Source organism: Boleophthalmus pectinirostris, unplaced genomic scaffold, assembly GCF_026225935.1.
Source record: "Boleophthalmus pectinirostris isolate CB_2022bp ecotype Guang Dong unplaced genomic scaffold, ASM2622593v1 HiC_scaffold_10, whole genome shotgun sequence".
Lineage (NCBI taxonomy): Eukaryota > Metazoa > Chordata > Actinopteri > Gobiiformes > Gobiidae > Boleophthalmus > Boleophthalmus pectinirostris.
In genome coordinates, this window is record NW_026570971.1 from 18,796,295 (window position 1) to 18,868,383 (window position 72,089).

Sequence of the window (72,089 nt, forward strand, 5' to 3'; positions counted from 1 at the left end):
GATCTCATCTCTGGTGTTTGCAGATGATGTTGTCCTCTTAGCTTCATCACATCAGGACATGAAATGTACACTGGAGTGGTTTTCAGCCGAGTGTAACTGGGATGAAGCTCAGCTCTTCCAAGTCCGAGGCCATGGTTCTCGATCGATAAAAGGGGGCTTGCCCTCTCTGGGTGGGTGGAGAGGCCCTGCCTCAGGTGGACGAGAAAAAAACATTCTGATTTGAACATAATCATAGCGTAATCATATGTAATAGATGAAAACAATAAATGTAATTGTACCAGCAAAAAAACAACTTTCAGCTCTGGTTATCTATTAACTAACTGTTATCTATTAACTAACTGTTACCTAACTATTCAAATAAGATAAGTTTCCAATCCACCCTAATTCAAATACAAAGAGATGCGAGTCTCAAGAGCAATAGGGAAAAGCAGACAATCACTATTTAAAACAATACAAAAAACTCAAACAGTGCATAGTGAGGGCCCCCAGATTGCCAACGCCACCACTGGCTGGGGAAATCCTCTGCACTTGTGTCAATTACATTTCAGTTAAACACTATATTCAAACTCAGTAGGTTTGTTTGTATACCCTAGCCATTTTTTCATTATTATCAGATATTTCTGCTTTGGACCATTAGTTTCTCTTGTCCAGGTCTTCTTCAGGTAACAATGGCTTTAAACATAACTACGGCTCTCCTCAATGGAAGTATGTACACAACACGTCTTGGACCTGAACATTACCTGCTACCTGCTTAAGCTTGGCCTCTACATTTGTTGAAAACTTTGCTCCATCAGGATCTCACAAAGATAAAGGACACGGTAAGATTATGAATGAAATTCCTCACAACGAATGTATGGGGCTTCTGATTTAAGGGAACAGGTTTTTTGCATGAAGAGCTGCTGTAATTTGTTATAGACTATTCCATAAAAATTCTCAAAGTGGGAAGTAAAAATGAACTGAGCACTGTAAGCCAGTTAAAGTTACTATGAAAACTATGGAAGAAGATGCTATGTCTACAGAAGGAACAAACTGTTAAGGAATCACTGGTCAGACCCAAATATGCAAAGGGAAAAAGTATTTATTACACAAAAATAGTCTTGGCAGGGGGATAGATTCCAGGGGAGGCAGGACGGGTCCGGGTTGGCTGCAGATGAGAGGTCTGTGGAGATGGAGGCTGACCGGAGGCTTACCGGAGGCTTACAGAAACTGGTGGGTACGGGATGAGGCTGGCTCCAAATGAAGTGCTGGGGATAGTACAAAAGAAACAGGTAAACATCAAAAAGTATCAGGAATTCTCAAAAATCTTAAAAAAGCCTGAGTAGTTCACCGCTGGGATGACGGAACGATCTGGCACTGGAGAGCAGGTCAGCAGGTCTTTTATTGTAGGAGATGATTACTGATGAAGAACAGGAGTGGAGCTCAGCAGGTGCATGATTGGGCCCCACCCAGGAAATGCCAAACAAGGTAAGTGGATACAGAGAGAGGGAGCAGGGAAAGGGGGGGTAGGAGGAGCAGGGAGAACCCTCACACAAACTCCGTAACGAAAAAAATTACAAACTCACAAGGGACATTCATGAACTCATAGTGTTCAAGCAAAATGCACCTGAGGTCCTGACAGTATATGAGAGCTTGGAAAACTGAGAACCAATGCAAAGTTTCATGAGTTATTAAAACTAGTTTTGTTATACTGTAGTAATAATACTAATACTAATACTAATAATAATACTTATAATAATAATAATAATAATAAACACAGACCTTTTAGGTCTAATTATATTTGGCACAAAAAAGGTTTAACAAGTCATAAAAAGTCATAATATAATAGAAAATCAAAAATGGTGTTGCCAAGAATAAATTATGTCAAAATCTCATCTCATTTCCGTGAACCAAATCTTGTGTCTTATCTCAGGGGAATGTTAGGGATGAGATGAGACACAACTCCTACAGGATGGGGCCATGGAAACCCAACATGTGTATGTGTGTGCATATGTGTGTGTGAAGAGAAAATACTTGGTGGTTTAAAGTTTCTTTGTTTCAATCTATACAAATGTGTGTGTATGTCTGCATTGTTTTTGTTTTGGTTCAGTGTTCGTCCCATCCTAAGGAGCGCTCCATGATTTATTGACCCATGAATGGAAGAATTGAACTTACTGCAATAACTACACAGTCATTTACACACTTACTATTACATTAACAGGTTTAACACAGACATCCATGGGGCAACAGGGGATCTTTCTCACTAATGGGTGTGGTTTTTCTTTAGGTGGGTGCTTTCTTGTTTTGGTGTGGGCCAATGACCATGTAATTGGCAACAGGAAAGGGGCAGTGCTTGTTGTTTAAAAACCCTGTGAACCTCTCTTTTACTCTAGCCACATCTCAGTTCTCTTTCCTTGCCTCCGTTTCCTTGCTTCCTCTCCTCGATCCTCCATTTTTCAGCTGTCAATCAAATGCACCATATTAAGTCCCAAGAGGAAGCGAGGGGAAGGAAACCGCAGAGGAAACATTATTTGTGTCAGTGAGGAGTTTATATTGTTGCAAGTTAAGAACAGATACAGCAGCAAATGATGCTTGACATGTAAAATAATCCTGAATTTGATATTAAAATTAAGGAGCTAGGAAAAGGCTGTCCCCTTCACCTTCAGCTCATGTCTCCTCCTGCCTCCCTCCTCTTGCCTCCCTCCTCTGATCTTCTCTCCTCACTGTGTCTCCTCTGTGAGTGGGATTTCTTCATCCATTTACTGCAGAATTGAGGAGAAGAATCAAGGAAAAGGAAGTGAGTAAAGAGAAATGTGATGCGACCTCTCTCATCCTGTTGTGTCGAAGGTCAGTAGAAAGCCGCTCATCACATCACACCTATAGCACTTTGATATCAAATGGTTAATGGAATAGTGATAACTAGACCTTATTTTAATGCTTTAACCAAATATTTGTAACTGAAAATCCTCTCACTCTTTTGTTTACCTGTCTAGCCGAGGTTCTCCAGGCAGTCCAAAGTCCAGTCGGCCGCTCTGTGGTTGAAACCAGGGCACGCTGGGGACAAGGTTGCACACCAGCCATGCCAGCTATTGATTGTGAGTCACAGAGCCAGTTCAGTCCGTCCATAAACCTGCACCTGGACAAGCTCTCAAAGCCCAAAACCAACTCTGCCTTCCCTTTGTGACACTTTAATTATAATAAAATCAGTGAAAGTAAAGTGTGCTGTCCATAGTGCCCTGGTGATCCATGATATCTGCTGTACTGGACAGTCAAGCCCTTGGGGGGCATTACACATTCTTCATTATAAACACATCAGTATTATATTGTAAATACCATATAATTCAAATTGATTAAACTAAAATAATATTTTCTTGTAAATATAATTTTATAATATATACCTTAATTAGCCTTAAAAAAGCAACATTTCTTGTTTTTTTAATTGCTAAAAATTACCTTGCAAAGCAAGAATTCTTACTGTGTGTGGGTTTGCCTTTCCACAGATCTGACCTCTGACTTGACCTGATGACGCCACTTGCAAGTATTTACTACTACTGAATCAGCATTAATAAACAGTTTATAGCCTGCACTCTGAACCACTCACAGCTGAACCTGGGCTGCCAGAGCCTTAACCTAAAAGTACTTCATTGCATTATTCATATAATCAACAATGAAGAACAATTTGTACTCATTTATCAATACACACATTAACAATAAAAACCACCTTATCATTTTATTACCAAGAGGCATAAAAGACATAATAGAAGAGTAATCTGCTGTCAAAGTGCAAACATTTGAAGTGGTGACAATGGAGCAAATCAGAGATGTTAGATACAGGGAAAACCGAAAAGACAATATTTCGTATATAGTTTTTTCAAGGCACTGTCAAAAGGGGAAATAAATGGAAGATGATTACATTACCAAAATACATTATTCTCTTGTCCCTGCAGGCTTCTATTTGGAAATTAAAGGAAATTAAACCTGCATCATCAGATTACCCCAAATTGACAAAAGTGTACAGTAAATGTTACCAACAGACATACGCATAGTGCATTTAAAACATAGCTGCAGTGTTTAGATGACATCTTGTATCAGGCTGCATTCACACTTGCACACACATAATTAAAATTGGAACTAAACTGGGACTACACCAGGACTAAACCAGGACCAAGTCAAGACCACTCACCTGATTAGTGCATATTACTTAACATAACACTTATATGTTCAAGTTAAGACCAGCCTTTTGCACAAAACAGAATATGACATTCCCATTTAGTAATAAGATACAAAGGGTCCAAAGAACTAGATTACAATATGCATTTCAATGAGCATGGTGGTTGTCTGCAGAAATGGATATGTAAAGTATTTTCATTCAGAACTCTTGTCTGGTCAAAGTGCAGCAACACCTCCATATAAATTACACAAAGTCATGTGTTGTCATTACCTTTGACCACAGTGTACTTAGTCTCTAATAAAAGTGAACTTACAAATGATAGGATAACTTTTATCAGAACTTTAAAACATTTTCTCTGATCCTTAAACAGTTTTATCATTATAAAAGTACCCTATTATGGTACCAAAGTTGTAAAAGCAGATAGAAGATAGATGTTATAATTATAACTGTAATAATTTACAAATGTACTAATGTACAATCAATCATTATCTATTCAGTGGAAGTGTTTTATCAGTGTGTATGCGTGTGCATGAAAAGATTCCACTAGGTGAATTATATATAAAAAAAAAAAAAGTTGTTCACTGTTCTAGTGTTTAAAAATAAATGGTAACCATCTTCTGGTACTTTGGCCCAACAATGAATTCTTGTGCTTTATAAAATCACAACTCAAAGTGCATTCACATGAAATGAATGACCTTCCAACATAGGTTAAAATAGGGCTGATATTATTCAACATCATAAACATACCCTTTGTCAACTGACATGGAAATGTGACTCAATGAATAATATTAATAATAATAATGATCAGCTCTGTTGATCCAAGTAACAGTTACTAACTACTGCCACTGTCACCTCTACAACTGTACAAACCATGATGTAAATCCAGTAATATGATTCTATATTTGGCACTATTGTTTAATGTACACTGTATGATTACAGCAAAACATTATAGAATATTCTTATGATCTTATGACCATGCATCATACAACTGTATAAAGTAAAATCAAATCTTTTGTTGTTAGGTGGGACTGTTAAACACAATATATGCTGTATCTTATTTGTAGAGCCCTTTGTCCCTTGACAGCCTAAAATTGAACTTTTAAAATACTGAGAATTGTCTAACGAAAGCACTTTACACAAGTTTGCTGCCAGTGATACATTTTTGGTTTAATCTAGACCTCACAATATTCTTCTTTTTGAGCATTAGCTTGTGACTTTTCTTGCCACAGGTTCAAAACTTAACTTATCCCAACGGCACTGGCATTGACAGACTAGAATATAGTAATTTTATAACTTAAAAATATTATAGCAAAATTATTTTACATAGCAAAATACTGTTACAAAAATGGCTGAAACTAAGTAATATAAATGACCTTTTCTTCTGGTTAAGGCAAGGCAGAGTTACAGACAAGCTCTCTTAGAAAACATTAATAACTGTTTCCTATTGTGGTTGTGTGTTGTCTTGACACTGAAGACTGTTATTTATCAATGTCCTCCAGTGAATTGTCGTCACACGAGCAAACCAAAGATGGCCGTACTCTCTGACGGGAATACTTGAGATGAAGAAGGTCTCCCACCTCATTTATGGCACTCAGAGCCTGAGGAAACAATAGAAATAGTCAATAAGAGCCAACGTGCAGTAATAGTACAGAACTATAGATAACCACAACAATGCAGTGTTTTACGTCACATTAGCATACAGTATACGTCTCCTTAACAAGAGTGAAGGCAGCTGCGTAGGTGACATTATCATGAAGAACATTGAGGCATGGTGTGATGATGATAGAGGACTGAGTACACTGACTAAAATACTGAACAAATATCAAACAGATGAGATCGTATTAGTGTGGAGGACTGGTTCAAGCTGGCTCAATTTTGAAATTGCCAAAAACAATCAAATCACCAACAGCAATCAAAACCTGAGCAGGAGAAATGATCAAAGAAAATGATTCATGCTGGAGTGGTTAAGCCTCAGCTCTAGGAAATATCTGGTAACACAAAATAGAGTTTGTGATGCATAAGATGGCGGTTTCAAAGAGAGTAATGGGCTACTGCATAACATGTAAAGTTAACAGGAAAGCCGTGTATTAACTATGTTCACAGTCTATCAAAAGTACAGTACATTCAGAAACACAGAGATGCCAGAGTCGTGTGAAGACTGACCTCAAAAACTCTTTACTTCTAGACACTAATGTCTCAGAAACTTGATAAAAAGCAGAGAAGTACTATGGGTAAATACTCTTATGTAAACTGCTTAAACTATGAATCTTGCAAAACACAAGTATCGTCTTGAGAGGACATTTTTGTGCATCCCACACACCCTGTAACAAAGCCAAAAAACACAGCTGCCTGCACAGCTTTCTTTTTCAGTTTGTTAGAGTTTGAAAAAAACAGAAATGCAATTAGGGGGATGCAGACTGCCAGGACTATTTCACACTTTTTAAGAAACCCCAAAGGAATTTCACAAATATAAATCTATGCACAACGAGGACGCAAAGGAACACCGTCCACAAGAAATGAGACAACTACACTGATTTTAACAAGCCCTAACAATGCAAAGAGAGTGTGTGGGTGTTCCTTGGCAAAACAAAGGCTCAAAATCTGGACTTCAAGATTAGTCCACTTCACTGACAATGGTGCTGAGGTGCAGGGGGCCAAAAATAATATAATATCCTGTTTTCAATACAGGGCTTCAAAATGACATTCATATGAGTTACCCTGTCAAGCATCTCTCGAGTGTGTAAGGCGGAAATGCAGAAGCGGGCGCGGGACTCGATGATGGGCGTCGCAGGAAATCCAACCCCCACCACGCCAATGTTTCGCCGCAGCATCTCCCTCCCAAATGCTCTGTGGAACAAAACAGGATCCTGGGTAAGTCTTGTGTAATTTCGCTACTCATATTTAGCAAAGTAACCTCCACTAATAGTCCAATAAGGTTCATTTGTTGTTCCGATAATTTATGTTATTAGATTCTTTTTTCAGACCAAGAGTTTGTTTTCATACCTGACAGTTTCGGTTATCCTCAGGTCTTCGTCAGAGTGGCACCATATACAATGTAAAAACTTAAAACAACTTTTCTGGTGGAGTGTCCGCTACCTATTTGTCTCTATGGAGATGTTATTGCTTTGCCTAGAATGTCCCATGGTATGACTTTAAATATATACATCTAGCATTTATTCATTACGGGTGTTTCTATTGCTCAAAAACAAAATAATTCCTTCTGTGAATGGGATGACTCTCCACAGGTCTGAATCATAACGTGGCTTGTCTACCTCATGATAAATGAACTAATCTATACTGTGGAACATTCTAGACAAGGCAATAACATTTCCATGGGTACAAGGAGGTTTTATATTTTTGTAAACAGTGAATCTGGACTGTCTTCAATACTGTGTGGATCTAGTAAAAATAATATCTAGTAACAATGTTTCTGAGGCACCTACAGACCTACTTCTTAGGTTTGTGATTTGTTTTTTCAACTCAGGATTTAAAATTAGAAGTTGAGGTGCACACTCAACTCAAATATGATCTCCTCAGTTTTTTCAAGACTAGGTGGTGTTGCTAGGAATGTTTTACACATAATTAGCCCCTACAGGGATGGCAGTTTTTTCTTTGAAGAAGACATTGCCAAAGGTGAGCCAACTCATTTTCTTGCACAACCTATAGTATGCTTTGAGTTTCAAGTCTTTTCAGGTAGAGTGTATTAATCGGTCGATTTTTATTATTTGACAAATCCTGTTATTTAAATTAAAGGATAAATGGGACAACAGAAAGCTTGTGAGTGAGTGAGCATTTTAGTATAAAAACGATAAACTCATAATTCACAAGTTGAATCTCTTTTTATAAATATATATATATCCTATCCTATCCTATATCCTAGTTCTTTTTTTAAGCATAAATAACTTTTTATTCCATAAAGTCCTGTGCTGTTGTGTCTTGCGAGTTCAGTTGGGGTTAGGTAATAATTGTTAGGTAATCATTTTCAGAGCTTTTGCCACGCCCCCCTTTTGAGTTGAATTTACAAAACATGTCTATCGTTGACCAAGAATTTCTTTAGACGAGTACAGCCCTACTTTCAAATCTATATTCCAAATGACTGTATATAGTTTTGCAAATGATCTACCTAAAAAAAAACAACTTAAAATTACCAAAGCTGGTTATGGTTTGATCTTATTAAATTGAGCACTGAAAGTATATTATCAGTTTAGAGAAACGAAAAAAACATAATTTAACTTTTGAGAAGCATCAAGTCATCTGAAATTTCAGAGCTCCAAGCCAAGTCCAGCTTTATCAAGTCAAAAGATGCAACTATTTGTCTCACTGCAGTCAGAAGCACGTTCGATAAAGTAACAAGTAAATAAATAATAATGTGAAAGTAAATTGTGAAATACCATGTAAGCGTTTAGAGTAGCATAGTGGAATAGGGCTGAATGATTTGGGGAAAAAAAAACAACAGAATTTTCCTCAGTATTGCTATTCACTTTCTTATAATCCTGTCGTTATTATTACTATATCGACTTATCGTTCAAACCTAAAACAATATACTTTGAGGCTCAGTATTAATCGTGGCTACTTTTTCTTTGCAGCAGCAAGAGATTTTTGCCATTTTCATGTACTAAGGTAAGATTTGAGCCATGGAGAGTAGAATAATGATCATTGAGGTTTAAATATGAACTTCTAATCTAATCTAAACTGCACTGAACTACATGGCAGCTAGTTGTTGATCAGTCTGCACAACACTTTGACGTACCCGATCTTCGCAACCATGTAGAGCATCAGTGGAACTACTGGCGAGTCATTGTTGCCATAAATAATGAAGCCCATCTCATGTAGACGCTTTCGGAAATAGGCGGTGTTCTCTGCCAACTGCCTTATACGATCACAACCTGGGGAAGGTAGACAGAAATTTACGACCAAATCGCAAAGGCTAGAATTCACCAGTATGAATGTTGTGACTGCACATTTATGCACAATAAAAATACGTACTTATTTTTATTTTATTAACAAAATAGATGATAAAAATACAAGCAGCTAAAATTAAATTCTGTTCACATCTGAGAATGGAAGAGCCATGGGGAGATCAAGGCTTTCACTGTGAGTTGTGTTTGTGCAGCTCTCACAAGAGAACTCTGAGAAGAGGCAAACATGAATCTGTGAACTCCTTTGAGCGATGTGCAAATACATAGTTTTGTTTTCTATCAGGAAGATGTCTAAACAATGATAAGCATTTTAAACAAGGATTGCAAATGAGATGAGAAGAGTTATGTAACTTTCTGTCAGATATCTTTAGTTAGCACTGACATCTGGTGGTCAAAGTGAAAGTTACATCAGCTGTATTCACAAACTTAGGTGCAAGCATAATTTACAGTACACAATAGCATTAACAATAATAACAATAAAAACACATTCATTTAAAACAATTAAATTAATTAAATGCATATAGATATAAACAGAGAACAGACCTATAGTTGAGCCGTCCTCTCCCATAATGCACTTCATAGAAGTGATGATCTGCTCCACCACAGGAGGAGACATAGAGGCGGCGTAGACTGCACTGTGGGAGTGGGAGCGAAGGTAATCGATCATCTCCTACAATCACAATTAGGAACCAAATCAGAATACTTTTCTCACAAAAATACTGTTTGTATTCTGTGTGCTTGCTTCAGCTGACTGCATTTGTTGAGTGTTTGATCCCTCTCCCAGTTTTACAGTTTTCTTAGTGCACAGTAAGACAGTAGTCCAAAAGAGGCTGGCTTCTGACCTCACTTTAAATGCTTAGATGTCTATTTTTTAATGATATATGTCTAACACTGGTTTGAGGGAACAATTATTGTTATTTCATGTCTGACATGTTGTTGAACAATAAAGAATTCTGATTTCATCTACTCTAGTGACCCCTGAGTCTATGATGGGTGTCAGTCTGGATGCTTGAATGAATACTTGATGTAAAACTCTTTGGGTGCCCATGGAGCTCAGAGTAACACCCTCCTAAACAGCTCTCTACTAATCTGATGTAGGGTTAATCTGAAAGCACTGACGCCTGCAGTGCATGATTCCCTAGAACTGTGATGCATCTATTAAAAAACCTCAAAGCACTTGTTTCTTACTTTTTTTCCTGCGATGTATCCCCCAGCGGCCCCAAAGCTCTTAGTGAAAGTGCCCATCAGCACGTCCACATCCGCAGGGTCCAAGCCGAAGTAGTCGACCACGCCCCTCCCCCTGGGCCCCAGGGCCCCGATACTGTGCGCCTCGTCCAGATACAGATAGGCCTTGTAGCGCTTCTTCAGGGCAATCACCTCGGGCAGGCGCACTATACTGCCCTCCATGCTGCAGGCGGAGAACAGCTGTTAAGGGTTTGTCAGCACATGTTCTGGAGAGCTCTAGGACAGGAAGTCAAGATGTAATTTGAGAAGGCTGTGTTTAAAGGCAAACCCTGCTCTAAATCAGCTGTGTCAAACAAATCTGTACTTCCAGAAAAGGAGATAGAGTGAAAGAAGAGGAACCTAAACAGGAGACAGCTCTGGAAGGTTTTCTGTGGCTGTCTAATGTTATCATGAAGTGCTTTCAGTTTATGATTGTTATTGATTTTCAGCAAATAAATCTACTTCAAGATCTTTGCCAAAGCATTGATCTTATCACACTATAACAAACTTAATACTGCTATAAAACCCTTACACAGAGCGAGCTCGCCTCTTCACAAAGCAAACCCTTAACTTGGGAGATGTTCTAGCCTCCCGCTGAACATTCCACTGAAATGGGAAAACACTGATCCATGTCCATTGGGAATGTTTCAAGGGTTGGGTTTAACTTTCTGTCTCCACGGGGAGGTGCAGGTTGTTTCCACCAATAATCTTACACGGTGCTGCTTTAATTCTGACCCCTTGTGGCTGGAGTTACAATCTCAAGACAGAATTTACAGACCTATTGGGATGTTTACTTCAAAATCAACTACTTGTTCAATTAACTTTAATAGTTAACAACCAACAGCAGCTCCCCCTCAGTCATGTTTACAAGAACAACAACCTCTGAGAGCAACATCTGTAGAACAGACAGCAGCTGCTGGAGCCAGTCAGTTTAATGGCTGTGTAGGAAGGATACAGGGAGGACTAGGGCGGTGTATACAGGTCTTTTAAAGATTAAAAAAAGATGAAAAAGATGGAAAAAAGGGTATATTTTCTACATCAAACACATACACACTTGCCAGCAAAGAAAGAACTCAATATGCTTGTAACTTGGAAAACCGCTGGATTATTGTTTACATTCATTCAGTGCAAACATGTGTTTAAATTATTTTCTCAAAAGTACATAGAATACAGAAAAGAGTCAGTAGAATGCATTCACGCGTGTTCTGTTCTGTCTGAGCCCAGGTTAGGTCTGATGTAGACATGATTTATTTGTATTCCAAGTTAGATTCAGGTCTAGTATCTGTTTAAGTATCGATCGACTGAAGGTGGCTTACAATGACACTTTACGGGTGCTTTTGAGGAGGCCACGATGGACGAGTGCGACAGAGAGGTTTGTTACTGCACAAGTAAACACTTTGCAAGCTGCACTAAGAATTTTAATGTACAGTTTTATTTGCAGGCTGAACAAATCGGACAATGAAATAATAATGTCACTCACAAATATGAGATTCAGTGCAATAAGATATCAGTCCAATATGTGAGTATAATATATATATATATATATAATATATATATATATATATATATATATATATATATATATATATATATATATATATATATATATATAATATAATATATATATATAATATATGGAGACACTGGTATGGCTGTCTTGGTGTTTTGTAATGTCACTGTTCTTCTCTGTTTTAAAAATTGACTGTGAGTCTGGAATAAAGATGATGATGATGATGATGATGATGATGATGATGATGACACCTGCTCTGACGAATTTCAATACTAGTTTTAGTATTGGTTAGTATTTGATTTTCAATATGTTTGACAGCCCCAACTGATATTATGTTAATGTCTGATATTATGTCTGATATTATGTTCTTGTGTAGCTGTACCTGTAAATGCCCTCCACCACTATAAGGATCTTCTTCCATGGTCTGTGCGTTCTGGGCTGACCGTGGACTATAGCTTCCCTGAGCAGTTTCTCCAGACTCTGCATATCTGACAAAAGACACAGATAAACAGTTATTCTTACATTTCTGAGCAGTGCGTCGCTGGTAAAATATATGTGTGTGTCATAATAGATGGGCTTTGACTCACTGTTGTGTTTGAAGACCCGGATAACAGAGCGGGACAGTCTGGCTCCTAACACCAGAGAGGTATGGTTCAGCTCATCACTCAGGATCAGACAGCCCTGTGAGATCCAAACTCACAAATTAGCATGGTAGAGATGTCAAAATCCCCCATTCCAGCTTCGTATATTGTCGTTGTGTCTTTGTCAAATGTCAGATCATTGTATAAGAAAAAATATCAGGTCAGCGTATCATGATTTTAAAACGAAATGATATAAACAGAATCAGTGACTTCTGTAAAAATGAGACAGGACTATCTAAAGCACTCAAACCTCAAATCCATGAACAAACTACTCAAAATGCATGAACACAACTTTGAGTGAGTTAATAAGTGAGTTATAAAACGGTTAAAAGCTCATGAAAACGTACCTAATATTTCTCATTTAAAGCTTCCACATGTACCATACATACCCTAATATAATGTAGTAAATAGGACAACAACACAGAGAGTGGTAGTGACAGGAAGCGACACAGTCTTGTTTAACTATTCACTCAGGAAATATGCAAAGTTTTGTGTCGACTGTGGTTAGAGCAGTGAACACTCTTGGGCTGCTTTTAAAAGTGCTGGTTATGTATTCAGGACTTCAGACCCCATAAAAGTTAAAATGTTATATGGAAAGGGTAGGAAAGGATAATGTTTTTGAAATATAAGTGATTTGAAATAAGTAATTTAATGATTTTGACCTTGCCAGTCAGGGCCGGTATATTCATAGAGTTGGTGGCAAACCCCATCCCAAAAGTCATGGCAGACTCCACCCCAAGAAACCGAGCGACCAGCTTCTCCAGCTCCTCATGTCGGTCCAGGTTACCTTTAACATAGGGACAACAGGGTCAGTCATCAAAACACTAAACACATTCCATGCAGAAGAATTTTTGAACTTCATAATATTAGAATCGTATCACTACAATGGAAGAGTTATAGCATCCTAATTGTTTACATCTATGTGTACTCACTTGTTTAGCATGTGTTTAGTATAGTAAGAAGTATGGGTATTAGGTTTTCCTGTCTCATTAGTACTGGTTTGAAAGAGATGAATCTAATCAAACAGCTCTAAATAAGCAATAATAACAACCAAAACAATGCAAAATGGTATTGTTTGACCCTATTAAAATTAAAATATTAAAAGGTATTAAGCATTCAAATTTATTTTACTGACTAGTTTTCTAGGATCATGTCTCTTAGGTTAATGAAGATACACACAATTTTATCACTAGTCAAGGTACAAAATGACACAGAACTGACTCCTGTGAGCTTTTAGTCAGGTCAAAACATTGTTACCACCTCAAAAACATACCTGGAGTTGTTTCTTTTCACATGTTGGAGTAATCCTGCCTGCATCCCCAATGCTCTAAACGCTCTGTCTCACTTTCTGATGTCATCAATTGCTAATTTTAAAGTTTAACAGCTATTTTTATTTGTTAATTGAACTGCTTTACTCCACAATACTTTATAATAACCATACGTTGTTGCCTTTTAAAAATATTTTAGCTTTACCTGTTGAGATTGTTCCAGAAAGTCTAAAATATCTTGTACTGCACTGAGCAATGAAGAAGTTTGAATTAAGCTAAAACTATAGATGTAGCTTTAAAAGTTTGACGGTAAACTATTCAAATGATTCTTGTCAATGTGTATGTAGTTTAAAAACACAGCGGAGCACTTCCTGTATCACCACTCAATGACATCACAAGCTAGAACAGTGTTTTCAGTTTGAGAAAAGAACACTAAATATGCAGAGTTTGTGTGTTTAACATGTGTGAATGAATCTAAACACAACTCCATGTATGTTTTGATGAGGATACAACATTATAGCATACATCAAAAACACTTTAAATAAGCCAGTACATAGGTCTGATTTTTGTAGAGAAGAAATCTATCATCAAAAAATGCCAGGTGATATGTGTCATTTAAGCATGGCTGTATTTGGAAAAGTTTAAAATAGCACTTTCAAACTACTTCTCTTTCTTTTTTAGTTTTTACCACATTAGTTCCCCATGTTTACATTCTCTTCCTTTTCAAAACCCAAACAGGTGTCAAAAATCAGGAAACAATCTGACATCAGATGTAACTGTTAGCATTTGAATAATCTGATAACTCCACAAGTCAAATATGAATCAGGTTTTTGGTGTGCATGTAAACATAGCAAGTGATGACTCAATCAAATAACTGCTCAGTTTACAACCAAGCAATCAGACCTAATTGAATTCTATAGCACTAAAGCTGCACGATTACTAATGTTCGCTATGTGCTTGTACCCATTTCCTGCCTGGTGCTGGCCACTCCCACTCCGTACTTCATGGTGACTTCAGCTGCAGCATTAGCACAGGGACCAGTGTTTTCTGCAAAGCCCAGATAATTGTACGAGCCCAGATTGATCACATCACGCACTACTCGCCCTGTGTACCTGTAATGACAAGAGAGGCGGCCATCACCACAGTGTCAGCGGCTCCTGTTTCAAAAACTCTTGAGTGACACCATCATAAATCACCATGTTTTTATAGAAAATAAGAAGACAACTATACTGAAACACTTTTCAGTAGGTCATACAATGTTTACTAAACCCTTTAATACACTGATGTATATTTTGTGTTAAGAATGATTCTTACTCAAAAGTCCAGTTGTAATCGTGGGATACTCTCTCCATTAGATCCATGGTGGCTCCAGGGACGCTGCATATTGGCCGGTTTAGGATGTCACGCACTCGCGTGTACACGTTCCAAGTGTAAAAGTTTTCAAACTCTTGGTAAAGAGGAACAAAGTCCTGAGGAGAAAGTCAAAAGAAAAAGACTCACACCAATGAGCAATATTTTTTCAAGTAGTTCAGAAATATTCAGGAAATGGGCTTCCGCTTCCCTTGATACTAACCTTTAAGAAACAATCACCTTCATTATCAATATTATGTCACCTGCTAAAAGCTTACATCGTGCCAAAGAAAGTAGTGTACCTTTTGTTCCTCTCTCTCTGCAGTAATGTTACATTTTTCAATCTTCCAGGCGCGCAGGAAGTCACGTAGATGTCCAAAAATGGTCAGGATGGCATAGCCCATGTAAGTGAGTACAGCCACCAACATGGGAGTCTTCTCGAAAGACTCCACAAAGGGCCGGCGATACAGGCTGCCATTTGGTGATTCATTGATCTGTTCAATGAAAGAAAAGAATAGATAATAATGGAATAAAACAATTGACCAAATCTGTAGCACTAATGTCTGAAAATCTAGGTATGAGATGGTATGAGTATGGTTATGGTATGAGTTATTTTGTGTATTCTGTACTAGAACTAATGCTGACATGTAATTGCAACATAACAGGAAGTGTGTCTTCAGCCTTACTTAGACAGCCCCACTTGTCATCACTGGTCTGGGCTCATGGTTCTTTGTGCAGCATGTGACTGGTCATGCCTCCCTCACATACCTCAGAACAGAATAGGCTCGGTCTAAGCACTAATCAGCTGAATGCCACTTATTTGTACTTGTTTATACTAGCTCTATTAGCCTACTAGAGGGCTCTGGGAGGCTTTAGGGTGCATTCATACTTGCACACATCAGAATTTGGGCTAAAGTTGACTACACACACTACTACACCTAAACAAAACCAAGTCTACATCAGGGCTACACTGGAATCAAACCAGGACCAAACCTGGACTAGTGTGAATGTACCGTTATACCGGTCTATAAAAGTAGTTGTGAAACTCACACTGGCATATGAGCGAGTGTGCTCTGAGTAACACTATTTAATGACTGAATTGCAACTCTAACGGGACCTATAACTGGGACAAGACACAAACGGTGCACCCATGGGTGCAAATCTCATTAACCTCTTTGAAAAGCTGTTGCATAGAATGCCCAGCAGATATTTGAGATCAGCAAAAATATTGACACAGAAATGTTAGGAGGGCTCCGTGGGTTAGAGATTAGTCAAGGTAACCACGTGTGGAGCGGATAGCTAATCTATGAAAGAGACGGAGGCAGTGGAGGAGTTTATGACCTGGCTTCGGCACATGATAATCATCTGGCATTTATTATCTCACAGCCTGCCCAGGAGTCGTCGAGGGAAAGCATCCATATGATCTGAACAAACTCATTTCTCACAATACTGTGAGCTTCATGTCACGGATAGGCATGAATGCTGGTACACTTCACTCAGTTGTATGAATTGGTTAGCATTAACGCTACACGGTGATCAGTTGTCATAATCCGTCCCCGGGCCTTACCTCTTCGGACAGCCCGTGGGGCTGCTGTGCGTGTGGCTGCTCATGGAGTCCCTTCACCCAGCCCTCTCTGTCCGGCTTCAGTCCGTTCTTTCCGCGGTGACGCACAGTCCCGTTAATCGGCTTGGCGGCGTGGCTCTCAGTCATAGCTAGCCAACAGTTGTGTGGAGAGTGAGACGATACTAGGAAATATCATGTAGGAGGACGGCGGCTGACAGCGGTGCAAAGCTGTGACAGTATCCGGGTTGGGAGAGCGCTTATCCAGTCAGCGCGGCTGTCCACGCTCAGCAGCAGCGCGCCAATCGCAGCGGAAGAGATTTCATGTTCCCCAATGTTTGAATGTCCACGGACGCGTCTCAGAGCTCCTCTCCTTCTACACACTATGACCAAACTTCACCAAGATATCTATTGTAAAGAGTTTTGCAGATAACGTCCTCCAGTCCACACGATGAAGCCTCCAGACAACTTCTGGTCTCCATAAACGCCTGTGCGCCTGCCCCCTCTGCATCTGACACAGACGGGACACGGACATGCAGTGGGTGTCGCCCGCTCTCAATATTACAAGGCTCCAGACTCACAAACGCATAGCAAACATGCACCAACTTGGGCTGACGCACGGCACAATCTGAGGCCCCCCTGCTAGCATCGGGATCCGCAGCGGATCCGCTTTCAGTCCGCCAAATCCGCCCCACAGTCAGTCCGCTTTGCGGATCCGCCGCGTTTTTGTTCCGTATTCGCTTTATGACTGTTGACTAACCCAAATCCTTTGGCAGCCTGCTGTCACAGAGAGGATATACGGCTATATCATTTTACATACGCACAGTGAACGCGCATATAATACTGCAGTCAGTATTTGTGTTCTATAATGAGCGGATCCGCGGCTAACCCGTTTCAGATCCGCTGCGCGGACGCGCCTTTGACTTTATCGCAATTAGAAGAAAGAAAAAGAATCACCCACCTAATGTCCTAATTGAAAGTAAATAGTTAAACTGTTCACTGTATTAGCCATTATTAAAGTTAATTAACGTTGTGCTCATGCGTGGAGGTTGAACACTGCTGAAGTGCGACACAGCAGGTCCGCGGCTGGTCCGCGTCACATCAGTACAGCGGACGCGCCACTGAAATTCCCGCCGTAGAGTGGAGCAGGTAGACTGGACCCTGACTGGACCACACAGTGATACCTTCAGAAGGAGTTACCGGTATGTAATGTATTTTTTACCCATCAAACTCGCTTTCTAATGAAAGCTTTCAAGCATAATTATTAAAATGTATACAATATTTAATCTTAATTTAACTTTAAATTACAACAAAACCGTCTGTCAGTCAGTGCCGCGATAGCCATAGCCGACCGGCCGGCATCTATAAACTCACTTTGATACGGAATATGTTTCTCTATTCAATATAATTATTATAAACGGTTATAAAAGGTGAATCAAACAGTTTAACGTACCCTTTACATAGCTTTTAAATACTCATTGAGGACTAGTGGCCTGATATAGCAAAAGCTATAGTATAGAAGGCTAGTACCTGTATGCCAGAAACAGACTGTTATAGTCACTATTGATGAACTAAATGAGCCTTGCTCATCAGTTACCTGCCCTATCTCTTTCACTGTGTTTGGTTATCACAATCAGAGCACAACGCACAGCCAGAGGCAAAGTTTACGCAGATCCACCACTCAAAACTAGCCCCAAGAACGCTACAACTATAACTATAGCTATAACTGCAATAAAAGGCTGGTCCAAACACGAACACACGGCGTCAGCGCCGCTCCAACAACGTACACGGCAGTGTAGCAGTTCCCCGTAGCACCCACGAGCTCATTTACTCACTATTAACTGTAAGGCTCCGTCCACAGATTAGCCCAAAACTAACGAAAACAAGCATCCTACCTTCTTTATCGTCTATCCGCTGTCCTGTTGGCTTTGTTTCTAAAGGTGTATTGCTATCCATCCAATATGAACAGACGGCTCCACGAGGTCCGGAGGTTTAGGCGGCTAACCACTAGCTAGTATGAATCAAAGTATGAGCCGCCATAAGAACAGCCAGATACACTCATTCCAGCGTAATGCAAATATACTCTCTTCTTGTCTTCAAGTGAATCTTGGCAGAAGTGTCTTGCTGAAGAGAAGACACAGAATTCTCTGTACATAACACAATGTGCGTATACATGCACATCAATAACCCGGTCATGATCGGGTTTTTTGAGTATCCCGGTTTCTTGATGGTGCATGTATACGCAGTAACCCGGTTTCAGTATCCCGGTTATGGCAGTATCCCGGTTATTAGAAACCGGGTTACTGTAGCTGGGTTATTCCGATAGTAACCGGGTTACTTGTGGCATGTATACGCAGTACCCCGGTTACTGCAACATAAAGTTGAGTGCGCATGCGTCCAAAAGACACTTTCCAGCCTCTCAACACAACAGTAGTGACATAAATAAATTGACCAACATAAATAAAGTGACCAAACGAGTGAAATGACTGTAAAATTAAGAGCTGCGCTAAACCTGCACACGTACAATCTGCACTTGTACGACCTGGACTCGTGTGATTGCTGAAAAGCTAAAACATGAACTATCTCCTATACTCTATACGCACGGAACACACTTACCATCATTAGCGCCTCTTCTGTCACAGAAATAACACACATAATCCACAGAGTCGTGTCATTTAGTCCAAAAACAAAACAAAAACTGATCGCATCAGCGGCGCAAGGAGCGAGTTGTTCTTATCGCCGCTAGCAGTTTATGCTAATTAGCCAAACGGTCTTAAGTTTCGTTTCTGTAAAACGTAAACAAATGTGATCACAGCTGAATTATATGATCAAACGGGCTGATGTAGCTCTATAGTGTTTATGGTTTATAAAAGTAAAGTTGAGTTTATTTATGCAGAAGATTTTAATGAAGAATCTGCACAGTGGATTGTGGGAGATCTCGTAGCTCCTTAGCTTCTTATGCTAAAAGGGCTCTCGGTTTGTATTTTTCCTGGTTTATGAAATTGATTTAAGTTAATTTTTGCGCCTGCGCATTTGTAAGATTATGTCAAGAAACCGGGATACTCCATTTGATCATGTATACGCGAATATGAGTATCCCGGTTTCTCAGTGCGCATGTATACGCAGTAACCCGAATACTGACATAACCGGAATATGGCTAATAACCGGGTTACTGATGTGCATGTATACGCACTCAGTCATAATAAAACAAAAATGCCGTTAGTGGCCAAATGCAAGTACAGCGACTAGCCGGGACATAGCCAACAGCACGCTGAATCATGATAGGGCAGATGTTTGATTGACGTTTATAAAGACCAATCCTCGATTTGACTGCGTCACTTGCGCCTCAAGGATGTTCGTTATGAGCGCCGGTTTTGACATAATTTTTTCTCAAAATCAGGCTCTCCCACCTATGGGTGCCCAAAATTGACTTAATTAGAAATAAATAAATAATAGAACAAATGTTGAACTTTTCAACAATCATCATTTGTTCTATTATTTATTTATTTCTAATTAAGTCATAATTAACATGTTAAAAATGTGTATATGCATATACACTTTCAATTTTAAACAAATTTAAAACTAAATAAACAAAAATAATGTAGGTCAAGGGAGAGGCCAGATGTAATAATAATAATAATAATAATAATAAAAATATATATATATATATATATATATATATATATACACACACACACACACACACATATAATATATTATATATATATATATATATATATATATATATATATATATATATATATATATATATATATACAATTATTATTATTATTATTATTATTAAGTTTGACACTGTTTGTCTCCCTGATGAAGATAGGATGAAACGCATAGGGACACTGGTCTATTTAAACATAGGATTTTAAGGCATTTTAAACATCTTATACAATGCCTTGGTTTTCTGTAAATTTGTAAATTATAGAGGATTATTATCTGAAAAACCCTAATATAATATTTCATAAAATGTAATGACTATCCTAACTGCCTGTCCTAAACTATTTTCAGGCAAAATTAATAGAAAGTCAGTACCCGTTTCTGGCTCGGCTATAAGGCGGAGGACCCAAATAGATGTAGCAAGGCGACTGCAGGAAATTGCTGAGGAACACCAGAATAGAGAAGAGACAACAGTGGAAGAAGACATGGAGACAGGGCAGATGACAGACATGGAGACAGGGCAGATGACAAACATGGAGACAGGGCAGATGACAAACATGGAGACAGGGCAGATGACAGACATGGAGACAGGGCAGATGACAAACATGGAGACAGGGCAGATGACAAACATGGAGACAGGGCAGATGACAAACATGGACATGGGGGGGACTGCAAACATTAGAGAGACTAGTTTGTCAGATTTAACTTCAAACATGAGTGGTGATGATAATGATGATGATGATGATAATGATGATTGTGAAATGAGAATAGATGGTGCAGGTTTTCACTTTGATTATATTCAAGATGATTCGGAATCAGATGGTGAGGACAGTTCTTTGTTTGATAATTTCTCAAAATGGGCAACACAATTCAGCATACCCCTTGTTGCACTGACAGCACTACTGGGCATTCTGAGACTCCACCATCCTGACCTGCCTAGAGATGCTCGGACCCTTCTTAAAACCAAAACAAAATATAATGTCATAGAAAAGGCTGGTGGACAATACCACTATTTTGGTATTTTAAATTCCCTCAAAAAAACATTGTCCAAGTGCATTGACTCACTGGCAAATAACTTCACTCTAAAACTACACATAAACATTGATGGCCTTCCCCTTTTCAAAAGCTCAACTTTGCAACTTTGGCCCATTCTTGCTCTATTGATTACTGTCCCAATGAAAGAGCCTGCTGTTGTTGCCTTGTTTTGTGGTCCCAGAAAACCTAATTCCGCACACAAATTTCTTGCAGATTTTGTATTTGAGTTAAAAACCCTAGAAAAAGGATTTGAATTTGGTGGCAAGACATTAAAACTTAAATTGGATGCTGTTATATGTGACACCCCTGCAAGGTGCTTTGTCAAAAATGTGAAGGGTCACAATGCCTATCATGGCTGTGACAAATGTGTAGTGCCTGGACTATATGTAAATAGACAAATGACTTTTGACACTACGGTTTAAGGACAGACATTTCGTTTGAGAACATGGTTGATGAGATTCATCACCATGAAGGGCCACATCCATTTCAGGGCTGCCAAATTGGAATGGTTTCTGGATTTCCCCTAGATTATATGCATTTGGTTTGTTTGGGAGTTATGAGGAGACTGCTGAACATCTGGATGCGAGGTCCTTTAAATTTTCGCATCCCTGCCAATATTGTTGAAAAAATGTCCCAGAAATTAGTTGAAATGCGTCCCTTTGTCCCTGTTGAATTTGCCAGAAAACCTCGCTCTCTTCGGGAACTAGACAGATGGAAGGCAACAGAACTTTAAAAATTCCTCCTGTACACAGGCCCCGTGATGCTTTCCCCATTTTTGGACAAAGCAATGTATGAAAATTTCATGCTTCTTTTTTGTAGCATTGCTATATTAGTGAATCCCAAATTAACATGCCATGCAAATTACGCCCATACACTTTTAAAATGGTTTGTTAACTTCTTTGGCCGCATATATGGTAATGACCTAATTGTGTACAACATCCATGCTTTGGTCCATTTGCCATGTGATGTTCAAAAACATGGTACTCTCGATTAATTTTCTTCGTTCCCATATGAGAGCTACTTATACAGACTAAAAAAAATGGTAAGAAAGCCACAGTTCCCAATAGCACAAATAATTCAGCGATTATCAGAGACAGAAATTAGAGAGGACAAAAGAGAATGTATCATATTGAAAAAGGAGCATTTTGTTGGCCCTCTTGCTAACTTATCCACTGTTGAGAGGCAGTTCAGTGAAATATCATGTGAGAAGTGGACAGTGAGAGTTGCTACAGGTGACAATGTATGTGTGATTGGGAACAGCATCTGTGAGATCTGTAATATTGTGCAGTGTGGTCATGGTGTGTTTGTGGTATACAAAGAATATACAGAAAAATCATTGTTTTTTTCCTATCCGTTTAAATCTGACTTTTTAGAAATATTTCAAGTATCTAACCTATCTAAATCTTTTAAGTCTGCTAGAGTTCAGGACATCACCCATAAAATTGTGCTTTTACCATACAGGGGTCATTTTGTGGCTATGCCTCTGTTGCACACATTTTGATTTTATTTCCATGTCCTGGGTATTGACATTAAACTGCATCCGGCAGGGTTGGGAGACTGTGTGTGGAGTTAGCTTCCCCCAGCTAACACCTACAAAATGCACACAACGTCGCTAGAACCTACTGACCTACTGGCGAGTGGTCGGCGCCATAAAACCGGCTGGGTTTGTTTTGTTTTGTTGACTTTTTGCTTATACTTGTGTTGGGAACTTTGTTAAAACTTACTCTTACTTTAACTTTTTTATATTCCAATCTGTAAATAGTGTAAGTAAGTAATTACTAATTTTAAATATACATATATGATTCAATTGTAACTGTGTTTTTGCTTTTTCTTTCAGTGTTTGACAATGTACCATCTAATTGAATTCACAATTAATAAGACGGTGGCAGTTGCCCCAGCAAACTGGGTCAACGATGGAGTGTGCTTGTGGCCACCATACTCAAAAGATGGGCGGGTCACAAGGGCAGCAAAAACACAGGAAGTGCCTGGAGAGGACTGGGATGAGTTTGATGTGCGCATAATAAAAACATGCGGTAAGCCCTTGAATTACTATGGTACATGGCAAGTGGCCTCTTGTTGGTTTTCAGCCAGTGTCCTGGGGAACACTAGGGTGCCTTGAGGTATTCCAAGGAGAGCATCACTTAATTGGTAATATTTTAGTAGGTGGTGTGCCATGAATTCTTTTGCCTGGGAAAGCAAAGACTCATCTCACGCACTCACACACATACACATGCACACCCACATACACTCACACACAAACACACCCACATACATGCACACACACACACACACACAAAGACAAACACAAACACACATACCTCAGGATCCAGCCTCCTGCTGGTTCTCAGTCAGGACTAAACATGACTTTATTGACTGTGAATTTAAATATTAAATGTTAAATGATTTTGAGTTAACAGGGAGCCACAATATAATTTAAATTGTTTCATCCTTACAATACAACTTGCATAATAGTTTTGCACTTTTTTTTTTTTTTAGCACACTACCTTGAAGCCAGGCAAGCCCTCAACAAGGCTTTGACTTGTGCCACCTCAGACCTCCAATCAGAAGATGAAATGGTGCCACCAAAAAGAAAGAGAAAACCAATGTAAGTCAGCCATCAGACCTAATGCTGCAACATTTAATTGTAGATGAAAACATGTTGTTGTTGTTGTTGTTGTTGCTTTCTTTTGAACATTTTAAGGTTCTAGCATAAGAGTGCATGGAGCATGGAATGATTAAGCAATAAAGCAAAGTAGCCCTGTGTATAGTTCTGCAATATTTCAGAACCAGAGCGGGTTAATGCGATTATTTTAAGACCAAACTGACAAGGCTCAGAGCAGCAGTTTAAATAATGTATATTCATTTTCACAGACATTATTTTGGAGATACTGATGAGGACTCTGACTTAGAAATTCCTCACAGAAGGAAGAAGCAAATACCTCCACCACCAGTGCCACCGCCACCAGTACCACCTCCATCGTCAGCACCTGTACCAGAACCAGCTACAATAGAAGAGGACGCTCATCCTGCTCCATCTAACTCCAGGGCAGTTGAACTGGTAGAAGTGACATGCTTGTCTGTTCACGTAAGTCATTTTGAAGGGAAAATCATATACTCTGATTGAATCCTCATTAGTATAAGGTAGATTGTACAGTCTGTAGATTCTACAGTCTAGAATGTTCCTTATAACCCCTAGCCTCACCCCTCTCTCCTTTCACTTTCTTCTTTACTCCTCCAGGTACCACTCAGAAATGTGTTTTGTGGGCGGAGTTTAGGTGTTTTGTCCCATTTTATGGAAAACGTAAAACTTCATGAAAATAGTTTTGTGTAGGTTTGATTTTCTGTCTTCATTTCTCTCTCCCCCCTAATCTTTCTTTAGCCTGTATATTCAATCAACTCTTCTGTGAGTACAGTACAAGTACAGTTATATAGCAAAACATCTACTCGGTTACAAGTACTACTGCAAAACTTGTGCTTGAGTAAAAATATAAAGTATAAAGTACACACATAAAAACTACTAACCTATAAAACCTGAAGCTGATTTAAGTTTCTCCAGTAATGTATGAAAAATAGTTGTTCAACATTACAAAATGGATAACTAAGCAAATTAGACAATAAAAAAGGGATTATGCAGTGTTTTTTATGCCAGCGTCATTTTAATATAGTCCATTTTGTGACAAGTCCAGTTCAGGGTCCAGGGTCGACTTAGGCTTGGTTACATATCTAGAAATATTAGTCCTGGGGGTGTTAGTAATGTGGAAAGATTTCATGCTTGTACCGTAAAAGCAAATTATTTTGGTCCTTAACAGCTCCACTATCTATTAAATTCAGGATTATGTGCTTTAAGATTATGATTCTGTGTCTGACAAAATAAATAAATAAATAAATAAATAAATAAATAACACACGTGCATACACACATACTTTGTTGTTTGGTGGGTTAGATAAACTTTTAGAAAATTTCTTTTTCATTTATTTTACATTTATAATAAACATTGTCATTGAGATTGGTCAAACTAGTAGTGGACCAGAATTAAATTAAGACCAGACAGCTCTAAACCAGAACTAACCCAGAATTAAACCAATCTAAACCAGGGAAAAACCAATGAACATTAAAAAAAACAACAACAACAACAAAAAAAAACAAAAAAACTCATCAGCCATAAAAAGAACTTTAATTCAAAATGTGTCAAGGGTATGAGTAATTTTGTTTTGGGATTAGATATTGCCAATGATTATTATTACAATTTAATGTTGCAGATTGGCAAGCTGGCTACAATTGGTGGGCAAGACCCCAAATGTATAGTGAGGAGCATTCTTGCCCACATCTTGGCAGACAGATGTGCCTGTAAAATCAGCTGGAAGGGGTCGAATGAGAAAATGCCATTCAAAGATTTGGCTCTGAAGACCCTAGTTTTACGTGAGTAGTATTAAATATTATTTGTTTGGGACACAAATCCATTAGCATTGACACTGAATGTATTACTTTCTTCTGTTATTAGAAGCTGCAAAAAAGAACAATCTATGCCGGGGAATCACTGATGTGGAGGTGTTCCAGCACTGCATCAGGTGGTTCAACCTGGCAGCAGATAGGGGTCAGGGCAGGAAACGCCCTTCACCCTCCCCCACCCCTTGAGTTTTATTTTTGGCAGGAGCCAGTAAGTAACTCTTTGTTAATTTACAATTATTAGACAATTTATATGAGGAGAAAAATTCTGTTTGTCGACTGGACAAAAGTTAGTTTGGTTGAAGACGTTTCGCAGATCATCCAAGCTGCTTCTTCAGTTCTGGTCAGAATGCTGGTGACACTTCCTTATATCTGCAGGGAGGCGCTAACTAACTGAAACTAACACACACTTGTTTACAGTTTCTGTTTGTTAGTTCGGCCTATTGACCTGTGCAGGGTGTGGAGTCTAATTAGCAGAACAATTCATGGCCATAATGGAGCTTCCACACCTCTGAACCAGAACTAGCTACACCTGTTGTTCTCTTGTTTGTTTCGAATTAGGTTGGAGGATGGACGTGTAAATAGTAGATAGATGGAGTCTGAGGCCTCCATTTCTGTTTAGAGAAGGATTCTCTTTCTTAACAAAAAATGGCTTCTTTCACTCCCCTCTCAAACCAATTTTTCTCTCTGGCTAAAATCTGTACCTCGCTGTCCTCAAATGAGTGGCCTGTAGCTTTTAAGTGGAGATGTACGGCAGACTGAGGTCCACTGCTGCTCCCTCGTCTGTGTTGGTACATCCTCTTGTGAAGTAGCTGTTTAGTTTCTCCAATGTAGAGTTCACTGCAGTCTTCACTGCACTGAATGGTGTAGACCACATTGCTTTGTTTCTGTTTGCATTCTGACCAGAACTGAAGAAGCAGCTTGGATGAGCTCCGAAACGTGTTCAACCAAAGTAACTTTTGTCCAGTCGACAAACTGAATTTTTCTCCTCATGGATTCTACCTGGATGACTGAGGGATTCTTCACACATAGACAATTTATAGAAAAAAAAAACAACATATAAAAACAGTTTCAATGACAAATCCTCAGATTGTGATCCATCATTATGGAATTTCAGTTTCATAAATAAATAAATAAATAACTAAAATCTGTCATTTGTGGATCACCTGCTATAAATGTTCCCTGAAAATGTTTAATTAATGTTCCCTAAACCAACTCATAGAGTTCTCAGTCATTTGAGCGCTTCAAGCCAGGCAGGCAGAGTGCTCCGTGCAGGGCAACCAGTGCTTCAACAACTGGATAAGATAAAAGCATTCTAAATACAATTTCAACTCCAAACATGCGTTCTCTAACAATGAATCTGGTTGTATAGTTGGCATTGTGCCAAGGACGGCGCAAGTCCTTCTAGCCAGCCGTCAACCCTGGGTTCAGGCGCCAGAGTTATATAGAATGCTTTTATCTTATCCAGTTGTTGAAGGCGCACCACTGTACGTAAAGGTCCTGGTACTGCGCGTGCAGCCGAGCAGCGTGGCTACAAGGGACAGATGCGTAAGAATTTGAAACTTTTATGAACGGAGAGATTACGGGGCGTTACCTGACACTGCAGATGAAGGCGCGCGGTGACACGCACTTGGCTCAAGGCGGAATGATACGGCCAAGCCGAGAAACTACGAATAACTGGACTGTGTGACAATGTGGACATTTTTGTGAATAGACAGGAGCAGTAGACATTCATTACCTGTCGCCAAAGACTAGGGCGCACAAGAATGCGCTGTGAAGCTCAGCGTGTTGCGAGAATACATGAATAAGGGCTAAAGGATTGGAATTATGTCTGGTCATGGAGGACAGAGCGGTTTACACAGGGACCCAGAAATGCGTGGGTCCCTTATAAACTCATAAAAGTTTATAAAAAGGCGGCTGCAGAGCTGCTTCTCCTCGTGCGCGCACTTAAAGATGTGGACTTTTACGCACTTGTTAACCTGGCATCTCCACCGCGCTCTCACCTGCAGGGAGGTCAGGCGTATATATATAGGCGCTCTAATTGCACCAGGGAGCAGCTCCTCCTATCGACAAAACAGCGCCTACCGACCCGGATTCAGCTCTAGAAACGTACCGGGACAGAAAGACAGTCTGTGTACAGAAGAAGGTGTGTCGGAATGAAGGGATGTTGAAAAAAAGGCTTAAGTGGCGCCACTCAGACCAAAGGAAAAAAAAATGTCGGAGTGCAGGGACGTTTGCTAAAAAATGGAAATGCCGCTACTCTGACAATAACACGTCAATATCGGAGTGATGGTAAGCTATGTCTGAGTGACAGCGTGTAACCACAAAACGGTACTTTGACAAAATGAAAGAAACAAATGCCTTTCTTTCTCCATTCCCCATGGCATTAAAAATATGGAACTGAGGCAATAAAAAGCATTACGTTTGGTTTGTTGAAACCGGCCTTAACGCTGAATGGTGTCATTTCAGATGCTGTGGGAAAAGGGAAGGACATTGAAGGAGTCAGCGGGCTCAGCACCTCACCATGCACATGACTCCAAATCTCCCACTCTCCACACTGTCTACGTACAACCACCCATTTTATACTGGTGATAAACTCAAATTATATTCTGATCAGAATATAATATAATAATAATAATATAATGCACTCGAGTGTATTATTTTATTTGTTATTTATTATTGTTTTATTTGTTGTTGTTGGTTGCGCAAACTGTTTTGCATTGGTTATACTGGAATTTTAAGGGTATGTCATACAGACGTATGTTCTTAGATTGTTCATTATTTATATATTTATAAATGTATTTATATTTAAACAAACATTGTTTATATTTATAAGCTGCTTCTTTTTTTTTCTGAGATTTAATATTAGGATATCACTTCTATTGCTGAGAGTGTTTTTAAATGTAACCACACAAGTTATGCTACTTGCTGTAAAAGGTGTTTTATGTACAGTAACTGCAATGCAAATGCTGCTTGTGTATAGTTAGGTCAGTAATAAATACATCAGTATTAAATCTGAAGCATATTTAGGCTCCTAACGACACAATAAACAGATCCGCAGCGGATCAGCCGCGCCTCCGCCGCGGATCCGGTCTTATTTTGACGGATCCGCGGCGGAGGCGCGGCTGACCCGCTGCGTATCCGCGTAGCGAATCTCTGGGCGGATCCGCCGCGGATACTTTTTGCTATGTGGGACCCTGCTTACACATGTTTTTTTGTTTGTTTGTTTTTTCTTCTTCTTCTTCTTTTCATTTTTGCCATTACAGCTGTCTCATTTGAATTCTTTTTTGTGGGCTGTGATAGCTGTTACTGCTCACTGAAATAGCCTCGTGGGCAGAGGGGTTCTTGCCGTTTTTATGTGATACAGAATGTGCACTAGTTGGCAGCACAGAGCCACAGTTGTCAATACTTAGAAAGTGCTGGGATTACATTTCATGCTCAGCTCTTCAGCTCAGGAATGATGAGCAGTGTGATACTGGTGCAAGTAGCTCCCACTGTAGATCTCTCTCTCTCTCTCTCTCTCTCTCTCTCTCTCTCTCTCTCTCTCTCTCTCTCTCTTCTGTGGGAGATTGGAGATTTTTATATATTTTTTTGGCTTGGAGGACGTTTTGTGTAGACTCAACACAGATGTACTGGGGGAGGGGATATTGCGTGATGGGCAAATGTACCCTACTAGAAAAGTACAACAAAAATGACATTGTGTGAAGAGTTGCATAGAGTAGCCTGTAGGCATATAAATAAAATGTAAGTCTACAGTAAAACAAACATTTTCCAACGTTATTCTGCATGGTAATTCATTCCGACAGCCTCAGACTTTCAGTGAGTAACAGTGGAGTGTGGTGTGGGAAGTTTCCAGGAATTTATGAGGCGAACGTTCCGGCCGTGCTGTCATCGAGCCAAAATAGCTGTAAATGGTCTATATATAGATCGCACTGTAAATGCTGCAGCCTACAAGTCCTCCAGAATCATATGTAAAAATGCGTTATTACTGACTATATTGTCCCATTAAAACTTCCAGTTTTTCATAGAATTATTTTCCTCCACCATTCCCTCCCTAATGACGAATTTGTTAGCTACTCCATGTCAAACAATGTTGCTGTCCACCACTAGAGGGCAGTGTTGTATAACTAATGAAACTGTATAAGGAACTTGAATTCATAGTTTGAAAGATGTAAGAAATGTGACTGTTTGATTATCTGTCACTATTAGTTTTATTTTTTATTTTTTTATTTTTTTTACATACATATATTTTAAAAATATTTTCCATTCTTGGTAATGTGGTAATGCAAGTTATTTATTTATTTATTTTTAAACATATGCATTTCATTATCGTTTTTCATTTCATTATAGTGGATTTTTCAAACAGCTAAAATGTTTTGGTACTTGAGTGAATAGTAGTCTATTGCAAGCTATGCAAAAATTATGTCCTATTTGTTTATGAAAATAAGTCTTAAACATTTGCAAGTCAAAGACATGATTCCAGATGTTTCGCTGATTGTGCAGCCCAATTATAAAGATAGGCCATCTTATTTTATCTTAAGCAATGCTGTGTGCAAATGGGGGTATGTAACCAATTTGGCACGAGCTCAAAGGTGCCAACTAGTGTTCAAACAAGGAAGTACTAATTTTATTCTCTAAAATGAGACATACTGATAATAGTTATAAGGGGCTTAAAACTACACCAAAAACAGTCTTCATTGTTTTTATATTTAGTCAGGCCATTTTAAGCTTGTGAGTAGAAGTTATAGTTTCACTGAATTGAAAACAGTACATTTCATAAAGAATATTGGGAGGCTTTATTGGTCAATAAATAAAATGATCATCCGCTAACCCACAGGCTGGCAGATCGATCCTCGACCTTATCAAGATATACTTATACCATCTTACCTTAGTAGTGTATGTGTATGAATGAAAGAGTCCTTTGATGTAAAAAGCTTTGAGTGCCATCTGAGGTAGAGAAGCAAAATATAAATCTGCATTTACCATTTTACCATTGTAACTGTGAGTGAGTATTGACTTATATTTTACTGCAACATGTACGTGAAGTTATTTTTTTTTATATTTTAGACACACATTTTTAAAAAAAGACTGCCTAGTCTGCATTATATTTCATGCAGGCATCAGCTCTGTCCTTTCCTCGTGTCTCCTTCCGATGCCAGCCCCTCTGAGTGCTCTTAACTCATTAATGAGGGCAGGCCTCTCCATCAATGATACATCACACTGATAACTTTAATCATTTTCAACACTACCATCTCTAAGTGGTATTCAAAGGGCTGCTGTGTGCACCTATCCCACCCCTGGACAGAGCGTGAGGCTGTTTAAGAGAGAAAAGGAGAAGAAAGACAACCTTTAGCACAGCTGTCCTTTTGGTCCTGTTCATCGATATACTCCGCATTAGTAGACTGGTTTGTTCCTGTGGGCTGCTCTTTGTATGTTACTGATGGGTTAGTCTGCCATGTTAGAGCCTCTTTTTGAACTTTGACCTGCTGATGTTATAGTCACTAATTACAGTCAGAGCCAGGTCCCAGTGTGGCCTGTTTGTCCTCTTGCTCTGTTCCCACCGGGACAGCCAGTGTGGATGTTGTACTAATACTAATCAGGCTTTCCCCAGACCAGCCTTTTCCGTGCTGTGTCAGAGTGTGAAGAGAGGAGTCAGGTTCTACTCAGGTGAGAGCCTCTCAGCTTAGCTAGGGTGATAAAGGAGCAGCTCAGGTTTCATTTATTAAAAATGGTGCACCTCAGGGAAGCGTTCATGTAGGTTGTAGGTCATCTATGGTTTCATCACTTCTATTTATTCATTGTGTTGCTTCAACTCAAATCTGTTTGTGTAGAAAGATAAGTTAGACAATTTGAATGGTTGGCAACAAGCTTTGTCACACACATAACACACAGGTATCTGCTGCTGCTTTTCACTCTGGTTGTAAACACATTTGTATTAATGACAGCTAGAATTAGTGACAACTTGCCTGCCCATGTATAGTTATAAACACCAAGAGAGCTGTACATAACTAAAGCATGGATGCACTTCAGTTTCCTATTCTAGTGGGTGGACAAGTCTGCATAGATACAGAGAGGTTTATGTCTGCAAAGCTTTCCTATACTGCTGGAAAAAAATCAGCTCCGGGGCACCCCTGTAACATATTCTGAATCTCAGAGGAAACTTTAATAGATCTACAACAGGCACTCCCAGAGAGATGTGGCTGTCAGACTTTAGTCAAATAAACTTATGGTTGTTCCACGGTAAAGTGGGTAGAAAAGTTTTTTGTTCTTTTTTCTATATGTATTTTATTCATTGAGAAACTATTTGCCACTGAAACTCTTCCAGCCATATGAAGCACAAATCACACAGCGACATTACATGCTACATTACTTTACAAAGGTCAAAACAGAAAATGAAAGATATTTTCTAGTTTTGTGTCCTCACAGGGGCCATTTATGCTAGGGGCGCATGAGCCCTGCAGAAAGTGAGTTTATTTTTAAAGCAAATGTTCCGACAGTGCGTTGGCATCAGGCCCACCTCAGTTCTTATTTCCCTCACAGCCCCTCGAGGGAATGTCAAGGTAGTGCACTTGTCGCTCTTCACTGGGATATGTGTGACGGCAGCTAACTGCACAAGAAGGGAGGATTCTGAAACAGTTCCTCATGCAAGAGCACACACAATAATACTGAAACCAGTCAAAGGTTTTGTTCATCCACATATATTCTTATTAAGAGCCATGCTGCTGCTGGAGCAGCCTGTCAGCTGGAGCAGAGGTTGCTGCAGTGTCTCACAGGGACCATCTCCAGATGTCGAGCTAGACGTGGTCAGGACTATCTTGCAAACTAACATGCAAACTCTGCACATACAGGCCAGGGAGAGTCAAACCAAGTTCAATCTAATGTTTAATTGAAAGCCCAGAGCACAGAAGCTGCAACACCCCAAGGTTTCTGACCAACCAGTAACGTGTGGACAAAGAGGACTGAGACACAACCAATTTATATAGAAAATTTGTAATTTATTACAGAATGTTTCTAAAAGTTTAAAAGTCCAATTAAAATGGGTGAGTAGCTACTTTAAAGTGTTGGTGTGCTCATTTTGGGGACTGGAGGAGGTAGGCAGGAAGTAGGGGGTCTGCAGGTTGAGACCCTAGCCGTGATGGTGCCACGTAGTTAAGGATCCTGATCAAGTTCTCTCTCTAACACATTTTTACATAGTGAAAACAGAGTCACAGAGAGACAGAGCCATTGTAATGTGGTAGGGGAGAAGAGTGATTGATCAGCTGGCCTGCATCACACACACCCAAACCACACCCACACCAACCAAAGAGTAGGAGAATACAAGTTGATACATCCACCAGGTTTCATAGTCTCTGACCAGTCCTGCCAATATTGATCCATGAACAGAACAAGCCTGCCTTGACTGAGAGCCCCAGAAAATACCTTTATTGGCCAAATCCACCATCTTTGTAGTGAGCAGGCTGCAATTCCATAGAAGTACAGAACATTTACACAGTTTGCAAAGGATCCAACCATCAACTTCAGCTGTTGTGACATTACTGGTGAATGCAGCGAACACACTGGTGAATGAATGACCAGAATGAATTTTGTTTTGTTTTGTTTTGTTTGAACCAGAGACATGATAAAAGTAAAGGGTCAAGGTTTCCTTTACTCCACTTCAACTTACCAACTGTTCTATGGGGAAGAAAATAAACATATTCTGAACACTGAAAACAAACCAAAACTGTTAACTGAGTGTAAGTAAACCATTTTCATTTCGTTGATTACTTTGGGGTGCTCATGGGAACTGTATGCCACAGGTATTAGAGACACTGAGCACCTCTATGGGAGCTGTCCACTGTGCTGAAACCAGTCTTGAGTAGCTGTAATTAAAACATTACTGGTAGTGTTCCAGTCCCCAGTGTCACGTGCTGATTTCGCCTGATGGTGTGATTATAGCTCGTCGCTATGATGGCTTTGACACTGTCAGAGTGTGGAGATGGCAGAATGGAGCTCCATGGGCCTTTTTTTCTCTATAATTAATTTTTACACAAGGGAAGTGGTGGAGAAGCTAAGCAACAGTGAGGTGAGAAATGTTGTCTTTTTGTCTGGTTTTGAGTGCAGTTTTTTACCCATTCACGCCAAGAATAGGGCCTTTCAAAAAGAATTCTGCATTTCTTAGATCAGCCTCTCTGTTTTCTCTGTGAGCAGCTACATGAAAATGATATTACTGGGTTGAGAGTTTCTCTCAGCAGACAATATAAGTGAAGATACCTGACCTGTTTCAGAATTTAACGTTCTAATCACAGATGGAGACATTATCAGATTGGATGGGTGATACAGCTGGAGCTGGAGGATGTGTCTGGGGTGAAGGAAGTCTGGGAGTCCCTGCTTAGGCTGCTGCCCCCGCAACCCGGCCCCGGATAAGCGGACGAGAATGGATGGATGGATGGATGGGTGATACATTTTTAGAAAGAAATAACACACACACACACACACACACACACACACACACACACACACACACACACACACACACACACACACACACACACACACACACACACACACACACACACACACACACACACACACACACACTATAATGCCATTTGTATAATATTTGATACACAGCATTGTGAGACCTTTGCCCCACCTACATAATCAATATTTTTCCTGAAAAATTGTATACTTGTCAACCGCCCCCTAGTGGGCTTTGCATGGTTTTCAATAAATAACAGGCTCAAAGGAGACATTTTCAAAAGCATGCATTGGTGGGCGTGACTTTCTCTGTTTTTGGAGGAACAACTTTGTCAGTTTTGAAAAGGTTAGTGAAAGAATTGCCTAAATATTGTTAGTGAGTCTTCATATTTTTCCATCATGTTGTAGAAAAAATCATGTTAAAATTGTATGTATCAAATTTGAAACATTTTATACATACATATGATACACATTTTTGATTCTGTTCCTCATCCATCACTGTATTACATTTTATGATGCAATCTGCAGAATTCATGCAATTCCATGCAAATTTAGTACCACACATTTTTAGTATTTCATAACTAAGATGTCACCTTAAAAATATGTTTTAAATTGTTATTATTATTATTATTATTATTATTGCATTGCATAATGGTGGAATTTTGATCTTTACATGACTTGTATATAAATGAATGGTGCAGTGGTCTATTTGGTAGTAACTGTCCTGTCTCGTCAGTTTTCACACACAAAATCACTAATAATCTATGTCTTACTGATTCAGGATATAGAGGATTCACTCATTTATTTTTGAAATATATTTATAATCATTTCACACACGTGTATGGTGGAAAATGTAATGTACATCTGTGCTTGAACAAGGACTGAAACTGTTTTCTCACCTACCACATGGCAAAATAAAAAGCATCCTGTTCAGACATTTAAAAACATAAAAGGAAATGTTCAGAAATGTTTCAAAGAGAATTTAGTTTGGTCCTAATTTAAACATGGTTGGGTTCTATAAAATAGCCATGAAGGCCTAACGTATCAAATATGGTAAATTTTTTATTTATAAAATGATCAAAACTATCATTATTTGTTTTTTTTTCATTTTGTTGAAAGGTCCAATCACAAGTTAAATATCAAAGAATCTGAATCTTCTGTCTATTATTTCATGTGTCAGGCTTTATAGGGTTAAGATTAGAGTTGCTACAATGCACTAAAACATTTTTTGGTGGAGGGTCAGTCATTTGCTTCTTTCAGTGTTCCACAGTCTGACATTAAACATTTCTCTTGTATTCAATTACATATGAGAGCTCGGTCGTCTTTCCTCAGACCTGACCTGTAACTCTGTCTGGGATCTTCTACTGCAACACAAATGTAAATCTACTGGTGCAAAATTTCCACGCCTAACCCCAGAAGTGAACCTAATAATTGGACCAAATATGTGTTTTACTATGTTGCCCCCTTGTGCGAGGAGTTAACATTGAGGTTTGTGCTCTCCACTCCAGCAGGCAGCCTCTGAAGCAGGCCCTCTCCCGCTGAAGCAGCCAAAAGCACATTAGTGAACCGCTGGGGTCTGGTCAAGGGCACTTCAACCTGAGAAATGTGGGCCGCCATCACTGCTGCTGCTGTGTTTGACTGGAATCCTCAAATAAGATGGAGCACTTGTGGAGCCCGCCGCAGCATAAGCTTACAAATATTATGCACTCCATCTCAGGAAAAACACATGTAAACTAGAAGCACTCACACAGCCAAGAGTCTACCTGAAATCAGAATGAGGTGTAAATGTCCACGAGCATTTTGAGATGGAAAGATAGTTTTACATTTTGTAACATTCAGAATATAGTATATTTCTTGCCTTTAATCTCCACTTATCTATACACCAAAAATGCAAAAATGAATTGTTAGAGAATAATAGAACACCTAATGAGAGAATAACAGAATTGCTCACCAGATGCAGACAAAGAATCTGCGTGCTGGGAATATTAAGTCCAAAGAATAAAAATAACAAAAGCTAAAATAAATTGGCAAATAATAATAATGATGAGAATAATAATACTTCCCAATATTCAATTTGAACATTATTCTGTTATTCTCTCATAGTTATTTGTGACAGTATTATTAATCATATTTCACTTGATCTCATTAAAAAGAATTAATTTCTTTCACATTGCAGTGCCTCTAGAAATGTTAACACTGCAATCTAGTGTTTTGTTTTTATATTGGACTTTAAGGCAACTTCCGGAATAAAGGGATTATCATTATTGTATAAGTAATATGCAGTACGTGATGAGTTCGCTAAAGCTTTGTAAGACATTGTTTCAGTAGAGACACTCTTATATTATTTTGAGGTGGCACTTGCGGTGGTTAAGTGGTTAGTTCAGATGTCCACCTTGATGGTCAGTGGTTCAAATCTCAACTTAGATCAAAGCCTACTGACCTTGTGTCCATGGAGATTCCTATATATTACTAGCCTGATTCATCAGCCGGGCTGATCTGACCATCTGACCTCGCAGCATTAGGATTTGTTCGCTCAACGGTAGGTGGGTACTTTTTTTATTTAACCAATCGCTGCTATTTGGTCTTGATGTATGTAATGCACCAAATCATGTAGGAAGAAGGAAAATAACTTCTTCCCCCTTGAAATTAAAATTCACCAAACATTCTCTTTGTTCCGGCTTTAAATCCTCGATCTTGGGAATCGTTGCCAACACAGAATGTATGTCTTCGTCTACATCCATCTCAACCGCTTTGTTTACTGTTGTGCTGTACCACAAAATGGACCCAGACAGGCGCGACAAGTTTGACATCATGGCTTCACAGCTCTTCACTGATTGGCAGGGTTCTTGCAAACCGTCTAGTGTATTCTGATTCCTGACCTAGTCGCTGGAGAGAAATGAAATTGAGCGGAGGCACTAGGTGGCGCCAGCCTGACTCGTGGTTAAGTGGCTAGTTCAAATCTCCACCTTGAAGGTCAATGATTCAAACACCAACTGAGGCTACGTTTATATGATGACAGTCTGAACAGAAGACGCAAAAGTGGCGTCGCGTTTTCACTTTTAATTCTGCGTTTTCCGGAGGAAATTTGAGTGCATACGGTGACGCAAAAGTGTGTGGAATTCGATCGGGTATGCTACTTCTTTCCTGCTCCCTCTTCCCTTCTCTCCTTACCTTGTTTGGAGTTTCCTGGCAGATCTCAATTACACTTACCTGCTGAGCTCCACTCCTCACCCTCATCACCCAATCATCTCCTGCCATAAAAGACCTGCTGCCCTTCTCTCCAGTGCCAGATCGTTCCGTCATCAAGTGGTGAACTTATACTCAGGTGTTTTCTATTTTTGTAAATGTTGAAGATTTTTATATCTTTACTAGTTTTCTTTTGTCATTTCTTCAGTTCCTTCGGGTGGAGCCAGCCTCACCACATTAACCTCAGATTCTGTTAACCTCTAGTCAGTCCGAGCCACCACCTACTTTCTGTCTGCTGCCTTCCTGGACCTGTCCTGCCAACTTCCGTGGAACCCACTTCCCCCCTGAGACTATGTTTGTTAATAAATCCTTTTTTCTGCATTTTTGAGTCTGCGTAAATGAGTACATGACGTGAGCACATCTGACCAGAGTTTTGCTTCTTGGGCAGTGTAGATGGAAAAGCTACGGCGGAGCGTGTTCAACATTTCCACTCTGGAGGGTGGTTTTAGATTTTTACATTTTTAAGCCCCAAAAACATCGTCACCATCTAAAGGCACTTCTGATAAAATATTTTGTTGTTTTTACCTGCAAGCTTTCTCGTGTAAACCTTTAAACCAAAGCCTACTGATCTTGTGTCCGTGGAGATTCCTAGACATGTTCATATAATATTCTTGCATTACCAAAATCGAAAGCAGCTAGCTACTGTGTATATTACTTGGTACTACAATAATTCCAGTGCCCATAAGTACGAAATAAATAAATGAAACACAAAAATATACAATTTTAAATCCTATCGCCGTTTTTGCCCAGCTCTCTTGACATGAACTTATGCTGCTGAGAGTGGTCATTGTGTTATATGAGTAGCTTATTTAATATTTAGAGAGCATAAAAACATTGGTGCTACAAACAGCCGGACAATATAAATCCGCTTGACATCCTGTAGATGAAACTTTAATGTGGCGAGTGCAAAAGAAAGCAGCGCGCCCAGTCTGCTTCTCTGTGAGTCTATTGGCAGTCCCTGTATTAAAGTTTGATAGGCGCTCTGTCCCTCCACAGCTGCATATGAATGAGTGTGTGACTGCATGTGGGTTTTCGAGTGTATACGACAGAAAGGGTGTGTGTTTTGTGCGTGTGGTGTGAATATTTGATGTGGTTGTTGTATTCTGGTACACGGGAAAAACACAGAGGGACAGAAGGATGGATAACTAGGTAATTCAAAAGAGAGAAAGCGCTGTCTGTGTTATCGATTTAGCGCTACCCTTTTTTTTGTCTTAATTACTCTCCCAAGTTATGTCTGGGCTTGTGTTGTGTACATGGAGGTAGTATTAGCAGAATAAAGGATTACTACTGATTTTACCCCTGAACAAGATGATACATTGGGTTGCACTAGAGTATTTGTGCACTCATCCGAAGGTCGGCAGTTGGAATCCTGGTCTCCCATAAAACATCACTAATCAAATCCACTGACCCACAGATAGGAAGAGCTCCCACAGATGAATGTTGTCCTTGTGTCCTTAGGCAAGACACTTTACCCACCTCATCCCCAGTGTCTGATTGAGTGATTTGAAGATGGAAAAATATGGAGTAAGAAAGCTTTCAGAAATATCTATGTGCATAAGATAGAAATCCGTGCATATTTTCTGTCGTTGAGCATAAAATAAATATTCGTAAACTCTCAAATGAGTCCAGTCGTACATAAAATATATAAGTATTGTGTGTATGTTATTCATCAGAATATGAACTGAAAAGTTATGACATCAAGAATTACGGTCACAAAATGAAAATTTATAATTAGTCTTTCTTCAGTACGAACTGTCAAAAATACGTCGTCACTTCACAGGCAGAAGAAACATGGATCAATCCTTTGCACCGGATACGAACTGAACCAGGACTAAACCAGGACTGAACCAGGACTGAACCAATGGGACCAAACCAGGACCAAACCAGGACTACACCAGGACTAAACAAGGACTACACCAGGACTACAAAAGGACTAAACAAGGACTAAACCAGGACTAAACCAGGACTGATCCCAGGACTAAACAAGGACTAAACGAGGGCTAAACCAGGACTGAACCAGGACTGAACCAATGGGACCAAAACCAGGACTAAACCGGGACCACACCAGGACTAAACAAGGACTAAACCAAGATAAAACAAGGACTAAACAAGGACTAAACCAGGACTGATCCCAAGACTAAACAAGGACTAAACCAGGACTAAACCAGGACTGATCCCAGGACTAAACAAGGACTAAACCAGGACTGATCCCAGGACTGAACCAAGAGGACTGAACCAGGACCAAAACAGAACTAAACCAGCACTAAACCAGGACTAAACAAGGACTAAACAAGGACTAAACCAGAACTGAATGGAGGACTAAACCAGGACTAAACCAGGACTAAACCAGGACTGATCCCAGGACTAAACAAGGACTGATCCCAGGACTGAACCAAGAGGACTGAACCAGGACCAAAACAGAACTAAACCAGCACTAAACCAGGACTAAACAAGGACTAAACCAGGACTAAACCAGATCTAAACCAAGTCTAAACCAACTCTAAACCAGGACTAAACCAGGACTAATCTTGGACTTGAGAGACAGGGAAAACCCCGATCCAGTGGAGCAGGGTGTCCGCAAAGTGTAATCGGGCCACAGCTGTGATAACCCCTGTCAGGTGCCGAGTTCTGCACCAGTCCTTTTCCCTGTGGTCACCCGACAGTCTACACTGGTGCACCTCTGGGCTCATCTCAACACTCAGTCCTGGTTCAGTTCTGGTTTAGTCCTCCTGTTTCAGTCCTGGGATCAGATCTGGTTTCCCAAATTTTCCAAATATGCACACATTTCTATCCTATGCACACGAATATTTCTGAAAGAAAAACACTGCATAAAAATGTGATCATGACCAGTTAGGTGCAGTTTTCAGTACTGTATGTTTTGTTGTGTGTTCCTTAAAATTGAAATACTAATAAAAAACACTGATTACAGAACAAAAAATTGTGCCATGTTATAAAATGAGTCTGTACATTTTTACACTGTGACCATCAGAACTGAAATAAAAGAGAAAATAACAGTGAGTTATGCAATTTCAAGAGTGGTTATCTAAGCATAAATGAGTAGGTAAATCATGAGCACTGCGTTGTTAAATCATTAAGGACTGAAGCAGCTTTATCTAAAGTCGAGTTTCTCCTTGTGCAGATTTCTTGTTCTCGGTGCACAACTCCTCACCATAACCACAGTCTCCTGGCAGCACACGTTCATTATGAGCCAAAGTCATTTACAGACGTGTGCCAAAAAGCTAATTGAACAAGCCAGTGAGCATAACCAAACATTGGGAGCTCAGATCTGTCTCACTCCAACACAGTAGAGCTGGGGCAGGGGATAGAATGGATAGTTTAGCATTACGACTGTGGCTATGCTTACTTGCACATAAAAAATCTGACCATTATCTGATTTCTGGAGTTATCTGTTTATATCATGTAAACAATGGATACTCAGATTCAGAAAACTGTATTAGTCCCAGAGGGCAATTCTCAGAGCAGTTCTCACGTACAGTATATCAGTCTGTTACAGTTTACCAGCGCAACTCAATACAACAATATATTACAAATACAAATAGCTTCAAAAACATTCAAAGTTGAGCAATTTAATAGGAGAAGCCACAAAAGAATTAGAATCTACGGTTTCATGTGCACTCAAAATCTAACTATTATCGATTTGTGAAGTTATAACACTTTTAAAGTGACACTTAAACAGCAAACTCATTTAATTTCTTTCTGATCATGGTCCCTCTGATGACTCACTTTTCAGTATAATTCTACAAAGTGATTTGTTATTTTAAAGGGACAGTTTGGAATTTTGGACATAGGACCTCATTTCCTAGTGAGCCAGAGTGTTGGAGACGTGTGGAGACACTTTTTTAAATATTCCATCCAGTCCTTGTATTTGCAGAGGTCGCTGGTGCTATGCTAGTGCATGTCAATGGCCATAGTTAGCCTGCCACTAAAAACAGTCTTACCCACTCCACAAAGCACCCGAAGAAAATGTATTATTACACCAGACTGTCCATGTGAATGTCTGTGTTGATAGAATAATGTTTGAAATAAAACTAACCTTGCATCACCTGAATCATCGTATGCTGAGCGACTATTTTCTCAGCAGCAGCGGAATTTTACTTTGCCGGTAAGACAGGTGCTAGGTGATATCAGTCCGCTACTGCCAAGCTTTCTATCAGGACTCACTGCTGCTGCTCAGACATAAATCCTTCAAATGCAAGGTTGGTTTTACTTCAAAAATTATTCTATCCACACATTTACATCTGGTGTAATAATAGATTTGCTTCGGGTGTTTTGTGGAGTGGGTAAGACTGTTTTTAGTGACAGGCTAACTAGGCTCACTAGGAAATGAGGTCCTATGTCCAAAATTCGGAAGTGTCCCTTTAATTATCTTAAAGGTTTAGAAATCAGATTATAATAAGATTTTGGTGTGCTTGTAAACATAGACACTGAGATCTGACGTCTATGCAGGAAAGTCATGCAAAAAGGGAAAAATAATGTGGCAAAGACAAGAATGAAAAAGAGAAAAAGTATGTTGAAGATAGAAAGAGTTATTTGAACATGAAATGTACTTGATCTTCCAAAAAGTTACTCTGAAATTCATTGATTAACTGACACCAGGAGTTTTGATAATCCAGTTTCCTTTGTGCATAAACACACCAAAATCTGGTCTAGTTATTGGTTCATCTGATTATTCTAGTGATCTCATTTTTACTGGTCATGCAAATGTACCCATGTGTGAAATGGACAGAAAGCACACTCAGGAAAAATGTCTCTTGTTTGCCCATTGCCTGGTTACCATTAAAAACTGATTTTGATGTGGCAGCTGCTGTGGTTCAGTGGTGAGGTCAGTGTCCACCCTGATTGTGTAAACAAGTGGGGTCACTTTGAACCTTAGCAATATTGAAACATTTAACCAAGGCACACAGGTAAAAATGCTGAAAAAGAGACACAACATTCAATTTTATTTTTTGCCTTAATTTGTTATCATTTGTCTTGTTTTAGGTTTTTAAATGCAATTGAAATTTGGTTTGACAAATTAAATCTCCATTTCAGTATTTTCTAGCCTGAGTCAACAGCCGGTTTCACTTCGTGGAAACAGTCTAACCTTGCATCATTAGGATTTGTTTGCTCGACAGTAACTGGGTACTTGATAAAATTCACCAAACATTCTCTTTGTTCTGGCTTTAAATCCTGAATCTCGGGAATCATTGCCAACACAGAACACAGGTGTCCGATTCCTGACCTAGTTGAAAAGAAATGAAATTGAGTGGAGGCACTAGGTGGTGCCAGCCTGGCTAAGTATTTTCACATTCACAGTTAAACACAACAGTTGTATGTTGTTGTATCTGACTGTGGTTGCAGTACGAGCTTAACACCATTATGGAGTAAATTAATAATGTATGCATGTATGTATTATTGAAACCCAAAGGTAAAACTTTTATTAAACAAGCTTAAAGTCATGTTATAATGTTGTTACTTCAGCAAAAACATGCTTGCGTGAGTTGTGTTTTGTTTCATTTACGCATGTCTGAATAGCCATTAGTGTGTCCATATTCCCAAAGCTCAAAATGCTCTGTTCCACTTTGTGATCTCATGAAGCGTTTTAGTTTTCAAGTTAACAGCTACGTACCTTTTACCTCTAGTTCAGCAGAGATTGGCAACTACAGGACTGAATTTAAAAACACAGTGGAGCACTTCCTGTATTACTACATGAAGGTGGACAAGGTGGAACAGTGTTTTCTGTCTCAGAGAAGAACTCAGTCTGTATATGCAGGTCGAAATGCTGGACTTTTGCACCACATATGGACTGAATCAGGACTGAACCAGGACTAAAACAGGACTAAACCAGGTCTGTGAAATGATTATGTATTTTTGACAGTCTGTGAATTCATATTCATACTGAAGAAAGCATAATCGTAAATTTTCATTTCGCGATTGTAATTCTTGTTGTAACTTTTCAATTCACAACACTTTTTATGTACGACTGGACTCATTTGAAAATGTATGAATATTTATTTTATGCTCAACTACAGAAAATATGCACAGATTTCCCAAATATGCACACATTTCTATCCTATGCACACAGATATTTCTGAAACTTTCTTACTCCATAGAAAAGCACTATATAAAAATGTGACCATATGACCAGTTATGTTCAGGTTTCAGTACCATATGTTTTGTTGTGTGTTCCTTAAAATGGAATTAATAATAATAAACACTGATTATAGAACTAAAAAATGTGCTGTGAAGGAAACAAACTGCATGTGATTCAAATTAATTATGCCATGATATAAAATGAGTCTGTGCATTTTCACACTGTGACCATCAGAACTGAAATAAAAGAGGAAATGACAGTGAGTTCTGCAATTTTAAGAGTGGTTATAGGATTTGTGTGTTAAACATCTGAATGAAACAAAACACAACTCAAGGTATGTTTCTGACGAGTAAACAACATTATGACAGATCAGAAACGGTGTAATATGATTTTTATTTACCTGAACAGTACAGCGTGCAGTGGGGACAAAAATGAGGTCAAATAACTAAAAAAAAAAAAAAAGATGAATGATAAGTGTACAGGCCTAGTTTGACACAAATGACTCAAAGTGCTTTCAACTTCAAACCTACTGATTTCTAACCCCAGTCAGTGGACTACAGAGCTGCTGGAGTCCTTATTTAATTAACTGATTTTGACCTGAAATCCATTTGGCAGGAACAGGTTCTTGGCACAGCGATGTGAGGAAATGTTTATCCTGCTCACTTGCACCACTGCCCCCTCCCCATCTCTGCACTAAACCAGGCCTGTCTATGTAGGCAAAGAAAATGAACATTTAATTGTGGGGCAATCAAGTCTGAGAGCTTAATGAGACTTTTATAGCTCAGACTTGCTCGAATATTCTTTCTTCCTCTAGCTCCCTCTCTCTCTCCCTCTTCTTGCCTTCCGTTTTCGTCTGTAAGTTCCATTGGCGTTTTCCTTCATAAAGACATAAAAGCTTGTTTGCTGCTGATGAATTTCACTTTTTCTGATTTCTCCGCTCCCTCTCGGCCTCCGCTCTTCTGTACTTCTTAAATCCAATCACCGAAAATCAAGGGCTGCATTTGGCCGTATAAGCCGGTGGTTACTGTTCATTTCTTTCTGGTTTGCTCTGTAATGTTGTATTGTTGTAGGAACACAAAAGTTTTCAAGATAGATTTATAAAGTATTTCCTGAAGTAAGTGGAAGAAAGCTAAACTTTTTTACTTTGAAGTCCTCTAAGAGCACCCAAAAAGTACTCACAGTAAGGGTCATGTGTTATCAAAAGCACAATTAAAGGTCCTGTACGATATTTTTTCTCCGTGTAGGCTGTTTAAGCAATATTTGACTTACCCTAGTACAGATATATTGTGTAAGCAGCTCTAGGGGTCAAAATAAGTAGACTGTGTGCTGTCTGCATGTAATCAGAAAGGATTTTACTGTCCAATAATCAGGAACTGCATGTTAGCATGATAGCTGTCGTGAGTTTTACTATAATTAGGATACACACCTTGAGTTCGATTATCCTTCCGAATCGGTTTTCCAAGGAAGTTACCTAGCAACACGCCCCTTTTCCTGGGACGGTGAAACTCGGACCTTGGTGGAGGAAAAAGTAGATCAAGCAAGGATTCCAAGTCAGAATCCAAGATAGTTCTGCTCACTGTGATATGTAAATATGAAGTGTTTTCATTGTGTTTGGACACTTTGGTGGTTTAAATGACAGTTTCAATCACTTGTGTTACTGCAATACTTGACCGCATCCGTATCATGCCTGTGGGTTTGGTTGTGAGTGTTGCGGTGATGCTCACTTCAGCCTCGGACGTGACGTCAAATCCGAGGTCCAAGTGGGACTCAGAAGATAATCGAACGCAGGGTCAGCATGAAGAAGGTGAGTAAAGAAAATGCTGGACCACATTTTACAACAAACTAGTGTAGTAGTCACGTAGAAGCAGAGGGAGGACCCAAAATGCAGGACTGCTGTAAAGTTCTTCAATAACAAAAAAAGAAAGACACAAAATTCCCCCAAAAAAAATCAAACCTGCCATGACAGGACAAAACACTGACAATGACAATGGACCATAAAAGGACAGAGGAAAACACAGAGTATATATGCAAGCACACAGATACAGGTCTAACACATTAGGACAGGAAGTAAAACTCAAAACTAGAAGCAGACAGGACAAATGTCAAAATAAAACACCAAGAGCACACAACACTAAAGGAATAAGATACACCAAAACAAGCAAAAACAACCACTACAAAACCTTTCATCAATTGAGGTTTGATTATATCGTCTGATGAACATTAGCTAAGCACAAGAAATAAAGACCACTCAAAAGCATGATTGGAGATATTAACTAAAAGTAGTTTAGGGAGCTATTGTATAAGGTAGCCTGATTCTGACCTCACAGCATTAGGATTCGTTTAGAAGCATTAACCAATTTAACCAATCATTACTATTTGATCATAACATATGTAATGCACCAAATCCCGTTAGGGTTAGGGTTAGGGAAGGCAATAACATTTTTCCCCTTTATAAAATTCACCAAACATTCTCTTTGTTCCGACTTTAAATCCTCGCTCTCAGGAATCATTGCCAACACAGAATGTATGTCTTCATCTACATCCATCTTGACCGCTTTGTTTACTGTTGTGCTGTACCACAAAAGGGACCCAGACAGACGCTTCAGTTTGAAGTCATGGCTTCACAGCTCTTCGCTGATTGTCCGGTGCACAGTCTACAACTTCTGGAGTTCATGCAAACCTTCTAGTGTATTCCAATTCTTGACCTAGTCGCTGGAGAGAAATTAAATTGTACTAGGTGGCACCAGCCTGAAAGAAAGTTGTTATGCATAGAAAATTCACTGACTGTACACTACCTGGTCCTAGGTTGTGTCCAAAAGTCCACCCCAGCCTTTAACCTACTGAAATGACTATATAGTGCCCTCATTCCATAACTCTGATAGATATAATTCATTCACAGTGTTAAAACAGCTCTTCTTTTTTGCTTTCTTTCTATCCTGTTGTGTTCTTTTAAAGATGTGCCGCTGACCATAAAACTATTTATTTTTGCACCCTGAAGTTAAAGTTGCACTGTCACTTTTTTGGTAAATGGCTCGCTAGTTGCTTGTCTCCATGGAGATGTTATTCCTTTGTCTGCAGTGTTTCAAAGTATGTCATTGAACTTACCAACCTCCATGAAGACCAACGTAAAAAAACCCCCATAAAGACCAGTTTACAGGTGAGATCTATGAATAGGTGACCCCACTCACAGTAAGAAAGCATTTTTTTAAAAGTATTTTTGAGCAATAAAAACACCCGTAACGAAATGTATCTTATATAAATGTAAAACCATTTTGAAAAGTTACTCAGTGCACCTTTAAAGTTAGTGTTTATCGTCACATCTTGCTTTAGTTAGAACTGTAAGAAAACAATAAAAAACTTGAACGAGAAAGGTCAGACACAAACAGATTGTAGATGGTTAGTTTATTTTCTTGATGTAACAACTGTCTAACACTGCATGTCACCTTGATCTGCAGGTTAGCTTCTGAGTGGCTTGTGATGGGCCGAGTGCTCTGCTGTACAATGAGAGTGAATCAGAAATCCAATTAGCGCGACAGAGGGGAGGCTGAACCCTGTCTGCAGCCTGTATGAGAGAGAGGGGCATTTCTGTACAGTCTATAATCAGAGCTGGGGATGGTACAGAGGTGGCACCACGAGAAGATAAAGAGAATGTGCAGGTGTGAGACGCTGAGCTCTATTTCTGTCAGAGAAGATTTCAGATCATCCTTCTCCTGCGTGTACTGGCAGTCCGGCTAATTCACTTCTGCGGCTATATGAAGGAACTCATTATAAAAGGAATTCTGCCACAGATAGATGACAATAAAACATAGATTTCACCAATTTTTAATAACTGTAATTGGAACAAATCTTGAGAAATCATTCCATTGATTTCACATATGGCTTTTCCAATGCTGATACAGATACCAACATGTTTTGTATTCAAATGTACAGAAACTCTTTAAATGATAAATGGTCACTTTCAAGGCACTCAAACCACTCACTCATACATATTCATACACCAGTGCATTGTTTCCTAAAGACTGGATTATGACCCTCAGGTGGGTTGCAAGAGATTTTTTTTTTTGGGGGGTGGTCTTGTCACGATCTGCAATATACATGTACATACATATCCGCGCACTCATGCTCCTCACTTCTTCTCCATGCACAGAATCTTCGCGCACCCCTGGCAGTACATAGCCTGATTCATCAGTCAGTTTCACTTCATAGAAACCGTGTGATCTCACAGCATTAGGATTCATTCGCTCGACGGTAGGAGGGTATTATTTTTTATTTAACCAATCACTGCTTTTGGTCGTGACGTATGTAATGCACCAAATCCCGTAGGAAGAAGGGCAATAACGTTTTTGATCAAATTACTACTACTACTACTATTACAAGTACAGAATTTTTTGGACTATAAGGCACACTTAAAATCCCTTAATTTTCTCAAAAATTGACAGTGCGCCTTATGAACTAATACTGGTTGTGTTTACTGACCTCGAACCCATTTTCACATATATTCCACTTGTGTTCTTTAGTCCAACAGAAAAAGTTGTAAAAGCTGCATTAAACACATCTATATTTGAGGCCTCCTCGTAGGAAATAAGAGAGTCTCAAGTGTCAAGCGTGGTCCGTTTGTTTCACTTAATGCGCCTTATAATCCGGTGCGATTTATGTATGAAAATAGACAAAAGAATTCAACATTATTAATATTGTGCCTTATAATCCTGTGCACCTTCTAGTCTGAAAAATACAGTAATACTAATTGTTCAGAAAGACACGATCACTCAATCAACAATAAAATATTCAATAATGGTCACAAATGTATTTTGTGATTTATGAATAATGTCTATTGACTTGAGTCGCCTTTTAAAATACAGGTCCCCAGAAAAATGTTTGGGAACCCCTGCACCAGTGTATCCAAACACTAGGCACAAGGTTGGTTAAGTGTTTTGCCAAAGAACACAACAACAGCATTGATCTGTTTAACTGTGCATATAACTGAAAGGTTTTCATTCCGCACTCTTCTCTCCAATTTATGTCTCTCTTTTTTTAAAATTTTAATCTTCATGATTATTTATGTTTTGATTTGTTTTTATAATGATTTTAATGTATTTCTTGTTCTGTAAAGCACTTTGAATTACTTTGTGTACGAATTGTGCTATACAAATAAACTTGCCTTGCCTTGCCTTGCCTTGGGAGCCGGAATCGCACCGCCAATCTGTGATGTTTATGTCGAGAGTGGGATTTGAACCGCCAACTTTCGAATCAATGGACACCAACGGAGCTGCTGCCCGATACCAACATGTTTCCTATTAAAATGCACAGAAACTCCTTAATTACGTCTACGTCCGTCACTTTTTGAGCCAATGACAAAATTGTCAAGCGTATCCAAAAGTATTTCTCTGACAGCAATATGTTAATCAGAACTCATCTTGGCAGGAGGCGTTGAAATAAACTGATGTGCGGAGAAAGTAGGGAGGTGGATAGTGCCCAAAGTGTGTTGTTTGATGAGATGAGAGGGACCCACCTTCTCTGGCTTCTTAAAGTCGATCATCAGGCGAGATTTGGAGACTTTGAAGTGGTAAAACAAAAGAGGGACTTTGTACTGAGGAGAGCTTTCATGTTTCTCAAATCAACTCTATGAAGAAGAAGAGGGGTGGAGATGACGGGGGAAGATGGAGGCACAGGGGTTCTGATCTCACAGCTCCCTAAATAAAACCAAGATATAGAAACGTCTGCGAAGTCTTGTAACCCCCATGTGGTTTGAAGCAGAGTTCAGATTTTGAAGAAGATATATTAACCTTTGTAGTGTGCGTGGTAAGTGGCAATGAAAAGTCTGTATTGTTTAAGTTCAAGAAATTAAGGTTAAAATCTGATCTATGTTATAATGTTTCCTCATGAAGACATACCTGGAGTTGTGTTTTTTTTCTTTCACGCATTTTTAACATGCGCATCCTGTAGGAAAACACTCAGTTGCACCTAATCCATGCTCGTTTACTAGAATCAGTTTGGTGATTTCAGTCCTGGAATTTCCAATCTCTACTGAACTCAAGGTAAAGGTATTCATTACCTTAAAAACTACCACTATGCCTACATGACATTCGAAGGTGGAGCAGAGTATTTTGAGCTTTGGAGATGTAGATGGACTAAGGGCCTGTTTACATGAGAACGCTTGCGGGTCAAAACAACAAAATATTTTATCGGAAGTGCCTTTCGTTTAGACGGTAACGGCGATTACCGTCTGAAACCACCCTCCAGAGCGGAACAGTTGAATAGTTTCCATCTACACTGCCCAAGACACAAAACTCGGGTCAGATCTGGTCACGTCATGTACGAGTTTACATCACATACATACAATACACCAGGGGTCTCTAACCTTTTTCCTCCGATGAGCTACCTTTATAAAACAAAGATGCCAAAGAGCTACTAGTTTTAGCATTCACAAGAAATTTTATATATAACGGAACCACAGCAAACCTTAGATGAAGTACAGTTAGATTAGAGTGAGCAGACGTCCCTATTTACCCGAGACAGTCCCAGTTTTGAGCCCTGTGTCCTCTGTCCCAGCAGATTTATCCAAGACCAGTGATTTTTTCCAGTTTGATAAAAGAAATGTCCCTGCTGTCCCTATTTTTGATCAATAAGATACCTGCTGCTAACTGTAAAGAGAGACATAAATTGTCATTTGTGTAGTTAAAATACAGAAAAACTGCTTAAAAATGACTAAAACACAAATAAAATGTGACTACTGTAGTCATGAATGGGATGAGTGCAGAAAAGTTTTACTTATTATTGTTATTATATCATTACCAACCACCTCAAACCTGGAATCTGGTCAGCCTTATTTAGATGCCTTTGAAACATAAACCATTATCCATTTATTAGTGCACAAAGTTAGGCATCAAAATGATACATGTACAATGGTAAAAGGCATTGAATTAATCAAATGTTATTCAGCAAAATACATGTAATTCAGAATTCTCTTGGTGACCTACTTGGAAGAGGGTAGAGAACTACAGGTTGGAAACCTCTGCAGTACACAGAAACAAACATGTCAGATGGCGTGCATACCCAATTGAATTCCACACACTTTTGCATCACCGTATGCACCCAGATTTCCTCCCGAAAATGCTCGTCTAAACGCAGAATAAAAAGTGAAGACACGACACCACTTTTGCATCTTCTGTTCAGACGTCATCATATAAACGTAGCCTAATAATGGAGGATTACTCAGACATGTGTGAATGAAACGAACCACAACTCTAGGTATGCTTATTTGTGTAATAGGCCCTTTAATAAGACTAAGCTAAATCAAAGCAAACATTGTGATTGATCGATATGAGGAAAAAACTGTCACATTGTCCAGCCGTACTGTGGACCCATGACCTATATATATAAGTGACATTTCCATATATTACCCTGTCCCCTTCACGCGACATGATTCTTATTTTAATTATCCTTCTCGTCATGTGCTTGGCATGTCTCCTGATGCACTCATGTCCGTCTGGATTTAGCCTGCAGGGAGCGCTCACGTGTTGTGACACATGCACATGCTCCTCTAATTGCACCCGTGTGTGACACTGTTGTAATTACTGTGGGCGGATGTACCTGACTGTAAAGAGCAGGCAGCCGCTAGGACAGACTGAGGACACACACAAGACACAACAAGAGGACCTTTATATTTTATCATAACAATCAAACAGGGAGGCGTGGTAAAGGTCCTATACTGTGAGACTCTTGTGAGCTTTAAGACAGGTTTTAATAGTGTTACCTCAACAAAAACATATCTGATGTTTGTTTCATTCACACGTGTTTGAATAACCCTTTATTATCTGTCTGTCTTCATCTCCAAAGCTCAAAATGTTCTGTCATGTAGTGGTAGTTTTCAACTTAACCTCCTGTTTGAGAGAAGTACTCATCCTAAATATGCAGGTTTATGTGTTAAACATGAATGAATGAAACAAAACACAACTCCGAATACATTTTTGATGAGGAACATCATTATAACAGATCAGAAAGTAGAGTAACATGGGCCCTTTAATTTAGAACAGTTTCACAGTGGAACATGCAGTGTAAATGTAGTCAGCACATAAATATAAGAATTTATTTTTATTGCAAAACAAGTATATTTTCTACATAATGCAGCATGGTGAAAAGATGTGTGTACCATATTTTTCGGACAATAAGTCGCACTTTTTTCATTGTTTAGGTGTTTCCTGCGACTTATACTCTGGTGCAACTTATATATTAAAATTTTCACACCGACAGCCTCGAGAATCTCTAGGCTTGTGTGTCAGTATCTGCTACTCCTATGACTCCTATTACTCCTGTACCACTGTCACTTCACACTAAAGTGCATGTCTTCTGCAGAAAGAGTTGCTGTCCTGCTGCAAGTAGTGAAATATTCAGCCAAAAACAGTAATCAAGCAGCAGAAAGAAAGTTTGGAGTGAGCAAGAAATTTATGAGGGACTGATGAAAGGGGGGATGGAGAACACAACTTCACGGTAACCCGGAGAGTGCACCATGCAACTTTCCTGGAAGTCATTGTTGGATCAACAAAGCCTGGACTTCAGTGACAACCAAAACCATCCTGTCGGGATTCAGAAAGGCCGGAATAATTCTAACAGAAACTGATGCTGAGTCTGACGATGCACGCAGAAGAGGAAGTGGTGCTCCGTTTACCTCCGGAGGTCACGGAGTTGAAGTGACACCGAGGATGAAGAATTGAATGGATTTAGTGATTTGGAGTGAGATGGAGAGTTCAGTAAACTTCTGATTTGTTCTGTTTCTGTTTTGTTGTTTATGCTATAGTTATCTGAAGAACTGTTCATATTTGACGATAAAAGATTGTTGTTCTCTGTTCTATTGTTAATACTAACAATAGAACAGAGAACACCGAAAAAGTGCAATTTATAGTCCGGTGCGACCTATATATGTTTTTTTCTTCTTCATTACGCATTTTTTAGCTGATAAAACTTATACTCCAGAGAGACTTATAGTTCAAAAAATAGGGCAATCAGTACTATGTCAAGTAACAAAGACATTTAGTATCTCCACACTTTGTTCACTGTGTTTTGAAGGCAAATAAGGTTAAAGTAAAGTTATAGCCTGATCACAATTCTCCAATTCTCTATATGTCAGGATAGATTTTTCTATATACAAGTTTTAAGGCAACAAAAACAACATTCTAATATTTCTTGGTTTATTGGTCCCTTGCCCATACTGCAGTTGTAGGACAGTAACTGCTTTGGCGTCTGTATATTTTGTTAGCAGTTTTACTTAAACTTTTGGCAGAAGACATCAACCTCAAATTACAAGTATCTTAAAATCCCTGACACTGCTCACCAAGGGCCTGTAAAGTAAATCCTTTCAACGCCGTGGTGGAGCTCGGCAGTCCCCAACTTAATTAAACAGGTGAATTATGGACTTAAAACTTTAGGAAATAGATGTAGATTAAGCATAAAGCCACAATGATACAAAACGGATCATGCAGTAAATCTTCGCAGAGATACAAGTGGGCCTGCTGATTAGGAGCCAGAGCCGAGTGTGATTTATAACAGCTCATATCGAGTTGGCCTTGAGTGATGAGACAAACTTTATGTATAATGAGAGGACAAATGAACACAGGAAATGTATACGAGCCAGTGCATAAAGCTGTAATTTAGATTAGAGAGTGGAACATAAGTGTATCCTAGTGCAGGCGACTTCATTAATCAAACACGATACAAGTGACACGGGGAGGAAAAATGGTGAAGTCGTTGCTTCAAGAATATTTGAATATAAGGAGTGGCAGAGTGGTTAGTGTCCTTGCCGCTAAGTTTGGAGGGTGATGGTTCAAGTCTGCGTGTTACAGCGTTTCTATTCGAGCAGTCCTGAATGATCGGTCTCAGTGAATACATGTGAATAGACTGTGCTCACTTTTTAATGGTGATGTCAAAACTTCAGATGGAGTGATGGAAAAGGTACTTAGTTGTGTTATTTAAGAAAAGGTACAGAGAACAGAGAGAGAAAAAAAAAGTATCATATCACAAAATCTACTTAAGTAAAAATGTTAACATACATCACATCACGCTCCCTTGGTCCACTTCTTTATACAGTCTATGAGTCACACAGATGAGTGACGTGTCTTGCAAGTGCAGTATGCAGCGTCAGTGGGGGGTTAAAACCAACAACTTCTGATGCAATGTCAGTGGGGGGTTGAACCAACAACTTCTGATTGGATAACCGTCTCTTGACTAAGCTTCATCATGTTAGAGGGATTGTTTCTAGTTACATGCAGTCCAGTAATTACACAACGTAATTCAAAGTGCCGTACAGAATAAGAAATACATTAAAATCACAATACAAACAAATGAGAACATAAATAATCATCATAAAATTAAAAACAGAGATTGAATAAGAGAACAAATTGCCATCATCCATTGGATTGCAACTTATATATTAAAATTTTCAGACTGACAGCCATGAGAGGGGGCTCTAGGCTTGTGTGTCAGTTTTCTGCGCATGTCTCCTGCAGAAGGAGCCGCTGTCCTGCTGCAAGTAGTGAAATATTCAGCCAAAAACGGTAATCGAGCAAGCAGAAAGAAAGTTTGGAGCAAGCGAGAAACTTGTAAGGGACTGGTGGAAAGCGGGGATGGAGAACACAGCTTGTTATTACTAAAACTTGCCTTTCAAGATGAAATGTCAATTCCTGGTCTCTGATTTTACAAAATACATTTCCCCCAAAAGTGCGATTTATAGTCTGATGTGACTTATATATGTTTTTTTCTTCTTCGTTACGTATTTTTTGGCTGGTGCCACTTATACTCCGGAGCGGATGTCACTGTTTTTGATAATTTTTTTTAAACAATAGTTACACACCCTGAATGTTTTTGTATTTTTATATTTTTGTATTGATAAGTTTGAATATAAACCTTTAGGCCCCCAAATCCTACTGAAGCCTCTCTTAAGCTTAAGATGACCGCATAGTTGATACAAAAGTTACATCTCTTTTTCTCTTTGACTTTTGTCACATGGAATTATACACTATGGATTGATGTATTGAAGAAAATATCTGAAGAAGAAATGTCTGTGTCAAAATGCATAGATGCAAAAATAAATAAATGCAAAAAGTCAATAAAAAATAAGTTCTGGACAAAGACAGAAAGCGCAGTTGACAGCAAGATACAAAACGTAATGGAGGGAGGAGGACCAGAGGGAAATTAAATGCTGAAACACTCAAAAGGACAGGCAGCAAAGCAAGAAGAAAATACAGAGGAGTGTGAGATCAGAAGTGGCATGAAATATTGAATGTGAAACTAAATGACAACAGGGACCCATTGCATTTTGGGATGGGATGCAGTCACAGAGAAGAACAAAGAGCAAAGTATTCAGTTTAATGATCTAGTTTAGTTCTGCCATTCTAATAGCTGCTGTGAGATCAGATTGATAACTGTGTACAATATTGTGCAGAAATGGTTGGCTGGAATTGGTGCTGTGGTGCAGTGGTGCACCTGTGGACCTCAGAGGAGTGGGCAAGATAAAAACAGAGCTGCTTTGATAAACTCTAGCAAATTACAGCCCACACAAGCAAATATATACCACAATATATATATATATAAAAAAATACTTAATGCAAATTAGTATGATTGTGCAGCCTAACCAATATCACAATGTTAACTGCAAATGAACTATTAAGAGGTGGGCACTGGTATTTAAAGCTGACATCTGTACGTTTATTTTATTTCACCTGACCTTTGTTCAGACTCACCTGTGCTCTCTGGTCTTCTTCTGTCAAACCAAAGCTGGAACATAATCAGACTGTAGTAAGTTAGACAGCATCTAGTGGTGGTATGTGAGAATACAGCAAGGGCAGTTCGGGTAATCTAATCACGAATGGTATCTTCAAGGTGCACAGAGTAGATTTTCTGGTGGGGGTCAGCAACCTGATTGGGTCCATGGAGATGTTATTACTGTTGTATAATACGGAATTAAGTGGAATTCTTGTCCTCATGTAGATGAATAAATAATACGTTTAATGCTGTACAATGTAACAACTGAGGCAAAGCAATAACCTCTTTGCCTTAGCTGTTACAGTAAATTAATGCAAAAGGTTTACAACAGGCATGTCCAAACTATGGCCCGTGGGCCAAATGCAGCCCTCAGACAAATTTTTCTTGGCCGCTTCCAGGTGAAATGGCCCAAATGACCTTGCTTCAATTAAAAATTTACTTTTTACTGCAAGTTTTTGGAAAATCTACCTTGATAAAGCTAATATTTAATATTTAGTGGACAGTTTTAAGGATCTTAGCAATCCTTCACTGTATTGAGCACCAGTCTACGGCCCTCGATCAGCCCTCTGCCTCAACTGTTTGTAACTATGTGGCCCTTGATGAAGAAAGTTTGGACACCCCTGGTTTACAATATAGTCTTAGAAAATGTGAATTCCCCATTGAAAATGTAGTTAATAAATCGCACAATACAGCTGCTTACCTTCAATGGCCACTGGTGGTGTAAAGTGTTAAGAAATAACCAAAAGACAATAACTGATAAATGTAATACTAGAACAGGCAGTACAGAACAATTATCAGACATCCATAGGCTCCCCTTATTATAACCACAGATACAGGATATACTATACCATGGAAAAAGAGACAGCCTCTCTAACAATAACACAGACATCACTTAGTATCGATATAAAAGGAGCTGTATGACAATTCATGTAGTGGCTCAGACACCACAAAAACAACTGTGTGCCTCAAAAGTCATATTCAGAATGTGTGGGTCTGAACTAGAGACAGTCCAATATATCAGTTTGTCAGTATATTGGGATGATCCTCCTACTTTTTTTCATGTTATTATCCTTATATCTCCTGCCTAGGCTGATATATTTGATCACTTTAGCACTAGTGAGATGATGACATTCACAAAGTAGATTGCACGGCTCCATCATGGGTTAGTAAAAACTGGCTTGTGGATATCTAACAATAATTTCCACTGAGATTATCTTTCCTTAGATTAATTACACACATCGCTACAAAGCATAGACAATATTGCCTAACCTTCTGTGCATCCATGTTTAGACAATACACAGATTGGATATTATACTTATCATTGTTGAGGCTTAGACAGAAACGTATGTTGTAGAGCGTATGCAGCCAAGGACAAAACAGTCACTATTAGCTGTTTGTGTGTTCTCCCATGCTAATACTTCCATTCCTTTGTGCCCTATCTCTGAAGCAGTGTTTATTTTCCTTTGTTTTGCTCGCTCACACATGGCTGCAGGTCCTGAATTAATGAATAGGGTTGCCATGCCATTAGAGGGAATATAACAGGGATATGAGGTGATGGATCAAACCGGGAGCAGTTGAAAAATCAAAGTATTTTAGATAAGAAATAGCAACAACCTCGGAGCCATTGCAATATCTCCACTGGTAGACCTGAAAGCCGGTGAGATGTATGGCTGACTATTACTGGAAACAGGCAGGAGGGGCAGAGGAGACGGTGTGTGGGAGAGAAGGGAGTAGTAGATTCTGGAAAATTGCTGTAGCCTTCCCTTCAGTCCATTGGCCAGAAAAGAGCAGCTTTCTGTCATATAGGCTCACAGGGAACAGACCGTTGTACAAGCTCACGAATATAACACAAATATCTCTCGAGCCGCACTGACCAGATACAGGGAAACTTTGGAACTTTCTGTGCTGTGGTCAGAGTAAGCTGCACAGTACTGGCCAATATTTAATGTCTGTACAAGAAGTCAGCTGGACTAAGTTTGAAAAGTTGAAGACATTTCATTTTCCTTTAGAGACCTCTTCAGTTTTGTTGCAGCATCCTGTTCTATGCAGCATTTCGAGAGATCTTTTCCACTTCAAACGATCTGATACTTTGCCTTGAATTGCTAATTGCTATGGCAACCATCCTAATTTTAATCATTCCATTCATTCCATTCCATCAGCACTTTGCTATTTCAGGGTTAGTTTTACTTTAATTGCTCGATTTGTTGCTTGTTAGTTTGAGAACATATTAGGGAAGTTATTAGTTAGTTAAATGAACCGCCAACTTCTTGTTTCCATGAAGATTTCTTTGCCGTGAATGTTCCTCAGTAAGAGGGTAAAATGGTTTATCTTGAAGCAGGTGACTTTACAATTCAGATTTGTGGAGGGGCGCTCACATGTAGTAAAAATGCAAGGATTTTTGGTCAATAAAACACTTGTAATTATACAGATGCTACACAAACATAAAGTCATATTCTTAAACATTCCGGACAAAGCGATAGTACCTGCTCTTTTCTTTGTTGTGTCAAAATGTCTATGGCCCTGTCCACCCTAGTTCATATTCCAGTCATTTTCGTTGGGGATGCGGGGTTCGTCCACACTAATCCGATGGAAAATGGCTTCAGAAACGGAATGATCCGGTGCTGCCAGCTCCCACGAATTCATGTGATCTGATCCGGCACTGTGTGGACGCCTGAAAAACGCTAATGTAGGTCTATGTATCTATGTAGATCTATGATGTAGGCGAAATAATTCACCACTAAAACACTAAGAGGCTAGAATATATGTCCATTCATATAAACGGTCTATGCATATGACCCTCAGATGTATAATCCCTGAAAAGTTTAACATGAACCATCTCCAACGCGATAGAAGCACAGAACAGACTTACTATTAGCAGAACACCCCTCTGTCACAGAAAGAACACTCATATTCCACTGAGTCGTGTCCTTTAGTTCGACATCAGTGCACAAGGAGCGAGCTGTTTTTTGAGCGCTCACTTTATGCAAATTTCATTTCTGTAAAACTTAAACAAATATGCTCAAAGCTGTGTGAATGGGGAAGGCTTGTGTACACAGAAATGACGTGTTGGACGCAAATCTTTTCTGAGACAGTGATAGGGTGATACGCAGATTTGTTTCAGTGTAAACATAGTCTAAGTTGTCCTGATTCTATTGGACCTAAGTGCAGCCTTTGACACCGTTGACCACCAGATCCTTAGCTGTTGAGGCGTTTGATAAAGGTAAATATTAGCCTAAGTGACGTTAAGTTAGCGAGAGACGCTTCCATTTCACATGTTTCCATTTCGTATGTGTTACACATTGTATCATGGTAATAGCATAACCATGTATAAAGGTATGCATTAAATATATACTCAGGACAATAAATGTAAAGTTTTATCAGGTCCTGACACAAAGTGCCAGAGTTATTCCAGGAGTGAGGTGCTTGATGCTGAGGACACGGTCTACTTATGTGTGTCAATCAGCACTATTCTTTAAAGTTCACTGTATGCAGGATTTATGTGGCTCTGGATGAAATAAATCGAGGGGTTTCTTGTCAAACTGTTGTGGCCCTCTTTATTTTTTAGTGTATTATTGTCCAGCATAGCATTAGATTTATGAAATGTTTATTACGTGGTCGTTAGCATATAACTTCATTTCGATGCTAATCACTACTTCAATGAACAATGCAAAAACAATTCTACATGTGGCAATGATTTCTATCAGGCTCTGGTGTTACTCATGTGTAGTTGAGTGGTTGTAAGTCTTCAAAACAGTCCTGGTATTTCATAGTTTGTGGTGATAGATGGCTAACGCTAAGACGAAATTGGGGCTAACACTGGGTCTATACAGGTCTATTCGCATTTCATCCAAATCGGTATCTTACATTCTACATGGATGTGTGTTTGGCACTTGTATTGTAGGCTATAGATGTTACGAGATCAATGTTCTGAGGTGGAAAAACAGAGAAACTTACATTTTCATCCTTCAGTGTCTGGATGACTCCCTCCTCTGTGTTACGCTCCCTCAAAAAAGCAGCAGTTGAGCATCTATTGCTACATGAACACACGGTAAACAATTAGGACAATTTTACTGTCACTTTACTCCATAACATTTCCACTATAAGCAAGCAGCATTAGCTCGCTAGTATTTAAGCTAGCATTTTGTTTTGTTTTTTTATTTAGCTATAGCATGCACACTATGCCACGCTACTACACGATCCTGGATTTTATATAAGCCTACATTTACATAAGCATACATTTGAGTAGGGAACAATATACGTTGTCAAAAATGGGGGGAAAAAACATAAATAATGATATATCTTACCTTTATTCCTGTCTGCTGAAGTCCGAGGTCCACGCCCTGTTTTGTTTAATTGGCGGCATTTTCTTAATTCGTGGGAACGATTTAGCTAAAATGTGGGAACGATTTAATCAAAATGTGCGAACGATAAATCTAAAACGTGCGAACGATATATCTAAAACGTGCGAACGATATAGCTTAAACGTGCGAACGATTTTAGCTAAAGTGTGGGAACGAATTATATATTGTGGGAACAAAATAGTAATTTGAGGCAATGATTTAATATCTTTTTTCGGGTACGTGATCGGGATGTCATCGGGCGGGCTCCATAGTTTGGTGTTTATTGACTATAATAAAAAGATTATTTAAAAATATAAGTAAGCAAGTGACCTAAGTTCACCATCATCATAAAAAAGAAAATTCTGCCTCGTAGTTATAATCAATGACACCAGTGCATTTAGTTAATCTCTTTCACAAAATAAAAAAAAATAAATAAACATTGCATTGCAGTGTATTTCATGAAGTAGGACAAAACAACATATTTGCGGTAATGAATGTTTATTAAAACTTATTTACACAGGATATGTACAGGGGGTTGGACAATACAGTGTTAAACTACACTGAACCACGGATGGTGGCTCAGCTGGTCCAAACTTATTCGATGAGTTGGGTTCACTGCCAGACAGGCCTGAAGGAAGTGACAGCACTCTGCAAAAACAAACAAGAGAAGTTTTAGAGTGTACATTTCATAGTTGCTCATCCCACTGTGAGTTAAGAAGATATTAAATGACAAAAACTCATGTTGACAATATTAAAGATGTGGGAAAAATCTGTGTTTTTGTGCATTTGAGATGTACATTCCCCAATTCATATGGTCCATTCTTTAAATACTGTATTTTGTGCATTGTTTAAGGGTGAATGAACTGTGTAATCTATCTTGTCAGAGGGAGGGTCCACCACCGGCTTTTCTCCATGGAAATGTTATTACGTTGCCAGGAATGTTCCACAGTACAACATATAACTATAACTCTAACTAAATAATGTCTGTATTTCTCTGCTCGTACCTTGCGACACACCACTCAGACTGAGTTTTCTCTTGGTCCAGCGTTTTGTGGTGAACTCTTCTTTCTCATCAGAGCGCAGTAGCTCGTATAGTAGAGCTCCGATCTGCCACACTGAGGTTGGACCAGCGTGGTAACCTTTATTCTTGAAGGCCTCAGGAGGAGCAAATTCTTCTGTCCCTGAAAAACTGAAAAACAATGACAAACACAGAAATAAGTAGAAAGGTTGATAGATTTCATAGTGCGGCTTTAATGATATTGTACTGCTACTATTACTATTACTACTATGGTGGTTAGGAATATTACCGTTGTAATCGTAGTAGGGGTTTGATTGGACGTTACAGCCACAACCAAAGTCTATGATACGAATCCGGGAACCGGACTCTGTGGTTTGGACCAGGAGGTTTTCCATTTTGATATCTCTATGGAAAACCTCTTTAGCGTGAAGGTCCACCAGCGCGTCCACAACCTGTCGCATCAGCACCTGCCGGACAATAAGAAGAACGTGGATTCGAAAATTAACAAAATGTATTTAAAATGAAAATGAGGTCTAAACAAGTTCTTAATCATGACCATAGGACTAAAGCAGGAGCTGTTCTAAAGTTAAACTACAGGACTTTCCCAAAGGAGGACACAATCAGAATATCATCTGAACTGCAAAGGACCACAGGTTGAGAAAGACTGAATTAGATGTTTAAACATCCATGTTATTTCTCACTTTTTCCAAGATAAGGTAGCTAAAATAAATGCAAAACAAAATAAAATAAACAAATACATTTTTGGTGTGGTGTCATTATTCTTCAAGCCACAACTTCAACTCTGAAGAAGTGGCACGAGAAGAATTTATATAAAAAGGGGCAAATGAACGAGACAAGACAACAAAGAAAAAGAAAAGATTGAAAGAGTTAAAATCGATTGAACTTTGTCTTCCAAATTCAATACTCTTAAAAATATATGAATTAATTAATTAATAATTAAATATTTAAGCCTATGTATATTTTTCATGAAAGTTTTTTTTTGGTTATTTTTCTGACTTTTTTTTTTTTTTTTTGGCGCACCTTTGCTTGGTCCTCCGACAGTGGTGCGTTCTTCAGACAGTAGTTAAACAGGTCTTCAGAAGGGGTGGGTCTCTCCATGACCAGCACTACCTCCTGGTCTTGGAGGTACCAGTCTAGAAGATTTACCGAGGGGTCCTTTCCAACTGAGTGGCAATTCGGAGCTGCTTTGGTCATGAGGACCACCTCCTCAGGGACCGAGTAAACCTCCTTTTCAATGGTCTAAAAATGAACAATGTAAACAAAACAGATGAGTACACAATCAGAGGTAAACCCAGAGGAAAATGATATTCCAAAACTACAAACGAAAATATAACAACAACAAATATTTCACTTACCACTGGAACAAAATCCACATCCTCTCGTTTGATGTGTTTAATTGCCACCTGAAAATCAGAAATTAGAACTTCATTAGATAATGGAGTAGACAGAAAATGTGAAATTATAGGTAAATTCATAGATTCATAATTCATAATTCTTAACAGTCTCCAAGACAAAAACAACATCTCCATGGAGACTGACCCTTTACATTAAAAATGATTTACTGCACCTTAGATAATTTTATCTTATATTAACTGTGCATTTGATGTTTTGTAAAAGATGAAAAGTAAATATCTTACTGGTTGTTGGTCTGATATCCGCACACCGGAAAAGACAGACCCAAATGAACCCTCTCCGAGCTCCTCGTGCTCCTCGTACTTTGTCTCAAAGTCACTCACTGAATAGAAAAAATATTATTAGTATGATCATCCTTTAGTGACAGCACTCATTTTGGTCTTGGTGTAGTCCTGGTCTAGTCCTGGTGTAGTCTTGGTTTAGTCCTGGTCTAGTCCTGGTCTTGCCCTGGTGTAGTCCTGGTCTAGTCCTGGTGTAGTCTTGGTATAGTCCTGGTCTTGTCCTCGTTTAGTCCTGGTATAGTCCTGGTCTAGTCTTGGTTCAGTCCTGGTTTAATCGTGGTTCAGTCCTGGTTTATTCGTGGTTTAGTCTTGGTTCAGTCCTAGTTCAGTCTTGGTTTAGTCCTGGTTTAGTCTTGGTTTAGTCCTGGTTCAGTCCTGCTTTATTCGTTGTTTAGTGGTGGTTTAGTCCTGGTCTAGTCTTGGTTCAGTCCTGATTTATTTGTGGTTTAGTCTTGGTTCAGTCCCGGTTCAGTCCTGGTTTAGTCGTGGTTTAGTCTTGGTTTAGTCCTGGTCCAGTCCTGGTTTAGTCGTGGTTTAGTCTTGGTTTAGTCCTGGTTCAGTCCTGGTTTAATCGTGGTTTAGTCCTGGTTTAGTCTTGGTTTAGTCCTGGTTTAATCGTGGTTTAGTCCTGGTTTAGTCTTGGTTTAGTCCTGGTCTTATCCTGGTTTAGTCTTGGTCTAGTCCTGGTTCATCCATCCATCCATCCATTTTCGTCCGCTTATCCGGGGCCGGGTCGCGGGGGCAGCAGCCTAAGCAGGGACTCCCAGACTTCCTTCACCCCAGACACGTCCTCCAGCTCCTCCGGGGGGACCCCGAGGTGTTCCCAGTCCTGGTTCAGTCCTGGTTAAATCGTGGTCTAGTCCTGGTTTAGTCGTGGTTTAATCGTGGTTCAGTCCTGGTTTATTCGTGGTTTAGTCTTGGTTCAGTCCTAGTTCAGTCCTGGTTTAGTCCTGGTTTAGTCCTGGTTCAGTCCTGCTTTATTCGTTGTTTAGTCGTGGTTTAGTCCTGGTCTAGTCTTGGTTCAGTCCTGATTTATTTGTGGTTTAGTCTTGGTTCAGTCCTGGTCTCGTTCCTGGTTTAGTCCTGGTTTAGTGTTTACATCTAGTCCTGATTCTCGGTATTGTTAGTCTGTAGTGTACCTCTATCTCTAGCCACTCTCTTCATTGCTTTACTCAGGCTTTTCTTCTCTTTCTCCCTCCTCGTCTCCAAACTCTCATGCTCTGAGTTTTTTTTCGTGGATTCAGGACGAAATTTTTTGGGATGGATTTCGTCCCCTGCGTCTGTGGCTTTCCTTTTTGTTGTTTTGCTTGGTTGGTCCAAGCTGTGAGCGACCAAAGGACTGTGGCCTGAAAATACATCAGATCAATTATTACTTGTGTCACAATGAAAAACTGCAACAAGTGGATTTTACTTGATAAAGGTACAACTAGTTGTACCTTCAATAGTACCTTCAGTGTGGTCGTCTGTCCTGGGAGCGCCCTGCAGTGTCTCACCTCCAAACCCATCGGTCGAGGTTTGAAAACACGACTTTTTGGGCTCAGAGCAACAGACTGGATCACTGGCTTTCCTTTTCCTGTTTTGGAAAAGGCTCGGTTCGCCCTTAAAGTTGCTCGAGGCCGGCCTGGATCCTGTGAACACATTATGTCATTGTTATTACTTAGTTACTTCATGTTTCTACGTAAGTTTCCAAATTACACTCAGGTAAACACAGTCAAAACCAGAGATGGGTGGTTTCATTTACATTTGCTCAAGTAACTTCTCAACAAAACTCTACTTCTCAAAGTAGTGTTCTGATGTTTTATTTTTACTTGTGTACTTTTTGGATCAGTACTTTCTACTTGTACTTTAGTAGCCACGTTTAATAATAATCGTAAGTAAAAATTAATCTTAAAGATAGTACAACTTTGGCTACTTGACCCTTGGCTGGGATTGTATGACATCAAAATTTCTTCTACAAACCTTGCAAGATCGCGCGGTCCTCTTCTAAAACGTACAGTCTCCGTGCTACCATTGTTTTGAAATCACAAGAGGCGACAAACTGTGGAAAAGTGTCTGAACGTGCTGAGATGTGTGGTCCTATATTCTGTCTGAAGATGATGATGTCATAAAGCGCTTTGCCGCTAACGTGGCAACGGCCAGCAGGTGCACGCGGAATTTTGATGATGTCATGGTAATTTAAGAATGTTTTTTTTTTAAATGTATTATATTGTATTTAAATGTATGTATTTATTTACTTTAAAATAATACAACTTTCTCAGGTCTTTCCTTCCAGCACAATACAGACATAGAGTTCATTTCTAAAGCATCATTTGTACACAGAGTTATTCAAAGTGCTTTAACATTCTCAACAATAAAAACACTGTAAATGAAAGTCTGTTGTTTGATGAAAATCTGTGAAATGTTTTATGAAGAGGCAAGAACAGCAGCAGAGAGTGAGTTCTGCACTTTTTGTAAATTAAGTCAGTGGACCTATTTCAATTATTACACTGTTTCAGAGCACTATTGTATTTTATATTGAACACGGTGTAAAACAAGAATATTCATGTGAGTACATTTTTTAAGCATAAGCATTGATTTCACAGTAACAAACAATTTAACATAGAGTATTTGAATATCTCTCAAATGGAAACAGTAGGGCTGAGCTTTACAAATAAGAATCAGTATCTCAGCATCTTATTCATTATCTTCATTACCATATTCAGATATTTTAACTATGCATCAGGATGTGTTCAGATGTGCTAGTTAAGTATAAAAGCAGAAAATGAACCACAAAAGTGCAGAGTATCTCTTTATTGTTTGGTAGCTTATAACTGATGTTTCTGCTCATTTTATTTTGACTCAGCTCAGAAGATATACTCAACATTCTGATTTTGCATATTGTGATATTACCAATTTTTGATTTATTGCAATCTATGTATCATATCATTTTTTTTTTTTTTTTTTTTTAAATAATATAAAAAAGGAAAAAAAGAACTATTTTCTTCATTATTTGTCTCCAAAACCAAAATGAAAATTTGTTTTTCAGTTTTCAGTTTTGTGTTTAAAGGAATAACGGAAAAAACGGATAACAGCCGTTTCATGTTTCTATGACATAAACTGTGATATCGGACTTTTGCGCCACATACAGACTGAACCAGGACTAAAACAGGTCTAAACCAAGACTAAACCAGAACTAAACCAGGACTAAACCAGGACTAAACCAGGACTAAACCAGGACTAAACCGGACTAAACCGGTCTCAGTCCTGGTCTGGTCCCGGTCTAAGTTCTGATCACCCGACAGTCTACGTGGGTGCACCTTTGGGCCTGTCCTCGACGCTCCTGGTTCAGTCCTGGTGTAGGACTGAGACCGGGACCAGACGAAGACCAGACAATATTCACATCTGCTGCCCCCCAAAAGCCTTTAGGAAAAGGTTTTGTCACGGCAGCTGAAAGTTTCAATCTAACCCAACACCCACGCATGAAAAAGGACACATATTAGACCTTGTTTTTACATCAGGTTTTACTGTTTCAAATCTAGACTGTTGACTCTCTTTGACTGTGGCCAACTGATCTGAACTGTTGACTGCCCATCAGCAGCTTGGGGCCCCCGAGGGCCCAAACGCCTGCGTAGCCATAGAGGACTTAACTAACAATTTCAACTCTCTTTGCTCTGAAATTTTGGATTCTGTTGGCCCCCCAAAACCCAGAAGACCCAAAGTTAAAAGTACACCAACACCGTGACTAAATGACTCTACTCGCACACTTAGACAAATGTGTAGAAGAACAGAAAGAAGATGGGAAAAGGACAAACTTCATTTATCTTATGAAATATTTAAATCTTTCTTAAAGTGCTATCAGAAAGCTATACAATCTGCGAAAAGTGAATATTTTTCCAACATCATTGAATCAAATACTCAGAAACCTCAAATCCTTTTCCAGACTTTGAACTCCCTACTACATCCTCCGTCCTCACACGCCTGCCTCACCAACTCAGTGGACTGCTGTGAATTGTTCAAGGACTTCTTTATGAATAAAATTCTCAATATTAGAGCACAGATTATTCGCTCCATCCCCCCAACACCCCCCAAGTTATGCCCTGTGATTCCCACCACCCTGCTGAATTTAGGCACATGTCTCTCCAGGAACTAACTGAGGCACTGGCAGCCTGGACGGAGCCGAGGCTGAGACCAGGACCAGACCGGGACCAGACCAGACCATGACCAGACCAGGACTGAGACTGAGACCAGGCTGGTTTAGGCCTGGTTCAGTCCTGGTTTAGTCCTAGCTCAGTCCTGGTTTAGTTGTGTTTTAGTCCTGCTTCAGTCCTGGTTTAGTCCTGGTTCAGTCTGTATGCAGTGCAAAAGTCTGGCATCGCAGACCAGGACAAAGCCCGGGACCAAACCGGGACTGAGACCAGGACCAGAATAAAGGAGAGGGAGACGGAGTCTGGTGAAGGTCCTGCTCTGTGGAGCTTATTCCGGTCTCTGTACTGTATGATATCGGCTCGTTTCCCACGGGAACAGTGAGTGTGTTCTCCATGTTGAATGAAAGTTCACGTCTGTCTCACAATTATACATCACTATCAGAACACGGTCCCTGACTGGTTGATGTGACGCGAATATTCCCTGAAAGTTCAAAAACTTTGAACTTTGGCGAATTTTGCAAGCCCCGCCCTTTCGGGAATTTGCGTGTCAACGGCAGTTCACGCTGCTCAAAACATGCGAATCGCGCCCCATTCGCGCCGCAGAACTTCATTTGAACGTCAACGCGCCTTTACATAGGGTTAACATATCAATCGTTCGCCTTATTCGCGCCATTTGCATTTGGTGTGAGCACCCCTTAAGAGATATATTTACCTGCACCCATCCAAGCATCTTAGCCATTATAAATTCAGCTCTACGTAGTGGCATTGTTCCTACATTCTTTAAACAATCTATTGTGCACCCGCTCATTAAAAAGGCAAATTTAGACACTGAAGATGTATCAAACTATAGGCCCATATCCAAATTTGCATTCATGGCAAACATTGTTTAAAAAATTGTGTTCACTCAAATTTCAGCTCATGTTAACAGCCTACATATCTTTGGCAAGTTCCAGTCTGGTTTTGGCAAGCATCATTGTACTGAATCTGCTTTAGTAAAGGTCTACAGTGACATCCTTCTCACACTTGATTCTGGATCCTCCGACCCCGTCCACACTAGTACGTATTCAAGTCCTTTTCGTTGCAGGTTGCAGTGTTCGTTCACACTGAAGGCCAATTTACGATCCACCATCAAATCGTCTGCGTCACGACGCAGAGAGTCTGCGTTGACATGTACCCCCTACGCAGAGCTTCTGTGTCGACCGACGAGCACCTCCAAAATTTTCTAACTACGCGTCGAAACGATGCATACAGCAAGGGAAGCGACGCAGACGATAAGGACTGTGAATGGTCCTCGCTACCTCTTCATTACATACATTTCCTGTACTCCGCTTTACTTTCTTTCAATATACATTGAGAAATAATGTGTTTAATGCAGCTTTGCGCATCCTGTTTACATTTTACAGCAATGAAACTTAAAGCCGCATGGCTAACTTACATAAACTAAGTGCTCAAAACACTGCTCGCTCCTTGTGCCCTGACGCGGTTCATCTTCTGTCGGACTCGACTAGACATGACTCAGTGGAATACATGTGTTCTTTCTGTGACAAAGGGATATTGTACTAATGGTGAGTCTTTCTGTGCTTTTATCGCATTGAGATTGTTCATGTTAAACTGCAGGCCACACGCATATATATATGCTGTATATATGAATGGACATATATCCTAGCCCCCTAGCGTTTTGGTGGTGAATTACTTCATGGTGCACAGACCTCGACGCAGATCCATAAATCAAAAACGACGGCGACAAGGCGATGGCAGCAGTGCGCATTGAATCGAAGCAGAACTATACTTCACCCTTAATCCGATTGAAAACGGCTCCAGAGACGGGAACGATCTGGTGCCGCCAGCTCACACAAATTCATCTGAGTACGGATCTGATCCGGCACTGTGTGGATGCCTGAAAACGCTGATGTAGTCAGGTCTATGCGCCGCAAAGTAATTCACCGCTAAAACACTAAGAGGCTAGGATGTATGTCCATTCATATAAACGATCTATGCGTGTGACCTGCAGACGTATAATCTATGAAAAATTTAACATGAACCATCTCCAACATAATAGAAGCACAAAACAGACTCACTATCAGCAGAACATCCCTCGGTCACAGAAAGAAAACATATATTCCACTGAGTCGTGTCCTTTAGTTCGACAGAAGCTAAACCGCATCAGCGCACAAGAAGCGAGCTGTTTTTGAGTGTTCAGATTATGCAAATTAGCCATGTGGTTTTAAGATTTGTTTCTGGAAAACGTAAACAAATATGCGCAAAGCTGTGTGGTTAGAGAAGGCTTGCAACGGCGTGTCTGGACACAAATTGTTTCTGATACAGTGATACATTTCAGTGTAATCGGATATCTCCCAACAGACTTACGTGATAAATAGTTACGTCTGTTATTATTATTATCAAATAGGCAAGCAATAACCGTTTGATATTTTCAACTTAAATGTAAAACATAACCCAGTGCTATCATAACAAGTATCACGAGCAGATGACTGGAGCCCGTTCACAGTTCAGAAGCACTTTTCCATTATCTGTTGGCAGCAGCTGTTCCATCGGCCACATACTGCTCTGTGACTGTGGGCACCAGCAGAGCCCCGGGCCTTTCACATGGGTTTGGAGAGACAAAGTAATCCTGCTTCAAGTCACCTGCTCCTGTTTGGGCGATCACACACAACAAGAAGAGTATACATAAATTGTTTAAAAGATGGACATTCTATGACTGAATTTGTAAAACCAAAAACTTGTGTGAAAAAAAATAGTAAAATGCAGTCAATATCTCGTCATTTTCAAACCTGAGATACTGCTTAAACATTGATTTTGATGATGGAATGCCTCATTAGTAGAGCAGTGGTCCATTGGTAGTGAAGGTTTCAAAGATACTCATGTATTTTCTGAAGTCCACACCACCATCTGGAAGACTGTATTAATCAGATTGATAAAGCATTACTAGCTTGTTGGTAGCTGACAGTCAGACTACCTTTTTCGCTGTGAGATTTTTCAATGGTGTGCTGTCAGGGCAAGCAGGGCCTTCTTTGCTGGCCGTGACATTTCAGCAAAATAATATAAAACTAATGATTTTATTACATCAATTAAAACACAATGTTGTATTTTTTTAAATCTGAAGTTTTCTCAATCATAACATAAATATGAGTATTCTATCAGGTTTAGTGTCATTTTGGGAGTTACATCTTCAGAACTGGCTGCTTTGCCGTTGATTGACAGGCAGACACCAGCACTGGTACATTGGCTTAATCCTGCCCCAGGCCAGCTGTATGCTCAGCTCTGGACCCATACACAGATCCATGGTCCGTACATAGATCCAAGGCCCAGATTATGGACCCATGGCACATATGGCTGGGCCTGGCCCTGTCCTATCCATGGATCTATAATAAAATTAAATATATCAAAATAAAGATTTTATTATTACTTTATGGTCCTGTCATCTCTAAAGAATCCACCAGTTGGCGTCAGAGTGTTTGTTTGCCTGAGGGACTAGCGCTAGCTTAGTCTACTTCACTTTTGACGGAGTTTGAAAGAAAAAAAAAATAGAATATGCTTTCATTTTGACTTTCTTTTTAGACAGATAATGGGATTATTTTTCAAAGAGGAGCTGTTTATGTTTTTCACGTAAATTAGTTGTAATGAAACATTCAGAAGACCATTTAAAACAACCAGGCAACTAGCAAAGGATTTGATGACACTTGGACCACATGTAGCACAGGGTGAACTGCTGGAGTCATGGATTTATACTTCTGTGGTTGGATTACACACATGAACTGTATAAAAATGAAATCACATCGGATGGCGACATGTACAAGTGAAAGGCCTCGTCTGATGAAGACAGCAGCGGTGAGTGATGCGCTGGTGTTTCGAGCTGTGCGCAGTAACTTGGATTATATCCGGAGTATGTCCGGTCCAGTTGTGTCCAGTTGTTGACGGTGATGTGCGTGCGTGTTCTGACTCTGCGTGTGCACTTGTGTTTTCTTTTCTGCGTTTAAGCAGTGAGGCAGTCAGTGTAGTCAACAAAAGCTCTTAATATTGTGGAGAATCAGCAGTGCGTGTGTTGTTCGTGCGTTAAACCGTATTGGCTCAGCCCTGCCTCTGTGCCGCCTCCAGCACCTCCACAGGTGATCGAGCGCACGATCACAGAGGCTCTATGTGGTCACTTTGGCTGTAAATATGGGCAGCTGACCCACGTTCCGAGGCCACTTCACCACTGCCTTCAGTTATTAGTCTGTCACAGTTTCACAGTTCAATATCTGTTCCACCTCGCGATGTCATGAAGCGGTAGTTTTCATGACAGCTACCTCTTAACTTTTGTGCAGTAGATATTGGCAATTCCAGGTCTGAAATTATTGGGGGTGTAACGATATCCAAGTCTCATGATACGATATCGTCACGGTACGATATCTATTGCGATATCATGGGAAAGCTCACGATATGGTGTGTAGGCTCACCATTAGGGATGTAACAATATCCAAATCTCTCTGTACGATATTTTCACGATATACATTTCATGGTACGATATTTATTGCAATATTCTGTGGAGGCTTACAAACAAAACCGTTAATATGTTACTTTTTCCTCTTAAAATGCCTTGACAAGACTTAAACCAAAGAACTAAGACTTGAAAGTGCTTAGAACTGTTATTTCTTCTTGTAGTCTACACTGAAATGGAGCAAAGGATCATGGTCTATATAGTTCTGTTATTTTGTTTAGCTATTGCTGCACCATAACTCTTAATTTAAGCAAAGATACTTGTAATTTGATATACTGTTATGGTGCACATATCCATATTATTGTGAGAACTTTGACAATACGATATCACAATATTTCAATTATTCTTACATCCCTAGAAATTATTCTACTGAAGATGTATGGAGTTGAGAAACACAGTGGAGCTCTACCTGTATTACCACAGTGATCCCCCCCCATCTTTTAGCTGGACTTTGGCTATGTCTTCAAAAGTCTATGTGTTATTTTTGCACACGTCTAACTTTGAATCAAAGTAGAAGTGAAAAACCTTGACCTCATCAGCATTCTTGTAAGCATGGACATTTTTAACTGTGGTGGTCTTAATGAATTACAAAGCCCCAGTGCAGAATGTCAGCCCACACAGACACCTGCGTCGGTGCCAGGGCAGCCATTTTGATTGAACCTCCAGACTTCACCTGTGTCCTCAGCCTGTAGTGACAGAGCAGAGAGGGCACCAGGGGGCAAACAATTACAGAACAGCCCCTCCCTGTGTCTGCGCTCCCAAAACACAGAGTAATAACCGCTGCACTGCTCCTTATTGGCTCAGCTTTTTTTTTTTTTTTAAGGGACCTCACACCTGCCTCACACCTCACAGAGCTGTCAAACAATATGGGGTAAAAGTAACATTCATACACTTTTTGATTTAACTTTGTACTAATTTTTGTCATTTGGCTTTAAATTGTTATTACATCCCGATTAACCAGGTTTTAAATATGAGGTGTAAGGAGATGGACTCACGGCACAGAGTAATTTTTAATTAATCCAGCCATCTTCTTCCGCTTATCTAGGGCTGGATCATGAGGGCAGCAGTCTAAG

The 72,089-nt window shown here is 39.5% G+C and overlaps 3 protein-coding genes across 3 annotated transcripts; 1 reads left to right on the plus strand and 2 right to left on the minus strand.

The window, feature by feature from the left end:
* Nucleotides 1-3,680: 3,680 nt before the first annotated feature.
* Nucleotides 3,681-17,005, minus strand: LOC110155301 (serine palmitoyltransferase 2-like). The gene is made up of 12 exons (XM_020919389.2): nt 16,627-17,005; nt 15,362-15,553; nt 15,024-15,178; nt 14,673-14,821; nt 13,104-13,228; nt 12,388-12,481; nt 12,183-12,288; nt 10,255-10,474; nt 9,610-9,736; nt 8,898-9,033; nt 6,865-6,994; nt 3,681-5,745 (listed from the first exon to the last, which is right to left on the minus strand). The coding sequence occupies exons 1-12, from the start codon at nt 16,768-16,770 to the stop codon at nt 5,626-5,628; spliced, it is 1,698 nt and encodes a 565-aa protein (XP_020775048.1). The 5' UTR covers nt 16,771-17,005; the 3' UTR covers nt 3,681-5,625.
* Nucleotides 17,006-17,112: 107 nt separating this feature from the next.
* LOC129409798 (uncharacterized) lies at nt 17,113-28,599 on the plus strand. The gene is made up of 7 exons (XM_055156549.1): nt 17,113-17,822; nt 23,165-23,360; nt 23,824-23,932; nt 24,199-24,412; nt 25,587-25,746; nt 25,829-25,984; nt 28,243-28,599. Exons 2-6 carry the CDS (start codon nt 23,174-23,176, stop codon nt 25,960-25,962), a joined length of 804 nt encoding a protein of 267 aa, XP_055012524.1. The 5' UTR covers nt 17,113-17,822; nt 23,165-23,173; the 3' UTR covers nt 25,963-25,984; nt 28,243-28,599.
* Nucleotides 28,600-60,214: 31,615 nt separating this feature from the next.
* LOC129409349 (serine/threonine-protein kinase pim-3-like) lies at nt 60,215-62,472 on the minus strand. Its single transcript, XM_055155075.1, has 6 exons — nt 62,341-62,472; nt 62,059-62,106; nt 61,724-61,942; nt 60,972-61,149; nt 60,669-60,845; nt 60,215-60,312 (listed from the first exon to the last, which is right to left on the minus strand). Exons 3-6 carry the CDS (start codon nt 61,895-61,897, stop codon nt 60,215-60,217), a joined length of 627 nt encoding a protein of 208 aa, XP_055011050.1. The 5' UTR covers nt 61,898-61,942; nt 62,059-62,106; nt 62,341-62,472.
* Nucleotides 62,473-72,089: the final 9,617 nt, after the last annotated feature.

Bases quoted from the DNA above. Each gene is read 5' to 3' on its own strand.
- LOC110155301 (XM_020919389.2), bottom strand. From the start codon at position 16,770: ATGACTGAGAGCCACGCCGCCAAGCCGATTAACGGGACTGTGCGTCAC. The intron at 14,822-15,023 runs GTAAGAATCATT...TTGTCATTACAG, and splicing joins GATTACAACTGGACTTTTGA to GTACACAGGGCGAGTAGTGC. The intron at 12,289-12,387 runs GTGAGTCAAAGC...GTCTTTTGTCAG, and splicing joins CCGGGTCTTCAAACACAACA to ATATGCAGAGTCTGGAGAAA.
- LOC129409349 (XM_055155075.1), bottom strand. From the start codon at position 61,897: ATGACCAAAGCAGCTCCGAATTGCCACTCAGTTGGAAAGGACCCCTCG. The intron at 60,846-60,971 runs GTAATATTCCTA...TCAGTTTTTCAG, and splicing joins CCCCTACTACGATTACAACG to GGACAGAAGAATTTGCTCCT. The intron at 60,313-60,668 runs GTACGAGCAGAG...TTGTTTTTGCAG, and splicing joins TCTGAGTGGTGTGTCGCAAG to AGTGCTGTCACTTCCTTCAG.
- LOC129409798 (XM_055156549.1), top strand. From the start codon at position 23,174: ATGTACCATCTAATTGAATTCACAATTAATAAGACGGTGGCAGTTGCC. The intron at 23,361-23,823 runs GTAAGCCCTTGA...TTTTTTTTTTAG, and splicing joins GCGCATAATAAAAACATGCG to CACACTACCTTGAAGCCAGG. The intron at 24,413-25,586 runs GTAAGTCATTTT...TTAATGTTGCAG, and splicing joins TGACATGCTTGTCTGTTCAC to ATTGGCAAGCTGGCTACAAT.